General features: G+C 38.7%; 5 protein-coding genes across 11 annotated transcripts in view; 3 read left to right on the top strand and 2 right to left on the bottom strand.

Annotated features, from left to right (window-relative positions):
• Positions 1-3,656, top strand: part of ADAM23 (ADAM metallopeptidase domain 23) — a 64,608-nt gene extending 60,952 nt beyond the window's left edge. For 4 of the 6 annotated variants that reach the window (XM_042822125.1, XM_042822121.1, XM_042822123.1 and 1 more), the window contains one exon: positions 413-3,656. In XM_042822125.1, the coding sequence (XP_042678059.1) occupies positions 413-559 (147 nt within the window). In that variant the 3' untranslated portion in view covers positions 560-3,656. The remainder of the gene's footprint in view (positions 1-412) is intronic. The other 2 variants (XM_042822118.1, XM_042822120.1) reach the window with 1 other exon arrangement.
• Positions 3,657-17,369: 13,713 nt separating this feature from the next.
• On the top strand, positions 17,370-22,010 carry FAM237A (family with sequence similarity 237 member A). Its single transcript, XM_042822644.1, has 2 exons — positions 17,370-17,778; positions 21,739-22,010. Exons 1-2 carry the CDS (start codon positions 17,370-17,372, stop codon positions 21,876-21,878), a joined length of 549 nt encoding a protein of 182 aa, XP_042678578.1. The 3' UTR covers positions 21,879-22,010.
• A 663-nt stretch (positions 22,011-22,673) lies between these two features.
• Positions 22,674-45,878, bottom strand: DYTN (dystrotelin). The gene is given in 15 exon segments (XM_042822545.1): positions 22,674-22,888; positions 27,089-27,233; positions 27,799-28,279; positions 29,518-29,677; positions 31,193-31,263; positions 32,907-33,075; positions 34,603-34,748; positions 36,792-36,903; positions 37,752-37,915; positions 38,257-38,328; positions 39,005-39,093; positions 39,949-40,034; positions 41,807-42,008; positions 43,624-43,698; positions 45,731-45,878. Coding segments are annotated over 14 exon segments (2,118 nt in total). The 3' UTR covers positions 22,674-22,888; positions 27,089-27,090.
• Positions 45,879-50,082: 4,204 nt separating this feature from the next.
• MDH1B (malate dehydrogenase 1B) lies at positions 50,083-62,626 on the bottom strand. Of its 2 annotated transcripts, none has more exons than XM_042822586.1 (10): positions 62,480-62,626; positions 58,947-59,059; positions 57,936-58,070; positions 57,630-57,772; positions 56,460-56,962; positions 55,233-55,374; positions 54,186-54,340; positions 53,427-53,566; positions 52,636-52,720; positions 50,083-50,790 (listed from the first exon to the last, which is right to left on the bottom strand). In XM_042822586.1, exons 3-10 carry the CDS (start codon positions 58,044-58,046, stop codon positions 50,759-50,761), a joined length of 1,311 nt encoding a protein of 436 aa, XP_042678520.1. In that variant the 5' UTR covers positions 58,047-58,070; positions 58,947-59,059; positions 62,480-62,626; the 3' UTR covers positions 50,083-50,758. The 2 variants fall into 2 exon arrangements, with proteins under 2 accessions (XP_042678520.1, XP_042678519.1); XM_042822585.1 differs by lacking the exon at positions 62,480-62,626 and adding an exon at positions 59,495-59,540.
• On the top strand, positions 59,596-69,795 carry FASTKD2 (FAST kinase domains 2). The gene is made up of 12 exons (XM_042822584.1): positions 59,596-59,664; positions 60,108-60,869; positions 61,254-61,357; positions 62,537-62,645; positions 63,657-63,780; positions 65,371-65,510; positions 65,818-65,990; positions 66,402-66,562; positions 67,030-67,251; positions 68,052-68,136; positions 69,083-69,197; positions 69,658-69,795. The coding sequence occupies exons 2-12, from the start codon at positions 60,168-60,170 to the stop codon at positions 69,775-69,777; spliced, it is 2,055 nt and encodes a 684-aa protein (XP_042678518.1). The 5' UTR covers positions 59,596-59,664; positions 60,108-60,167; the 3' UTR covers positions 69,778-69,795.
• The last annotated feature ends 1,751 nt before the right edge of the window (positions 69,796-71,546 follow it).

The following is a 71,546-nucleotide window of genomic DNA, read 5'->3' as shown; positions in this document are numbered from 1 at the left end:
CAAACTAAATTCTGATATAACCAAAGATGAGCACCTGCTCTGAGAACCCAAGTCTCTGTGTGCTTACATACTACTTTTGGCTCACTTTGCTTAGGCACATGCATGCATGCTTTCTTGGCCTAGTGGACGCACACAACTATGGTTTGAGCATTTCAACAAATACAGACCCCTTCAACTACTACAAAAATAGATTCTGTATACCATCATGATTTTTAAACTTCATAAAGAAACTAATACTTATTACTATGCTACAGAAAGCACACGACCGAATTCCTTATTGCAAATGTTACATGCTGTCTCACTGTGAGCCTTTTACTTTACTATGACCTCAGCTTTGGTTTTCTTCCTGTCATAACTAACTAACGATCTGCCTTTCTTGTTTTTCCCTATTCCTTTTGATGCAATCTGGAAGAAATGTCAAAAAACGAAGGTTCGATCCAAGTCAACAAGGCCCTATCTGAAGAAATGCAATTTAAAGAGCTGCTTCTTTCACTACTGGATTTTGGGTATGATATCTTTAGCTGTGCAGGAACTAAATAAGGAAGAACATAAACCATAGCTACAACCACAACGTTGAGATGTTTGGAATTGAGGAGAGAGAAAACTGTCCTTTCTGGAGATAAGTTGAAAATACTTCCTCCATTCACCTTTCACTGGTTATTATTAACTGATAAGTTAATAGCAAACTATTTCAAAATCGGTTTTCTTTTTTTCTTTTCTCAAACAAAGGAAGAGACAAAGACCAAGTGCAATAAGAGAACTATTCAAAAATCATGAAATAGCAAGAGATTTTTTTCCAGCCTACAGGCACTCTAACTTCACTTGCGTTCGCATGACTTCCTTTCTCTTAACAAACTCCGGTGGCATGAGAAGCTAATTTTGAAAGGGTAACCTGCATGGCTCACATTATAAACAACCAAGCTAGCAAGCTGACCCCAAGCAGAATCTGCAGCCCAATAACTACAAACCACTGGGAAGCTGGTAGCAGGCTCCAACTGATCTTTGGCCACGCAGTGCATTTTGTCACCAGGCCTTGGAGCTCCCTGCTCTATGAGCTCACTGTCTGCCAGACCAGGAGACTGTTGGATATGGAAGCAAGTGAGTGATGGATGGAGTTCTCCCGAGAAGGAAAAAGTGTAAATATGGAAATAAGATTTTGATGTATCATTTTCACAGATTATAAATATATATAAATATATATATATACAGAAAAGGATTTCCATATAAAAAGGTTCTATTCTTTATGTAAATCTATTTTTGATGTTGATTTTTTTTCTTTGTTGTTTTTTTTTTTTTTTTTTTTTTTTTTGCTCCCCTCTTATTCTTTAGCATGTTTTACAGCCAGTGCTCTGGACTTGCTCAAAAAAGGCAGAGAATAGCATGCAGATGCAGGGAGTTCTAACACCAAACAGATACGATCCTAAGTTTGTGTGCTTGAAACTAAAAACAATTGAAATGTATAAATGCATATCTCTGTTTGACTATAAGTCCGGATTCCTTCTTCACTGATTTTTTTGGCAGATTTTTTGTAATATAATGTAAGAAAATAACACCCTCAAATCAATCACAGAAGTGCCAAGATTTTTTTTTTTTTTAATTCTAGCTTTTTTTCCTCCAGTTGTCTAGATCCTGCGATATACAAATTTAAATAAGCCTTAAAATACTTGCAAAATGTTAAAAGCTTGGAATAAGTTTTTCCTCCCTTCTGCTTACTCAAACCAACTTGCAAAGATAATTGACATTTCTAATGCACTCCCTGTATCTCTTTGTTGCATTCGACTTTTCCAAGTATAATGCAAAAAACAAAAAAACAAAACAAAAAACAATCTTTCTCACTCTGCTTCTCCTAGCTAGTTACAAAATACACAAAATGCATATAATTTATGGGGTGTTGTATGCAAGATGTATCTAAATAATTACAAGCAGATTTTTCAGAAAAGTGCTGGGCAGCGGTGCTGTTCCTGTAGTAAGCAGGCTACCTGCATGTCTGACATGGGAAAGATACGAAGAGAGCTTGTTTAGGACTCCTTTATAGGCCTTTGAGATCTGGGGCTCATCCTGTTTGACTTCACTTTAAAAAAAATACATGGAGTAAATCATTTAAGTGAAGCAACCTAGAAATTGTATTGCTGCAACTGATAGCCCAGAAGCAAAGACTTCTGTAATTTTTGATTTAAAGGTTGGATATTAGTAACTACAGAACTGAAGTTACGTGAGGTATTCCATCTATTTTCAGTGGAAATCCATTCCTTAAGTTTGCTTTAGGAGCCAGAGCATTAAGAAAAATGCTGCAGATTTCCTGTGACTGACTTTAAAAAAAAGTAATCTTTCTCATTTCAGTTTTATTTCTTATGGTAACGTTGAATCCAACAGTCTCACAAGAGAATTACTACGTATCGTTTTGGTTGACAATTACTATTAAATGTTTTCAAACAGCTTTAACAATCACATTAAACACTTACTACATTAGGAGTTAAAGGTGCTGCACACAGGTAGTCGCTATGGGTACATATTGGAAGTCATATCCTGGACAATTCCTGCCTGGCCTGAAGCAGAACTAAGTTTTTATGGCAAACCAAAAATCCTTGCAAATACATCGATGTCTTATAAAGTTAGTTTGCTTGGGAACATGATCCCAAGTTCCTAACAGTTCTGCTCCCAAAGCTGTGTAACCACAATGGAAATACTACTGGTTACCAAAAATTAAAGTGAATAAAATCAACTGGATGTATGTAAGCTACCTGTGTAATAAACCTTTGAGAATCATTTCACAAACAACATTGTAAATGTGCGATGTGATGTTTTAAATCAGACCACAGTGGTCCCCAACTCTATGTACATACAGTCAGTGCTGGAGTAACTTTTTATTTACCCCAGCAGTTTCATAGGAATTATGATTTCCTGACTGAGTTTACGCTCCACTCGTCAGCTGTTGCCTGTACGTGGAAGTACACAGTGGCTTTCTGCCCCACGTGTATAGAATACAAGTGATGACACAGCGCAGAGCAGGTCGAGGCTGAAGTGCTTTCTGTGGCATTAGACAATAAAAGCTGTTGTAGTTAGGTGCTCATTTTCTACACTGTCTTTGCTGTGCTTTGAAAGGTACGTGTGCATTTAATTTGTTCATCACTGTCATCAAATGTCACTACCAGTAACGTCTGTGGTTCCCCCACTGTATGTTTGCTCCATTATTTATCTGTTCACCTGGACAAGAAACTGTGGTTACTGTACAGCTTATTCCAGTTTGCTGCATGCTCTCACTGAATTGATGTGATCCTAAAAGAGAATTAATTTGCTAGGCAAATTAACAGATGTATAGGTGCATGTTAAAGGGATTATTTAAGGCTGGAGTTTAACAAATCTTTCTTTACTATGCAAAGATGGGTACTGCACTAATTTAAGACAGATGTCTGAGGAAATGCCATAGAATACTTGAAGTCTAAGCCTACTCAGTCATGTTCTATATTCATTATTGCTTCCACTATTTTTCTTTCTTTTTAAGATTATTTGTAATTATTTTTAAGTGCACAACTTGATGTTAAATATCAGTTTTTGTTGGAAGACAATATTCATATTTTGTTGGCTGCTAATGAATGGAAACTCAATAGTCTTTGTTCTGCATCTTAGCAAGATTAAAAGATTTCATGAACATGGAATGGAGGAGTTTCTGATTTTTTTCATTTTTTCCTTATTTATTCTTATTGTTGCTGGTTTTTTTTTTTTGTTTTTTAATTTATTTGCTCAAGATGTCCATCACAGCTCGAGCAGAACTGTCAGGAAAATGACAGGAAGTTACTTTTACCAAAGATCTCAGCCTATCCCATGTCACAGCAAGGTTCCCTCTGTGAGAAGACACTGCCCGCGGGCTGTGTGACACCAGAGCAGAGCTGCATTAGTCCTCTCTGCTGGCTGCAGGGAGGGCAGTGAGACCTGTGTGCAGCAGTTAGTGGAGAGGAGCCTTCTTGCATTTCACCAATCTGAATAATATTTAAAGCCTAGATGATGCAGCTATTACAAAATATTTTGAAGGCCTTACTAAATACTATGGTCACTAAATACTTTGGTCATTGTTTTAGTGGATTACAGAATGAAACTCAATCACTGTTTTTATTTGTTTTCTCCCCATTATTATCAGACCAACTCTGCTTTCTCAAGCTCCAGCCAGGAAAACAAAATAGTCTTTTGCCTCAGTTCCCTCAGAGATACATATACATGGCAGCATGCTTGGCATTTAGAACTGTCGTTTAATGGAGCCACTATCATGTACTATTACTTCCTACCATTTGAACTTAGAAGAATTTGTCTATAAACTGAATATTAGCATGCAAACATTTTGGCTATAGCTACAATCCTTAAAACAGAAGTTAAGAGTTTTGCAAGATACAAACATAAAAGCAATAGTGTAGAGTCATATGTGCCTTCAATTTTACAAGACGATATATAAATTATTAAAAAATAAAAATAAAAAAAGCAATCAGGTCTTTCTTTCACTACTACACAGCAAGAGCAATCTTCCTAGATCTCTCACTATTTACCACAAAACCAACACTACAATAGCTGGTCATGTACAAAGCAGAAAATCCCATGTATTCCAAATGCACTTACTACAGATTCCTACCCACAAAAGAGGTAAAAACAAAAACAACGTGAAATAACAGAAACAATAGAGACTGAAAAATGAAATTCAATAACTAGAAATTTTAGTAGTAGTGAAGCTGGACCATACACTATTGAAAGCTCAAAGTCACAGGATCAGATTTATCTTCATGCTATGCATTATAATTCCATTCAGATCTATTGTTTAGAGCTCAGCAGGCAAAGCAGCACTGACCAGACGTTAGCAGGTGTGTTGAAGAGGTTTTTAGTCAAACTGTGCAACGCAAGAACATAAATGCCTCTAGGTAAGTACAAGGACCACAGATGAGAGCAGTGCAGACACTCAATGTGTATTACTTCTGAGCAACTTCACGCTGCTAGAGGCAACATAATTCAGAATACTCAGATGTACAGAAGCCCACTAATCACATGCCCATCTATTTAATCATCATTAAAATTTTCTTTTAAAATAGCCTGTCATAAAGGGGAGGCACCCCTCATCTTTATTACTGTTAGCGTAACAAGCTGTGACGTAGCATGCACTTTCTGAGCCAGCACAAGAGTCACCCCATCAAATCTGGTTAACCCAAAGCATGCAGCAGTAAGGTGGTTTTTGTCTCTATTTCGTAAGCACAGCTGTGCCCAGCACCTATGGTACAGCTGGGGATTTGGCCCAGTCTCCCTGCCCCACCAACAGCTACACTTGGTCTAACACACTGACCCAGGGGAATTGCTCTGCTTTTGGAGACGCGTTTATGTGACACTTCAGTGTGAAGAGACGGAAACCAGAGCAATGCTCCTGGTCAAAGACAGTTCTCAGGCTTCACAAGCACAACACTGCAACACCTAAAAAGTTTTCCTAACTGTTCACGTGCCCTAGATGGATAGATTTCCTCAGCCACTGGACTTGAAAACCTCTTAATTTGCTTTTGGAACCAAAAAGCAAGAAGTTTTCACCTACAGTGTCTGTGACTGTTTATTTCTTGGAGTCCTGCACAGAAGTTCCTGAACACAGAAGTAGAGAGAAACACAGCTTACTAAAGTTCTGGACCAAGGCATAGTGCATGGCCCCCATTTTGCCCACACACATTAGATTTGGGGTGTAAATTTGAAAATTTGCCGTGAAACAGAATAGGCTCTAATCATAACAATTCAGAACAGTTATTCATTGATTTGGTCTTTTGACTGTCAAGGTCGAGTTTTTAAATGCTTACCATACACCCAATCTTAAAAAGAGACAATCCAGAACACATTAGGATTCACAGAACATTGAAACATAGTCCTAATCATTACGTGAAAGCTTTACTACTCCCAGAGAGGAGCATTCAGCATTCCAGAAAAACAAACAGACCAACCACCAATGTCCAACGCAAGCAGCAGCACCAAGATACCTCACAGAGCTGCAGTACAACTGAATAATACTTGCACAAAGGTGATGGGACCAGTACTGAATGGCACCTTTTCCTGTCGAGGCAAAAGAGGAGACCAGACTGTGCTGACAGAACATACCCCTGCTTTGCATTGGTGCTCGTACCAAGCTCTGGGGCTGCAGCATTAGGGACACAGAGTTCCCACCATCTATAGCACTTAAGGTTGGCAAAGCCTGTACATTCATTCTTAGTGCAGTCACACAAAGTATGCTTCCACTCTCTCTTCAGTTTATGCAAACAGATCTGTTTATCTTCCTAGCAAGAACCTTTTTCTGAAACATTGTTTATACCACTGGTTTGCTCCAGAACAGAGCAGTAACTACGTAATTAGAGAATAACTGTACAGGACTTGCTGTAGCAATGCAGTAGTCTTAAGTAGTACAAATCAGCACTTTGAAGGAGAAAGCTCAAGCCACTTTCATAAAAAAGCACTACAGTCTAAAGCCTGCTCTCATACATTTATTTAGGCATTTGACATATTCTGGCCATCTGTTTCATCCCCGGACTTATACCTCGTTGTACTACCCTTGGAGCGGGGCATGTTGACAAAGAAATCAGATAAATGCAGACAAAGTGCACAAGCAAGCCTGTTTGTTCTGAAGTCATTCATTTCTCCCCTGTTTCCTTTCAGGTACATCCAAACCCTACATTGCTATTGCATGACTTGTTCCATTATGAAGTTACCGTTAACAATAACATAGTTTACAGACAATACATGCTTGACTGGGATTTCTGTGTAATGAAAAAGCAGTTCCAAGAAACTGGAACTATTATAGTACCCTCCATCATTCACTAAAAGCTTCAGGAAATTAAAGATTTTTTAATAGTCCTCTGTTTAATGGTGAGGCTTTGAACTCAAGACTCAAAAAAACACCATTATTCAGAGGAAAAAAAGAAACAATTCCCTTACATAGCAGAATTCTGTCTGCATGCTGTTAAAACAGAGGGCTGGACAGGTAGACAAAACATTTGTATTTTGCATCAGTTTTTCTTCCTCTGACTTGGCTGAACATTCTCCACTACAAACAAGAGATCTATGGGGCAGGAACCATCTTACTCAAAAATGACCTTCAGCATCTAGACCAGAGAGCTCTGATTTATGCAGAGCTAGCTGCCCAACAGGGTTCTGACAAGCCTGTGGTCAGGCATTCAAAGTAATTCTTCACAGAGCATGCTGTTCCTCTGACATGTTTAATGAAGAATAGAACAGGAGAGCAAAAACCTTGTTAAATCAGAGTAGAGTCTCTCCAATTGCTCAAGAGCTGATTTAAAGATAAGCTTGCTAGACAGAATTTCTGCTCTAGCCTCACCTTTATGGTATCCCTTGAGAGCAAGTTTCAAAGAGTACACTTGTGAATGAAAAAAGGGTACACTTGTGAATGAAAAACAAGGGTTTCAAAGGCCTTCTCAGAGCAAACAGAGCCTATTGGGTAACAATAATAAAATCATTTAATTAAAGCAGTACTCTATCTGCCTCTATCACAATGCTCCTTGAGAATGTATCTGTTTTTGTCAGAAAACGTACTATTTCACTTGGAAAATTACTCAAGAAGGTGAATATGCCTGACGATGTACAGATATTTCTAACCAGATGTTGCATGGAAACAGCCATCTTCCTCGGACAGCAGCAGCAGCGTATGGATAAGGAATTTCTGGGTTAGGGTGATGCAAGTATCTTATGACTGCCGAAGAACTCTAGGCTAGAACTGGCAGCAAAATGCATAATAAAGTAGATTGTTTGCTGGTTACAGTAGGTAGCAGAGGAAAGCCAAATACCCCACCAGTCCATCCTTTAATATGAAACAAAATCTCCCCATTCTTCCCCAGAGCCTCCCACAACCCCTCTCCTGGCCCTTAAAAATCTGCTCTCCCGCCTCCAGTTCCTTCTTGCAGACTAGTTGCCCTAAACAGCCTCACAGCCAAGCAGGCAGCTTCCTACCATCACACCTGGCTGAGCAAGGGAGTGCCGTGCTGCAAGGTGAGTGACAGCCAACAAGCTGGCATGCTTCCTAGCAGCATGGCAACTCCCTGGAGTGCATTTCTGAGGTGAAATAATGGATAGCCACTGTCACATCCTTTAGAAGTTATTTGCATTCAGCATCATATATCAAGACATTCTTCGGTGCCATGAGGGCTGCTCTGAAAGTAATGCCTCCTATCTCATTCTTCTGGCACAGTCTCGGAGGTGGATGTTGATGCTATGGCAGCAGAGGTTGAACCTTCCCGCCAATATTCTTTTACACGTTGTTGCCATCAGAGAGATAACAGCAGAAGGGCAGTCTGACAAAGTGGTGTCTGACATGAAAGTGCACATGAAGCAAATTCAGCAAATACACTTGCTGAATATTTATGGAGACCAAACAGTGCATGTGAGCACAGTGAGGCAGTGGGCGGTGCATTTCAGCAGTGGCAACAGGAGGTCACCTCTGTTGGTGCAGGGTGATTTTTTTGTTTGTTTTGTTTTTTTTTTTTTTTTTTTTACAAGCATAGCATGCAGGCTCTCACTCATCAGTAGTGAAGATGGATAGCTAATGGCAGTGAATGCATTTTGTATTTTGTAGCTGAGAATTTGCTCTATTAAATAATGTTATTGTGCTCTTTGTATCTGTTGTAGATTTCATGGAAATAAATAGAAGGCATTACTTTCAGAACAGCCTAGGTATGCTCCGGGTGACTTCCCAAAGTTTAATTTAAATACATTTCCCACAAGAAACATTTATCTTTTTCACAAATTAACTTATAATCAGCATCAGTGAAGACGACCCTTCAATATAGGATTAATGGCATCTAAATTGGCTCTTGGGAAGGGGCCCCAAACACACATGTGGTGACAGAGCTGCTCACATGTGACAGCTGGTAGACAAGAAGAGACAATTACTTTTTATTTTAAAAAAAGACAGATTTCTTAATGAAGAGCTACAGAATGCATGCTCCACCCATGCTCCATTATACATGCTCAGAACTGATCTGCTGACATGAAGCACAACGTGCTGCACCAGCTCACAGGTCTGCATGCATGTTACTCCAAGTATTCAAGCAAGTACCAATTAGTAGCAACCAGCAACACACAACGGTATCCCAGGCAAATATCACAAACACCTGCCGTAACTCAAGCTACGTTCTAAACTACTGAAATGTTACAAAAGCCTAGGCATACAAATAATCTAGGAATTAAACGTGAAATTAGACTTTACAATCTAGGCAGTTTTAAAAATGGGGCTTAACAGCAATGAAAATATTGCTTTCAAAAGTTATAAGCAAGAACACCTAGATACAAGGCACATCAGGAAAGAAATTCCTGAACATTGCCATTTTGAAACAGCTAAGGTGCAGCCAACAAAGATGACTAATGATCTAATAACTTCCTGCAACTTCCCTTCAAATAATTGGAAAGATAACAGTGCCAAGGTTTTCTTGGTAGGGTTACAGCGGGGCAACAGAGCAGCAGACTAGGAAACAATCTAAATAGCAGGAAAAAAGTTTCCACTGGCAGCACTGCATTGCACTGGAACAGGTAGCTAGTGAGACTGCTGAAATTTCACCTGTGTGAAATTTCACCTTCAAAGTCTTGGCTAGAAAAAGCCTCAACTCATGACCTGATGCTAATAACAGATGTGCTTCAACCCAAGCGCCTACACCAGAAGCTATGCTCCCCTGTCCTTACTGAGGGCAGAGAATTAGGTCCAGAGGATCAGTAGAAGCAGTGTGGGGTTGTGAAACGTGAAGCCTGCAGTTTAATCCACCAGCTTGCATCACAGGAGAAACCAGGGATTTGATTAGGAATGTGACTTCTAAGAGAATAGCTTAGAAGCCAGACATAAGGGGTCCCAGCACATGTCATTTTCTGCCAGAGAGCACAAACATCTAATCTCATGGATGCTCACTGGACACTTACACTTAGAATGACAAGGCTGTGCACCCACTGTCCCTCAGTCTAGCCCCGCTAATGGCTTTAAATAATGACCTTGCAACACAGGGCAATGGGTAGGCAAAATCTGTGGTGTGATCTGCCAGACTGTACAAAACTGAAAGAGCATTGCTGTATCCAGAGGACCCAACTGAGCAGAAAGAATGAGATTACTGTGAAATCAAAGATAAAATATAACTGAGCAAAATGATTTGGACATAAACAAAGAAACTCCACAAAAAAGACCAGTACTGCAGTGCACCCACCAGTTGTCAAGAGTCAACTTCAAATTATTCCAATAAAAATCCTAGGACGGGATAAAATCCACCCTGGGATTTTGGCTGCTGGCTTTAGCTAGAACAGGTCTCAGATTCGAATACAACAATGCCCTTCACAGCGTTGAAAAGGAAAATTTTCAGCAGCCACATTAACCACTTATTGCAAGCAACTTGCTTGGCAGTTTGCTTTAGAGAGATGGAATTAGACCTCACTTATAACTGTCTGCAAGTACAGATACGCGGCCCTCTCAACTTGATTACACATCATCTTCACGTTTCTTTAGACACTTCCTGCTTCATGCAATGCCATAGGTATAGTGGGACAAATATCTACAGAACTCAACAGGTCATTATAGCACACCCTTTATTCCTGAACTAGAAAGACTGGAAGATAATGCATTTTTGTGGTACTTGCATGCCCCAAACACAAGTTATCTTGTTGCACACAGAAGTAATAATCAAGCAGAGCCAGCACAGTCCTCTGTAAATAATCTGTCCATATGTGTATATCATAGAATCATAGAATAGAATCATAGAATGGCTCAGGTCCGAAGGGACCCCAAGGATCATCAGTTTCCAACCCTCCTACCACAGGCAGGACCACCAACCTCCAGATCTAGGTCTAGACCAGGCTGCCCAGGGCACCATTCAACCTGTTCTCTAGATAGATAGATAGATAGATGGCAGGTATGTTTGTCCACCTTATGAAAGCAGATACAGGAGAGGGGGAAAAAAAAAAAGAAAAAAAAAAAAAAAAGAAAAAAAAAAAAAGAGGCACTTGGCATTAAAAGCATAAGTACCATTCTTTGATACAACACTAGGACCGACACAGCTTATTTATCGAGTTACACAAGGGATACAGTTTGAAACAGCCACACAACTTTTCAGACAAGTTCTGCATTCAGAGACTTTCACTCTCCTTTACTAGGCAGTAGTGAAACCATGTCCTGACTTGAAGCCCTCTAAATAACATTTTAAAAATTAATAAAAAATATCCACAAACAGACTTTGGACTCAGCGTAAGTATTTCATTTCCAAGAAGCTCTTAGTTATTTTTGTCAGGGAGCCAATTTTTATCTCCTGCTTAAAAGTGAATTTGCAAAGGTATAAGTGGGAGTTAGATCCCCATTTTGCCTTTGAAGATTTTAAAAGAGAGCAGGGGGCAAAGAAGTATTTTCCATGTATAAAACCCAACAGACCTTGGAAGGGGGGAACCCCAAAGAATCACAAGTTTTGTATTTGCTGTCACTTGATTGGATATCATTAAAAACTTCGGATAATAAGGAACCCAGAGAAGCAAAAAATGAAATTTCAGCTAAAAGTATTTCTTAATTTCTCATCTAAGCAATGAGACACGTTTAAGGCAACATCATCTTATAAAATTTAATATTGGCTTTACAGCTGACTGCTCATAGGAGCTACAGGCAAGGGATGCAGTATGAGTACCATCATACTTTGCTGCCTCTCAGTCTCAGTGCTGAATGCAATTTTTAAAAAATCTGTAAAAATGCTCACATTGCTCAAGCAACTGTAAGCCCTTGTGTGTTAGCTGGCAGTGCTAAACCACAGTGGAGGGCTTGCAGGGAGCAAATGCAAAAAGGGAGAGGCACTGTACATAGTTGTTTATGCCCTTACTCCATTCTAAACAGAGATATCCATGAGATGCCATTCAACTATTCTTCCTACTCCTACAGTCTGATCATTTTAGCTTGTGCTTATAAGCTAAACATGATTTCTCTAGTGTTAAAGGACCTGAAACATCTCTCTCAGCTGCGCATTCAAGAAGAAACTTTTCTTGATAAAAGTCACCTTTTGCAAATGACTCTGGATATGACCTACATACTATCTGAATTAAATTTATTGATAAGCTATGGAGATCCACCGAGGACATGAACGTTAGCTGTCAGGGGAATACATCCTGCAGTACAGGGAAATAAAGATCATTCATAGCCTAAAAAGGGCACAGAAAGCTTTACTGAGAGCTCATAGAAGGGTTTGCCATCTCATTCAATTCTACGTTTCTTTTCCACTAGAAGGTTGAGGTGATGAATCCAATTAACAAAAGCATCATTCCCAGAAATAGAATGTGAGTGCTCTGGTTCAGAGGGAACAGAGCACAGTAGGCTCAGGAAGTATCTGTGGAGCCAAGTATTTCATCTGGAGCAGTATTTCCCTTGAGCAGTGACTCTCATTTCTCTGAGAACACCTAGTTCAGCACCCTTGAGTCTACCTGAAAGACTCTGAATGGAATGAAACCAGTGTTGTTCTTGGTCCAAAACTAGATAAAGTGCTCCTCAGAAGGGAACCCAATTAAATAAACTCACTTCTTAACAATGAATCCAGAAAGGTTCCAGCTTGGCAGAAACATATCAACTCTCAAGAAACATTCTGCATTTTCTTTTACAGTTACAGCCTTTTACTTTACACTCCGCAGCAAACGTGCAGCCCTTAGAGTACTTCACCACAGATCTACAGAGCAAGTAAAAAACATTTCTATAGCACCTAGTCCTATGCTAATCGGGTCTTCTGTGCCCAGGCCAACAATAAACATGAGGAGCCTCAGAACCTTTACTACTCTGGGGCTGCCTTCAAGTTGCATCACAACACCCACATCTTACAGCAAAGCTTTCTATTTTCCCTTAACCAGCTCAACCCTCACACACAAAAGCTAAGAGAAACATGCTTGTTATTCAATTCTTCCACTTGCCAAGGGGGCTCCAGAAAGCACAAGGGCGCAAAGTCAGTTCCTACAGAGCTGACTTTAAAAATGCTTGAGGATCCCTTTATTTCCAGAACCTGAGAGAAAACAGGCTTCTGGAATAGCCTGTGCTTGATAACAGTACAAAGCAGAAATATTGGAGTTCCGTCATGGAATAAGAGACCTTCCCTCTTGTATCAGGTGTTACACTTTTTTTTTTCCCCCCACAACTCAACAAATTATGAAGGAGGGTAATCGAAATCCACATTGAACCTGGCTCTGAGCAGCCTGGGCTAGTGGTTGGTGACCCTGCACATAGCAGGCAGGTTGATACTAGATGATCACTGTAGTCCTTTTCAACCCAGGCCATCCTATGATTCTATGTCTCAAAGGCAAGGTATTGCACTTTGCTGCCTCTTGAAGTCTCTGTTAGCATTTGGTGCCTCCCATTTCCTCATTCACAACTCAACACTTCTTGAAAAAAATAAATGGAACATCTGCAAATTTGCCAAAGTCCTACAAATATGGTTAACTATTGGTTCAGGTCAGATGCTTTCTCACTACTCAGAAGTTTGTTTTGCTTATATTAAGAAAGAATACATTTTACACACCATTCACTCTCACATGGATTGAATCAGACTGAGAAAGAAATAAAGCACCAGAATAATAACTGTTTATTCTTATGGAGATGTTGTAAAATTATGAGTTAGTAAAAGAACGTGCTTCTCCATTTCTATGAACTAAATTCACAGAAATATGCAAATTATAAGTATACAGATAAGTAACAGAAAAAAACAATCACTGCTTTAGGCCAACTTCTCAGCTGGTATAAAATAGCATGGCCCCCTGACTTCAAAGATAAACCTGATGCTACTGAGGCACAGGTTCTCATGGAGAAAGAATTATGGTTAAAAGCACCACGACAGAAAGGAGCTGCCAGTTAGTTTTGCTTCCCAGTTGGTATGGATTGGTGCAGCTGCACTGACTTCAGACAGCCAGCAGCATGCTACATAATTTGGCCTGGAGACAACACAGAGTTATGAAGAAGAACAATGTCACTCGCCCTATTTACTTCAGGTAGCTAGAAGTTGGACATTGGTCAGTAGCCTGATCCTGGAGCACCAGCTATTTGTACTGTGTGGATTATGCACATCGTGGGACAGCTGCAGCGCACACACCGAGCACTGGTAGAGTTACCACTTGCAGAGCTGAGCACAGTAGAAACGGGATACAGCTGAGAACCTCACAGAGAGGAAGTACAACAGCAGTAGATCACATTGTTAATAATTTTATGCGGAAAAAAAATGTAGCCCGAGCCCTGCCCTTTTGGAGGGCACACAGCCTGGGTGGCTCTCATTTACATAGGCTTGTGTGAATTGAGCTGCAACCAGCAGCTCAGCCTCGTGGCTGCAGTTAATTCCTTTACTGGGCTCTTTTCAGGATCTCCGCCTGGGTGCCCAGGAGAGCAGGACCTGCTGCTGTACAGCTGAAACACAGGCAGCAGATATCACTAGATGTGCCGCAAGAATCCTTCCCCAGAGAGAAGGGTGGAGGACAGGAAGGGGACACCTCCAGCAGCCACGCACAGTGAAGATGATGACTTGGTGGCTGAGCCTGGTCCAGACAACTGGAGCTCCAGCATGGGGACCTCCTTCTTACCCTCAGTACATCACTGCTGGGAGAGACGACAAGGAAAGGGCTGCGCTTGGGCAAGTACCGGCTATGAACCGTTCTTCACCGACAGCCCACTCCCGCGGGGCAGAGGAGTGGAGCACGCCTTATAGCAGCCCATTTTCTCGCGGAGGGGAGGGAAGAAGCGGCGAGTGCCCAGGAACAGCGGCCAGGGCTCTGGGGGTGGGGGCTTTTCCCCGAGTCCTGACGTAGAAAGTAAGCCGGGATGCCCGCCCCGGCTTCTTAAGGAGCGCGGCGGCGGGTGCGGAAAGCGCCCTGCCCGGCCCGCCCTGCTCGCCGGAGCGCCGAGGTAAGTAAGAGCTGCGGGCGGCGGCGGGCGCGGGGCGGCCGGGCAGGGCTGGGGCGGGAGGCGCCCGCGGGCGGTCCCACCGCGCTCTGATCCCTGCCGCCGGCTGCGGCGTCTTTACGCTCCGGGATCGGGTGAACGGTCCTAACTGGGAGCTCCAGCCAGGGGGACGCTGATAACCAACGACATAATTAACTTTTTTTTCCTTTATTGTACGGCACTATTCATTATGTGAGGCAGGATGGGGGGTCAGTTAGCGAGGAGAAAAAGAGAGCAGCGAGGTGTAAACAGCACCCACACATGAAAGAAATTTATGGACAGACTGATCCTAAAAGTTGGAGTGAGCATAGGCAAGGCGCTAATGAAACGCTATTTCGTGAGCACCTCTCCAGCTCCTGGCTACTAAAATAGATGCCGAGGCTTGCAGAAGGCTGGCTGACAGAAATGCTCCTTAAGTTCGGCCAGCACGCAAGGAGCAGCAGGGCTGGTATCGGCCCTGCTCAGCGCTGCCCACACCACGCCTCGAACGGCACAGCCTCCCAGCTCCCTGCCTACAGCAGCCGCTTTGGGGTTGTTGGGTTGTTTTTTGTTTGGGGTTTTTTTTTTTTTTTTTTTTTTTTTTTTTGCCTCTGACGAGCCCAGAGTCTCTCGTCTTGCCCGGCTCTGTAATTTAGAATGTTTCCAAAAGGGGATTAGAGGGAGAGGGGGAAGGCAAAGCAGCCGATGATATAGCCCCTGTCCAAATGACAGTTAATCAATTTCAGTGTAATTCCTTAATCTGAACTATTTGCATAGGTTTCCTTCAGTTATTTCTTAAATTAGGTTTCTTCCAAGTTTTTCTTAAAAGCAACCTTACCAGGCTAAGTTAGTTATGCCCCTCTAAAAAGTCGAGGTAAGCAGATCTATGCACACATACAGGTTCCTGCTGCCCGTTGCGAGGGCACCACTAGGGGGAATGAAGTAGTGACTCACAGCACATCCTCAGATTTGCCTCTCAAAAAGCAATCCAAATCTGCTTTGAGCAGTAAGTACAGGGGAATTACACTTCTGGAGATCCTGGTAGGTGCACAAGGTCGGTGCTGTTACGAGCAACCGTCCGAGAAGCATCGGAAGTGCATTCTATCCCTCTTCATTAAATGCAAGTTTGAGATTCAAGGCTGTCAAGTCAACTTTCCTCACTAGATCCTAATTCAAACTGAATAGAGAGTTTACTCTCCAATTGCTTACAATTAAATACTTCCAAAGTCCTCAGAACTTGACCATGGAAGCAGACTGGGTGCTAGAGAAGATCATCACTGTCAGGACTGAAATCGCACAAGAGTCCTTCAGACCTGCAATAATATATGCTCAAAAAAAGCAGCTTAGCCTTCCCTGGTCTTGCACACAGGCTGTGGCCAGGCTACTTTCACACACACACAACCTCTTTGTGTGCACACATCTGCCTTTGACATCTTTCTTCGTAGAGTAGAAAGACACTGCTTTTGTTTTAGAAGAGTTGCTGATTAAGTTAAGCTGGTTAAAAGAGGCAGCTTGTCCTTTCTCCATTAAAAGCAAAAAAACCTCAACCACAACCAGTTACTTGGTTAATCAAACCAAGACCACAACACGGTGAGTTGTTGCTTTTAAACAGAGATGTTTGTGCTAAAAACTCAGATGCTGGTTTCTACAAACAGGATACTCTCCTCACACCATGATCTAAACTGAGAATAAACCCCAAACTTGTTCCACATCAGAAATAACACTAGCAACATGTTAGAAAGTACACAACAGAAGCAGGTGCTATAAATGAAATCTGATGAAGACTACTGGGCCTTTCTGTCCCCAGAAGGTTATTATTCTCCAGATTTCTCCCCGTGTTGCTGCTGCTCATGAAGTTTCAGGATGTGAAACGCTCACATCCTGAAGCATCTATACATTTATACATGAATACATTCATATATACATGCTGTACAATACAGATGCTGTACTATGTCTCTGCTATACCCTCTTTTCAGAATTATTCTGCATTTTAGCAGGTAAAACACTCCTGCTCAATGGATGATTTTGCAAACTACCATTAACTCATTAGAACATGCTTTCAACAGTTTTCTGCCTGCACCTGCAGATCACTGGGAGTCTGCAGACTATTCTAAAGGACTTGGAGAAAAGCAAGACTTTCAAGAGACAAAAATGAATAGATCTTTACTGGAAAAGTTTAAGGATCTGCACATCTGCCAAAAACTTTCAATACTAAGAACTTAGAGATAAATGAGTTTATCACAGGGATCTGTGTTAACAACCGTAACAGTTTTAACACATGCTTCTGCAGCACAGAATAATGCAATTCCACTGTATTTATACAAGAAAGCATATTTGGATTTTTAAAGATAAACTACTATCAACATCAAGTGCCTTCTATGTAGTGTAAGGCACAGGGCTTTGTTCCTGAATCTAATGGTGATAAGTTTAAGTTATACTGGTTTTACTATGTTTCAGTGACACAATGGATTTTGGTAACAGAGGGAGAATCCAGTGCAACATGAGGCTCACCTACTCTCTGCTAGTCATGGGAATGTTGTGTGTGACACCTTCCCTCTGCCATAGCCAGATTGATCCACTGGCTCTTGGGCGAGCAGACCCTCAGTGCTGGGAATCCTCCTCAGTTGTCTTACTGGAGATGAGGAAGCCTCGCATTTCTGACTCTGTCAGTGGCTTTTGGGACTTCATGATCTTCCTGAAGTCATCAGAAAACTTGAAACATGGGGCTCTGTTCTGGGACCTGGCTCAGCTATTCTGGGATATTTATGTGGACTGTGTGCTCTCCAGAACCCACGGCCTAGGAAGAAGACAGCTCGCAGAAGGTCGGCAGAGGATCACTACTCTACCTTCTCAGTTCACAGGGCGAAACCAAGGTTACTACTCCTTTAATATATCTCACAGGCAGTAAACAGTCCAGGAAAGGATGAAAATGTAGGCTTATATTGCTGTGCGGTAATAGCAAAAAAAAATTCTTGATTTTCTAATAATGGAGACTTAAAAGCTGTCATTAGAGTTCCATTTTATGAGAGTTGGGCAGAAAAGGCAAGAGTAGAAAATAAAACACTGGAGGACTCAAACTAAGACAGCAGCTCAGCAACTGAACAAAGATATTCTTCAACACCAGCAATTTAATCAGTATTGTGCCACAGACAGGCAAGTGCCAAGTTCCTCATTCTGAGAAGTACGTTAGTCCAGGAACAGTCATACTGCTGCTGCTGGGGAGAGCAGCACTCCTTCAGCAGAAGAGTAAGGATATGTTTAATTGCCATTTCGTAATCAGCAACTACATGGTCATATTTCTAGGTAACTTGGTCCAACATGTAACGGAAACAAAGCTAGCACTCAGGTGCAAGCAGGCTTTCAGACATAGCTGTAAATTCAGGAAGAACAGGATCTATGACACTAAAGTGCTGCAATTCCTTATCACTAGGTTCCCTACCTAAGAGCAGAATCCACAGAATTAAAGAAAGAATCTCCATAGGCAGTAAGGCAAGAGCTGGTACAGTAGGATCCACAAAAGGTAGCATGTCACTTAGCTTCCCCGTTCCCAATGGAAAAACATAGCACAGCTTTTTCTAAATCTCATTTTTCTACAAGGCTTCAGTTCTAATCCTGCTACCAGTAGGTACATCTTTCCTGGAAAAGATTATCTTTCAGAAAGGGACAATGCTACGCTTTGAAAGGATTCAGATCCTTATCACCACTTCCTAAATCAGTGTATAAATTACTAGGATTAGAATAACAAAGAATAACAAAGAATACAAATAATAACAAAGAATCTCTCCAGGCAGTTACCTCTTCAGATGTCTCTGAAGAAGAATGTGAAATTAGCATTTTTTCTGTCCCAGTGACACTATACCACTGGACAGTCCAGCTCTTACCCACAGATCTTAATTATGTGTGCGTGTGTATCGGAACATAGGACTCAATAAGAAGAATCAAGAAGTCCTTTACACCCATTACTTACAAAGAGTATCTTAGCCATTAAGGTAGCAGACGGGAGCTGTGTTTGAGTCAATCCCCCCAGACTGAAGAGGAACTTGTGCAGCAGCAGTTACAAAGCTGAATCAAACAAACATTATCTCACAAAAGAAACAAACTGCTGTCCTGGTAAGGCCAGTACTTGCACTTCTAGGTGTAAGTAGAATGTAGCTTTAGCACTGCTGCCTCATGAGTCTTTTAAAAGCTGGGAGAACAATCAGGCAAAAGCAGCTGATGAATTTTGTCTTTTCCCCAGGATTACAGCTTTGAATTTTGTTGCCTAAGTTCCCTGAGCTTTTTCTTTGCCACTGGCTCCTCATATCACTCTTTTACTTTCCTCAATAAACAACTAGTCTTCAAACTAGTAGTCAAGATTTAGAGTAACAGCATGATATCTTTTGAAGTACGATTTTTGTTTTGTGATTAATACCAACTTTTGTTTACTCTTATACAAAGGGATCTTAAGATACTACTAAAGATTCATACTTTAAGAGAAACACAAACTCCTCCCTCCCTCCCCTCTTCTCTCCCATTCTTTGACTTCTTTGTTTTGTAAATCGCAACCAGCTGGTCTGGTTTCACTGCACAATCGATTATCATCAGTTGAAAGCAGGCACCTTATAGCAGAGTTGACTAAATTTTATTTCTTCGAGGAGCTAGCTAACCTCTCATTCAAGTCTCCCAGTTTCTTAACAAAGTCAGCTGTTTTAATCTTTGTAGCCTTGACCCTACCGCCTTGCTTAGTGAAAGCAGAAATCAATTGTCAATAATTGCAGAGATAAATCACACCCTAGAAAGCGATGAGAAATTGAATTACTACTTATTATGTAATGCAAGGATATGTACAAGCCTGTTTTCTCATCTCAAAGAGTAGCATTAACTGCATTTGGATGGCTTTGTGTTCTCCATTCCACATCTACATGGGCAGGTATGAATTGGTTTCAGTAGGCTAGTTTTAGAAGGGTCAACCAGTGCTGTTATTTCTGCAACTGTTGGTAACTTCTTTATTTGAAATTTTTTTCATCTTAAGCATTTATAACAACTGCATTTTAATTATTTTTTGAATGGCAAACCATCATAAACCAGAAATAATCTGTAAGTTACATACACTGTAGTTCTTCAAGCATATTGAACTAGAAAAAACAAGACAGCTCTGGACTTGGCACAGAAATGCTGGTGTTAAAGTATCATTATTGTCATCCTGACAGATTTCTGAACTAGAAGACAAATCCCATGAGATCATTGTGAAGATTGAGCAATACAGAACCAGAAAATGGCTTGGGCCAAAAGGGACTGTAAAGATCACCTAGTTCCGACTCTCAGTAGCAGGAAGTAGCAAGAACTAAGCTTGATATAAAACAAATCAAAACAAAAAAGCAAAACAAACCTGCAAAGCCAAGAAAACTAGGAAAATCTTTGGTAAAGCTTGCAAGTAGCAATAAACAGAACTATTCCAACACATCTAATAAGCACCTCCACAGTTCTTCAAACTTTGCCTTCTGGGAAAACAAGTCTGTCTGACTATGTACTATGCCACTGGTAGAACTAGCTCAGTTTCAGGCTTACAGTTTTAAACACTGTTTTCTGAACCAGATCAGCCCTGCTTGGCTCCTGATCATAGCTACCAATAGGTCTACAGATACTCCACACAATCCACAAAAAACACAACTCAAATACAGCAATTTTGATTTTTGTTATCTGACAAACTATCCCAATTTCCTGAAACCCTACTTAAATTAACTGCATAAAAACTCCCTTGACAGTCTACAAAGAAGCACTAGCCATCTTTAAATTAAACAGGGAAAATCCTTTAGTTATCTGACCAACATATCTTTAATCAACCATTCTCTTCCTTTCCCAAAACACAAATACTAAAAAAAAAAACAAAAAAAAACAAGTTTAAAAAAATCACTTAATACATTACAACAGAGCAATACAGTTAGATACATCACAGCTACATCAACTTTCAACAAACAAAGTAAAACTTGAAAAAAATGCACAAGGAAAATAAAGCTTTTGTACTTACAGTAAATCTTTATGAAGAGCTGCTGTACAAGACTCTCCTCAAGATGCATAGCACAATACCATAAATAATTGAAGATTACAAATTAAAAAATACTCTCTACCAATTTTCTGCCTCTCTCCTCCTCACCCAGCAGTCTCTCTATTACCTCATCGCTCAGAGTGACAACAGCTGTGCACCTCTCTCACAGGTGCAAGTAATTTGGCTCAGATGAGCTCTTGCACATATCCCAACTGCCAAGGATAAACAACTTGTTGTCTTAGTTCTGCTAGGGTGCTAAGGAGAGTAGAGAGAAAGACTGCTGTATTAAGTATTTGAGGTCTGGTAAGTAAATGCATATTGTGTTAATCAGTTACTTTTTCAGAAGGCTAACATGTCAAAAATTAATAAAGCCACTCTGTTAGCTCTTAGAGATTGTTGCTAAGAAAATATTCTATAGGTCCTCAAGGAAATAATAAACTTGCTACTAAATAGTAAAAGAGATCTTTGTGCAGAAAGGTCAACAATAAGCCAATGAGTTTGTAAGATTGTGTGGACTCTAACAGGTAACTCTAACCCTGCTAATTACAAGTGGGAAAAATTCTATAGGAAGGCTAAAAATGAAGGGAAAGACCAGAGTGGTTTGTCTGTGAAATGCAACTTGCAAATGGAGAAACACAACTGTCACCAAAATGAGAGATTTGGGGCTACAACATGCAGTTACTACTGAGAATACTGGGACAGCAACAGCTAAAGATAGAGGAAACATGAATGTTAGAAACTGAGCACTCAGCAGCTCTTGGTCATTTTGAAATTAATTACTTATATGTGTTTTGATATCGCTTTTCAGGGATGTTCACTCATACTCAGAGGTCACCAGTTCTGAGGAAGAAAGACTTGTTTGAAGATTTAATAAAAAGCCACAAGCAGAAGAGTAAATCTACGTTACTTGGAAGAATCACTGGAGAGCTAGGGGAAAAGAGGAAATGACACGCTTAATCCAAGATCTCAACTTGTATTTTTTTTTTTTTTAACTATTTCTCTTCAATTTTTGCAGTTTAAGTCTCATTGGTGTTAATTTACAGGTGGACAAATGCCTATAACAGTACTGTATCTGATTAACTCCTGGCTTGTTGTTTTGTTTTTGTGTTGTTTTTTTTTCTGAAATGCCTATGAATTTAGTCTCCCTAATAAACTGCATGGTTTATAAGCAGTTGCCTGCTTCAATCTGTATGTATATCAGGCTTTTTGTAATGCATGTGATCTACTCACACTATTTTCTTTGGAGTGCCAAAGCAGGAAAGAACTAGTCCTCCAATGAGACGTTGACAAACAGAGCAGGAAGTTGCCCCAAACCTCCCCCATTACCACTGCTGTATGTATAGCTGCACACACATACAAAACAACCACTGCTGAAAGACATCATCCTACTAAAGAAAAGTTGTATTTTTTTTTTTCTATTAAAAATATCTCCCAAAGACTTTGAAGTTTACCAGCAAAAAGCAAAATGAAAGACTTTAATAGGTGTCACCATCTCCTCTCTTTGCTTTCACAGGGCATTTTTATGGTATTTCCTTAGATTTCTAGTTAGACAAGTGCTTCATAAAACGTAACATATTCTCACAGAGTATTTAAACAAAGGAATTCTCATACATGAATTAAAATTGCTTCTTTCTTTTAGCTTGCAAGCTGTTTGTAACCAAGACAGATTCCTCTGACTTTTATTGATAACTCTCATAGGCAATTTGATATTATTATTATAATAATATTATTATACCACTGATATATTGGATGTATGCAAATACAAAATTCAGCTGTCCAGGGCAGGTCCATTTAGCTGTTCAGTCAAATCTTCTTTCCTTGAGCATATGGCAATGTTTGTTCTTTTCTTCACAAAATATCCAAATCAAAACTCATTTGCAGAAGCATATTAGGTGCTCAGCAACTTGTAGGTTCTAGTAGGAAAACGTGTAAATGAAATCTTGAAATGGCCATTGGACCTGAAGAAAATAAATGTTATTCATCATCCCATTGGATGGAATCCTGATTTTACAAAAGTAGACAGCAAACCTCAAGAAGCCTCCCAAGCTCAGCGGGATTGAATACATGCTTACAGTTGAGCATTCAAAGAATCATGTAAATGTGCAAGAGAAGTGATCATGACAGTAATGTGAGTACAGGAGCATGGCCCCACCTGCCCCTGCCTGCAGCTGCTGCCTGAAAGGGTGCTCTGCTACCACTTGGGAGGGAGGCAAGGGTATTGTTACAACAGATCCTCTCATTCTACTGTTGTTAATTATCTAAATTATATTAGTGTATCTGAAAGCCCTGTGTATGGGAACTGCTGAGTCACGGCCTGAACCTCTGATTAATCACCTGAGGTGAGCCTTGAGTCAGCCAGAGGAGCACAGGTGAAGGCAATTCACCTGTGCTGCCGGAAGGGGTGGAGCCAGGCTCCACCCCTCCTGGACCTATTTAAGAGCTGGCTACCAGAGGGGAAGGATCTCTTCTGGAGATCCCCTCTTTGGTATCTTCTGGTGAGCTCAACCCAAGGGTAAGCTCTTCCACTTATTCTCTTTTGTGATCGTTGTCTGCTTTGCCTTACTCTCATTGATTGTATTGCGATTGTAACATCTTGGTTATACAAAATTATAACATCTTGATTATACACCCTGTTATGCACAGCTTTCTACTACCACAAGAGAGACCATCTTCATGCACAGTCCCAAGTTACCAAGACTAGCAACAAAGTACAATATGGGCCTGGTGCCCAGCCTAGTAGGACTGGAACTGTAGTAGAACAGATTCTATCCGTTCTCATATGCTTTCAAGTCTAGAAAACAACAACAACAAAAACAGAATGTAAACAGGTACTGTTAGACTCTGTTCCATAGCACCCTTTGGGAAAAGGCAAACACATCGAAATTTCATACGTTCCTTCTAAACAAGAGGATCTCTTAGAAAAAGGTTACTGGCAGCTTTCTTCCTCCCTTCAGACAGTAACAGAAATTGAGGAATACCATTGCTGGTCAAGCAGATACTTAGCTTAAATAACAATACTGTTCTGCTTCAGCAAGTTCTTTTATTAACAGGCTGTATAGCCATTTGGCCTTTGAAGAAACGGGCAGGGAAGGATTAATGCGTGCAAGAAAGACTTAAGAGAACAGATGAATCTTAAGCATAGGTCCCACTATAGAGAACGTTTGGAAATTGCTGATGTAAAGGAGATGATCTGTGTTATTATTTGTACTGAAATCAATTAAAAGAAAAGGAAGGAGAATTAAATTTCATGTAAACATGTATGCGATAGAATTCCTACATAAACTCCTACTTCATTTTCTTCTCTCTGAAGGACTCACAAGCTTAATTCCGTTTTATAATCTAGGTCTTATGTCATCCAGATCTCAGTGACTTGGCATAAAATCACAGCTGGATGATGCTGTTTGATTTCGATTCATTTATTATAAACTGGGGCCTCCGAAGTTGGTTGCATTAAGGAAAAGCAAATACAGTGAGGATGAGATGTAAGCAGATTTGCTGTACTGTCTCAAAATGATAATTTAAAGTTGTTTCCTATCCTCTTCCCTGTGAATTTCTTAGCAGATCTTGGCATGACCCAAGATTGTTTCTGCTGGTTCTGCTCCTGACTTCCAGTTCCTCAGTCTGAGTGTGGCAGTAGAAGGGTGGAATGTACATTTATGACTGAGGTTGCTTCACTGTGTGCAGGACTGAGTAACAACAAAATGAAGTCTTGAGACTTTGCCCTTTTCATCTCATAGAGAGCTAGCAAGTAATTAATTGCTTACTGATGTGGAAAATACTTCCTTGAGTCTTCACTCACTGCCGCGAAGTGAAAGTTAAATGCTGAGGTTCAGGGACATTTCAGAGATATCCATCCATTAGAATTTGTGTTCCAGGCCTGTCCCATGCTGCATCTGAGCAAACCAGTATTTGTCAGTTGTCAATGTTTCCAAATGGTTTTGATCCACAACCACCTGCTCTGAAGAGTATTTAAAGCCTTGTCAGAAATTGCTGTATATCTTCTAGTAATAGCCAGCTATGCTGTTTGGATTGTTGTTTGCATCTCCTGGCACAGGTATATTGGAAAAGCTACTGATCTGTTTATGCGAGCATATGGAGGTATGCACTTCCTAGCGAACTCTCTGCTATTTGTTTCCTGCTTTCTGGACTCTTTCTTTGTCAATTAGTTTATTTACCTTCCATCCTCTTCACTCTTCATTTGCCAGAGACAATCTGTTAGCTACAGTTGCATACCACTCTTTGTTGCTGTAATTCTTGGATGTTTGTGTCATGTGTACTTAAGGCTTTTGCTGACTAAAACTAGCAGCAAAAAACAGGAACGTTCAACACCATCACTACCATCCACAGTACAAGGTCCTTCAAGAAACTAGCTGAGGTGTTACAAACAGAAATGAGATTTTTAGCCATTTTCTAGGCAGCTCCTGTATCTTTGAGATTATGACATATTACGAAAAAAAAGATGAGGAGGAAATATGTGGAAAATTAAGTGGTCTGCTGTGCAGCTTTTCTTCAGCACTACACTTTTAGTAGTTTTACACTTTTCTATCACATTAGTCTAAAGTGTTTCATTATACATGAAACTAAGTTTCAGAGTGTGCAATTTCCCCCCCCTTTTTTTTCTTTTTTTCCCAAATTCAATTTCTTTTCTTAGTCATCACAAACTAATTCCTATAAAATTACGAGTCTTTTCTCTCTTGAGCTGGTATAATTCAAGTTACTCAACTAAACTCCTTAAAAACCTGCAAATTGCTCTTGAACCATGACTGGTTTCGAGCACAGATCTTTAAAATACTTCCATGTACTATCAGTACATCCTGAAGGGATACAGCACAATTCCTATCAAGTAATTAAACCAAGACACATCAAAAACTGAGAGGAAAGAAATGGGCTGAAGAATCACACTTAGTAAATTTGCCATCAGTTCATACAGTCACTTGATAAATAGTTAACAGTTCAAAGAAGGAAAACATCTGATAATAACATTCAGATCTTTAATATTCCCCATCTTCACCCATTATTTTAACCTTCAGAATGGCTGTTAATAAAACAATATGCAATTGTGACACTCCCATCATCACAGAATATACCAGTGTATCTCACTGAAATCACTGGTGTTGTACTGCTGTAAAAACAGGTAGTCAACAAGAAGCGATGAAAGAAAAGCAAGGAGTCCTATTATTTTTCTCCTAAGAATGAAGTAAGTTCTTTTCAAGGCTTTCATTTACTCATCACTATAAGAAATTAACCTAGGCTATACTATGAATGGGCCAAAGCAGTATTTCTTTTGTATGATCTATTCCTTTCTCTTCAAACCCCAACCTCCTTGTTGCTGAGGCTTAATAGATTCCTTGCAGTTTACATCAACAGGTGCAATCTACTACCATTGCCAATTGTCTACTTCCACACTTCCACGCAGTATTTGTATGTTTACTTACATAGGCAGATGTACTCCTGTACGCGTAAGTGCAGGCTTTGTATGTATCTTTAATATTCTGGAAGTTTTAGATTCATACAGTGCTAGCAACCAATTAGAAATGACCTCTCACACATTTTAATGCCGTAGGTAACATTACATTCTTATTAACCATTCTGGATTAGACATTGCATTCTTAATAACTGTTCTATACTAGTATAAATACATATATACCAATCCATAGTGGAACAGTTCATCTAGAGCAACTAAATTCCCTTAAATGTTCTAAACATTTTTTTTTCCTTTAAATATGTATTTTTCAATATTTGGAATAATGTAACTATTGAGTCCTGAGATATCTCACAGTAAAGAATGTATTCCTTTCATTTAGACTAAGAAAAAAAATCTTGATAGACAATATATCACTGAAACCACTGCATCAAGCCATTTTTATCGGAAAAAAAAATGTTTCTGAAACACAATTCATTATCAGTTATATAGCAATGAAAAGAGAGTACAGGACAGTTGTGAAAGCCAGTGAAGCATTAGTGATGTTGCACTCGTTTTAATCAGTTGCCCTGTATCTACTGTACGGGAGCTAGAAACCATTAACGGATAAGAAATGTTATTCTCTAACACTGTTTATGGTTCCTGGTGAAGTTGTTAAATGCAGAAATCTGTTAGGCTTGGTTACTACAGTGCAACATCTGAGATATTTTAAAGTGTGTGACATGGCTTTAATTACCTTCAATAGTCCAGTGGAGCTGTAAGGTGAATGCCATTTTCTGTCACTTCCAAGCTGGCAGTTACCTGGTTGATGAGATCAGAGAAGGATCCGCAAACACGTTCAGCTGTAGAGAAGAAATGCTGCTTCAAGGCTGACTGTTGATCTGAAAAGTACAGAAGAACAGGTCTTTCAGAAAACTTGGTTGCTGCCAGAACTCTAACATATCTTCATAAATCTCTATTATATACAATTCTGTATAAGCAGCAGCTTTTTCTGTTACTCTCCTCATTACAACCTCATTATCATAATGAGTGTTGAACAAAGTTTTGCTGTAGTAAGACTATTGATTACAAAAGCATTTTGTACAGCTGAAAGTTTGCCTAGGACTAGAGCAAAAGTTACTGTGTCAGAGCATTAGTTGACAACAGAAAAGACCTGCGGTGCACCTGATCAGTATAAGTTTGCTCCTCAATTGACTGCAGAGACTGACTTCCTCTTACATGCTTGTTTTAAATTACTCAGGTATTAGGGGCTATAGTCTACCTTAACGGAGTGAGTTCCGCACCTTACAGTACACCTATCCTGCACCTTACAGCTATGCAGTACTTTTATAACGGCAAGGGCAAGATTCTGAGTTTCCTGTGAGAGTTAAATGACTATGAGTGATTTACAGAGAAAACTGGATGAAGGTGAGAAGACAATGTCTAGATAACTAAGAGAAGTCGTACCTGGTTGGGCTTGAAGAGACAACGCATCCATCAATTTCACCACTAGCTGCTGCAGGTCCACTTCATCACAGAACTCCTCATCAGATGGTATCTGTATTGCAGCAGGAGTAACAGCTGTATTCCTTAGGATGCCACTGTCGTAGTTTTCCATCAATTCAGGCAGATATGTTTGATTATCTTTTATTTTTTTGAACTGTCCCATGAAAACTCTGTCACTCTGCAAGGTCACTGACTTCACCAGGTCTTCTGAGAACATGAAGTCCACTGTAGCAGGAGCCTCAGGTGACTCTAAAACCTGTATTCTATTTGCAGAGTTGAGGTGATTCAAAGCTTTCCAATCTGAACTTGTTCTGCAAATGGGTTTTATTTGAACAGGATATAATTCACCCTGCATTTTGCTTTCCTGAAGAACATGCTGATCTCTTGGCATCGTACTCTGACACAGTGAAATTGAAGGATGTGCTGTTGACTGTAACATTGTCTACAGTAGAAAAAACAGAAAATATATTATGAAAATAATTGTTGTTTTTGCGTGTTGGTAAAATAGGTGGGAAAATTCATTCTGAGACAGATTAATATATATATATATATATAATTTCTGGTGTACTTTACCCAATAATTTTTACAAATAAAGTTATTTTCCTGCGGTGAAATAAAACTTTGAGTTTGGATAGATCTATGTGCCATTTTTTCCCACAATTCCAATCTGAGGACATATGCTTCAATGCCATTGAAAATTGAAGAAAATAGTGTTCTAAAGACTAAATTTGCAGGAAAGTCAATCTAAAAGAATTAAACTAGGGGAAAAACCATATATGCAAATTAAGCACTTATCAAACACCTCACAACCACCGACATGCACAATTCCAAAACCAGGCTAGCTTTGGTGCCACAAATCTATTTGGAATTTTCTATACTGCATCAGGATGGCAAACACCATAGCATGAACACTGAACTAACTGTGCATACACCGGGCACCTGGCTGCATTTGCGCAGTCAATCCTGCATGTTGTGGACAGGGCAGCGTTACAGCACGCAGTGTGGTGGCATGCCAGGTCATATCGGACTCCATGTGCAAGTGCCATAAAGCTGTGCACTGCAGATGTGTCTTGTATTCCTAAATGTTTGACTTGGAAAACAGTCTAAAAGTTGCATGGCAGAAAATGCCACAAAATGCTGTAGTGTAAAATACGTATGAGTTCCCTGTAACACAGAATCTCTTCAGAACCTCAGAGACAGTTCAAATGAACAAGAGTTAATATAACTGAAAAGAAAAAAAAAAATTTTCTCTAGGAGGTCTGCATTACATCCCGGTACAAGACAACAATTAGGAATGATAGAACAGAATTTTATTTATTCTGTGTCTATATAGCATTCCTCTCTAAAGGAACAACTGCAATGAAATATCTAATACTTCCTCTGAGAACCATTTTCCCACTCTTATCGGAATTATTTCTCATTATCTTCATTGCAGTATTATCTAAATATCCCAGACATGTCTACCTGTACTAAGTGCTAAATATATTTAGAATGAGAAGAAAATCCCTGCCACAAAGAGCCTACCTGCTCTCTATGAAGGTAAAAACTGGAGCTGACTGAGCAGATAAACAGAGAATGCATGAAATAGACTCAAGGGAAGTGGTCTGCAAGAAAAGCAGTGGTTAGTGTTCGGTAACTGTCCATAGCTGAGAAGATTCTTCATTAATTTTATCACTATACCTTTACTTCTTGCTTCATTTCACACAGCTCCATTTGCAGGATTTCATGGCTTGCTCTCAGGCTTTGGAGTTCTGCCTGTATTTTGAAGCTTCTGTCCTCCTGGCAGTTATGAAGAAATTGCACTTTGTGCTTCCATTTATTCAATTGCTTCTTCATGTACCTTTCAGGGAGACAGGAGTGTGGGAATACTTCTAGATCCATTACAAACACACGTATTTCCAAACATGGAAAAGCGCAAACACTGTAGAGCAAGCTTTCTTCTATTTGTCAGTTGAGCTTCTGTCTGAGATGACAGCATTTCAGGAACTGGGCTGTACACACAGAATTATCAAGAACAGGAATGTACTGGGGGAAAGATGCAAGCTGAGTGGAAGTGCAGCCAGGACAGAGACTTGCATCTTGGGGTTTACCATTCCCATAAAGACAGCTGCAATACAAAGAGCAGTCCCTTTTCTAGGAACAAACCTCTCAGGCAGTTCTTAAGGCAAATCTCTGATCTGCAAAAGATTTGCATCCTTTTTCTGTAGGCATCATTAGAAAAAAAGCAGCCTTTCCCTCTCTAATTGAATCCCTTGTTGTGCCTGGCATTCTGTAAAGCTTGTTTAACAATACCAACAAGACCCTGTGCAGGCCACTTTCCCTTGAAATGATACTGAGACTTTAATGATTAGAAGCTTCACTCTCTCACACACAGGGAAGATTTAGAAATTACCTACACAGAACACAGCATGTTAAAACTACTACCATATCTCTGGTCTAGAAGTGGGATCTCTAAGAAGCCTGGGCAGAAATACATTTCTGCCTTTCCCATGGCTGAAGTGAAGACAGAGAGAAAAACTTGTTAATGATGCAGTAATAAGCCAACTGCCAAATATTACCCAGACAAAACAGTTATCTGTCTCATTTAGTTACATCCAGAAGTTTATCTGATTCATTTTTTTGTGTGCATTCATTGGCTTACACAGACAACAGCAACATCAGCTTCACTGAAATCATGCACAATTTGTCAGAATGGGACAAGATAGATCACCTCAAATTTAATATTACATTTTGGTCCCCTATTAAAGCATTTAATGGGCCTTTACTGTAAATTAATGACTGCTTTTAACTACCTTAGAGTTTGGTTCTATGAGCAGACATAAACATTGTAAACTGGTCTGCAAACAATAACAAAAAACTTCCCATGTGTAATGTAATTCATTCATTCGGTTATGATAAGCTTTAGGTCAAAGGGTTTTTCTTTGCCTGAAACTGTTTTTCCAGTGATCTTCACTTGCAACTTTTGTTGCTGACTTTTTTCATTCATCCTCACTTGAGAGGAATTATTTAAAATCTCAAAATCATTCACTGTATTGCTGTCTTGGTTTTGGCTGGGATAGAGTTAATTTTCTTCCTCCTAGCTGGTACTGTGCTGTGTTTTGGATTTAGGAGGTGGTGAGCTGTTGCACTGTGCATCTTTTGTTTTATATACTATTATTATTTCTCCTTCCTTTTTGTCCTATTTTACTGTCTTTATTTCAAGCTAGGAGTTCTATGTTTTTTCCTATTCTCTTCTCCATTCCACAGAGGGTGAGGGGAAGTGAGTGAACATCTGTGTGGTACCGAGCCATCTAGCAGGTTAAACCACAACAATTGCCCAGAAATCAGTGGTCACTGAAATACTGTTTTTACCTACCTGCTCTTATTGTGAATACTCCTGATGGAATCATGCATTTTTAACATCTCTGCTTCACAAAATGCAATTGCCTAAAATAAAACACAGAAAAATATCTGTTCATAACTTACCAGCAATAAAATTTTATTTTCTTTGCGAATTGTTATGAACAGGCATGGCAACTGGGGGATTTGACCGGTTCTATGGGTTTATTTGCTACCTTCCTAGTTAACTGACTGCACCCAACAAATACATGAATGTATTTGTGACGGCTGCTAAAATGGACTGACAGATTGCTCAATATAGGACAAATTCTTTGTTATATGACACATGCTGAGTGTTTCAGAATATGTTTTCTCTCCAGTCAGAACAAAACCTAATTCTTTGAAAATCCTGAAAAATGAAATATTCTGATTTGGGAACAGTCTCTCCCAAGTCACGCAGCTGCTTTGGGACAAGGAAATGTAGGAAGACAGACTGGATGTAGAAGGGAGAAACTTCTGGTCTTTGGGTGCAAGTAGTAGCCTCTGGGCCATGCAGAACAGTAGTTCCAGAAGTCATGGAGTCAAATGTTTTCCAAATAAGCTGCTTTAGAGGCATGACATGAGCCGCGCTGGAACCTGGGCAACCAGGTGATTTTGAGACCCATAGTTGGGACCCTAGGACCTTCAAGCTTATGGACTCTTTTAAAAGTTACCTTGCATAGGACTTACAGTATGCATCTTTTTAAGCAATCTGCGCTACTGTTGGAAATCAGTATTAAAATACTCTAAAAGAATTCCACCCAAGGGAAAGTTCAACAAGACAGTAATTGCATTTGACAGAGTAGCACTATAGTCGTGTCTCACTGTCTTCAGAAACGACAAGTGTGAACCATCAAAATGACATGCCTAAGCATTATCTGCTCATAATTGCTCCTGTGGACATGTGCTTGCTGGCATTACATCTCATGCTGGGCAGAGACCTAAAAGACAGTCCTGCTTCAAAAGGACAAGCACAGGAGTAGCAGCCAAGGGAGTGACCCGACACATGCAGGGTAGTTCGCAGTCACTGCACTCTTGGCTTGCGGGAAGAACAGAATGAGTAGATGACACAAACTGATTTGAACACAACCCAGTGTTCCATATTTTCCAGGTAAGGGCAGAACTATGAACCTCTCAAATAAATATAGAAACACAGAACTGCTATATACTTATTTTTATTTACACTATCCTTTCCACTCCTCTAGTATTGTTTCTGTGCAGGGAACCTGGAAATAGATTGGTGGAAAGCTTTTATGCATGAGCTATTTCAGTTGAAGTGGACACTACTTAATCCTTAAAAAGGGCCCATAATATCCTCTTATATTGCTATAGTGACAAAGGAGGTCTAAGCCTATTAAGAATTAAGATGCCCTTACTCGATGCTTGCAATGTGTGGTCATGATGGCATTTTTTGTTTCACAATAGAGAGAGGGCTCTAGTATTAACTAGTCTTTAACATGCTGCTCTAAGACAATTTGAAAAGAAAAAAGTTAACAAAGCAAATATTCCTACAAATGCTACCAAAAGTCATGGAAGTCAAGGAGTTAGTGACTAATCTTGTTCACTGAGTTTTCAGTTCCCTCATTCTTCACAGAAAGATGAAGCTGTCCATTACATTCCTTTTACATTCATAATTAGAGATCAATTAGATAGTTAACATGGTAGGTCTTCTTTCGAGCTTTAATACTATTACACCTTGATGTCTCACTAACCTGAATTTTTGTCTTGCCTTGCTTCAGTATCTTGCTGTTATTGTCATTCTTGTGCAGCACAGTTCTGTTTTTGGATATAAACTTGGGTGATTCCAGAATAGGGTTGTTCACTGGGAGAGACAGGTTTTCATGTGTAGGCAATGGTGAAGCACTGAGTTCTGCTGGGGGACTGTATACCAACAGAGAAATACTGAGTAGAGAAAAGATCAAGCTTTATATGGTTTTGGTACCCTGAAGGATCAAGATAAAACTGAAGAACTGTGGGCAGAAACAGCTGCGCTACTGACTAAGGAGGAGGTATGGTCCAGCTATATCCACTGGCAGATTTTGGCTGAAAGAATGAAATTTCTTAAAACAAATTCCACTCTTTTAACAGAACCTCAACATCAGATTCTTCTCTCCTTCCATTAGCATCAGAGCAATTTGTTCCTTCTCTTTTTCACATTAGCTAAATATTTTGGGAAATTCAACGATAAAAAGATTGGAAATGGCCAGACATCCTGCTGTGCTGGTTATTCTGGAAAAGCCCAGATACCTATCAGCCACACAGTGACACCTACAATGATACCTTCAAATGCTTCTTTTTCACTAAATGCAATCCAAGCATAAGGTAAGAAAAAACCCACTGAGAATCACAGAGAAATCTTGATTGCTCACAGAAGGATTAAATGATATTCAAGAATGAGGAAACGTATCACTGCTGAGAAGAAGTGGGGATATATTAACAATGGAAAATGGTTTGCATTTCACCACATTCTGAAGAACAAGCATTGAAATAATATTCTTTATGACAATCATTGTAACTATATACACTACAGTATAGTTCAAGTTTTATAACCAGATCTTTCTCTTTCTTCCCACAAGGATGAAATTATTTTATTATAACTTTTAGAGAGCTGTGATGTTTTTTTCTCTGTTTCGTTCTCACTCTCATTTGCAGAAAACATGAGATGTTGAGAGTTACTAGGTCTTTACACAACAAGCAAGGTGTTTCACCTTTCCTAAGTCTTTGTGCTTATCACATATTATTGTTCTCTTCAGTTTCTAGATTCTATCAACCAAAATCCCAGAGCAAAGGAGTAACTACACAGAAAATCGTAACACAACTTCCAGTGCTCATCATTAACTACTGCAATCTGTGGAAATACAGTAATGAATTTACACATTAACTAAAAGCAGGCAAAATGGAACTGACCTAAAAGAACTGTAATCATAATGCAAAAAATCAGCTACTCTCAACAGTGAGTAATCCCACAGAACTGCTACTCAGAGAAAGCACTGTGGCTCACGTGCAGGAAGTATTCACTTAATTTCCAATGAATTTGTCACAGAGGAGGTACTTAAAACCCACACGGTTTTTCCATGACAGGTACTAAATATTTGCAATGCTTGACCTTAGTCTGAGCATTAGATATGGCACGGAAAGAAAGAGATGACATAGGGAAGGAGGGAGGGAAGACACAAACACGTATCTTTTAAGACAGCTGGTCATTAGGTTGTCAGCATGGTAATAATGGTTAAGCAACAGAACAATGGGAAAGCAGCAGCTTCCCATTTATGTTTTCAATTTTTTACAGGAAAATCATGACACAGTCTGTCATAACAAAGTCACTTACTTAAAGAACACAATCAAGCAATATCCTACAGCCTGACACTTCATTCAGAGAGAAAAAATTCATTGAAAACAGAAACTCACAGAATCTTTTTGTGAGTAGGGAAATGCCTCTCCTCCATTATCTCCAGAACCTTCCTTTCCTGAGCCTCTTTTCTTCTGCAGCAGTCCTGAAACAGGTTGTTTCTGACAGTGCAGAGAAAGTGCTTTGCATTCGCCTTTGCTGACATCTGTTGGGATAAGGGATTACAGAGAAGGGAGTGAATTTTCAAACAGGTGCTGCCCAAAAGTAGGCATAGCCCAAGGCAAAGGCAAGACATGTGCAAAGTTCCAGCTGTTGAACAACAGCTGAAGAGGTTCATGACTGCTGTCTGAGATGTGGAGCTAGAGAGGATGATGATGCAGGACCACAGGCAAGATCAGCTCCAGTTCTCTTATGTAAGCAAAATACCCTGCCTGGGCCAAACCAAAGCAGCCTGGAAATGTTTAATACAGTGTTTGTGAGATGAACAACAAGAATTCTGTCCAATTAGTTCATAAATTCTCTTTTGAACAATAGAAAAAAAGTAATTTTTAAATTGATACGAAGTTTTAATGTATACAGCCTTCAGTGTTTCACATCCTCCTCTTATGCAGTACAATGAAAACCATACTTGCAATTGTCACAGCAGGTAAAACAACTATGCTACACAACTATAGTATGGCAGGACACGAATCAATTCTTTCCCAGAAAATGACTGGTGCAGAATATTGGGAAAGGCTTAACAGACTGAACAGGAAAACAGAAGAAAACATACAGCATGCATCCCAGTCATTTCTCAATGGTAATATTACCACAAGGTGTCAGCACAGCAAAGAAAAACAATGCTGACACTTCAAATCCATCTCAGCATCCCACACCCTGGTAAAGAAAAAAAGTAAAAATGTAATTGACTGAGAACTGCTAAAAGTAAAATGTATGGGAAAAAGGGCTCACTAGCAATATTTACATGTTTCACAAAAAGGGAAGAAATTAAAAATGGAAGAGGGTTGATTTGGATGAGATATTAGGAAGAAATTCTTTACTTTGAGAGCGGTGAGATACTGGAACAGGTTGCACAGAGAGGTTGTGAATGCCCCCTCCCTGGAAGCATTCAAGGCCAGTCTGGATGTGGCTTTGAGCAACCTGGTCTAGAGGGAGGTGTCTCTGCCTATAGCAGGGGGGTTGGAACCAGATCTTAAAGGTCCGTTCCAACACACCCCATTCTACATAACTTGAGAACACCTATTCAGTTGCAATACTGCAGCAACAACATAGGAAAACTTAATGTCATGCAGCCTAAGAGAGAAAGAGGACTTAATTTTAAAGCAAAATTTATTTCACTCGCTCACACTAACTCGTCCAGAAGTACTACTGTGCATGTGTTCAGGTGCTCTCTCCAGCATTCACACACCAAGATCTATGTATCCACATGGTATGACTACAGTGACTCACACATGGAGGAAAAGAGATGCCAGTTCTCCTTCAGACTCCTGGGTTACATGCACTGCGCTGTTTTTCAGATGCACCTTTAATTCCTTTAGGAACTCACAGTCATGATCTTTTGTCACTCCACCTTTGCTCAGTTCTGTGGGTCATGAGGATTTATTTGCTATCTTCTGTCTCTTTGGATGTTTTACCACAAGTCTTGTCCTTTACCTTTACATTATCTTCAAATGGCTTTGTCCTTTTTTTCAGGTTGTTTTTTATTTTCCTAATCTGAGCATCCTGAGAAGCTGTGTTTATGGAAGGGCTATGAGCTTGCTGACCAACTAATCTAGGTTGAATCATCTCCTGACTTTGACACATCCCTCCTTCTCATGCTTTGACATTCACACCTTCCCATGCATTCCCCATACACATTCAATTGAATGTCCCTAATAGAAATCTCTGCACGAGGAGATAAGTTGTCATTTGATTGTTCTGTTTTCTCATGGAGCATAAGGAAGGATATTTGGAGGAACTAACATCTCTATATTATTTTTAATGAAGATATTAACCAAACATCTCCCTGGGAAGAGGACTTGCAGTCTGACATTTCATGTCTCTATTCAGTTATTTCGGAACAGAACATTTCTTAAGTTAGAAGTCTTCTTTTTTTTCTTTTCTCTGACTCACTGTTCTCAGATAAATAAATCCTAATGTCTCATGGGTACCATGGCTGACATATACATAATTTTATAATCAGTTTAGCTCAAGAGTGTATTGTCAAATTGTCCATATAAAGAACCAGAACAGGGGAGTAGGACTCTACCTGCACACAGTGTTCCACAACAGGATGTGAACTCTTATGTGGTTTGCTGAGACGGCCAGTGAAAAAGCAGACCTGGCAAAGGTCAAAATTCAGGCACTTCAGACAGCGATACCTGTGAAAGTAAACTAAAGGATTAAGTTACTTCCTTGCAACTGAGAACTTGATGTAAGTGAGCTTGACTACCAGAAATTCATGTCCCTGCATTCTGAAATGCAGAGAAGCACCTAAGTTAGAATAAAGATTTTCACCAGCATTTTCTGAATAGCAAGAATTATTTTGTTCACATGACAATGGAATAATCTCCAGAATCCAGTCATGAATTTTGGTATTATTAAATTGCTGCAATGAATTTCAGTCCAAAAAAACCACCACAGTTGTTCTAGTATCATTTTTGAAAATGCAGTGACATCTTCACATGTTTCTTTTAGCTTACCTCTATCTGCTGTTCTCACTGAACTGTAATGTAACTTCACAAAAATTCAGAAAGAAAAAAACCACAAACCCTCTAATCTTACTGTTAGTGAGAAGACAGTAACAGTAAAACGCTGTTCTATGCATTCTGGTCCAAGGTAATGTCTATTTTTTAATCAGGAGGTATTTTTACTGAGTTGAATAAAGTTGTAAGATGGCTAACTTAACTAGACAGTTAATATGCCCAACTGATTATGGGAAAAAGAACTATAAAATGAGACACATAAGCTCAATTTATGGCTTTACCACTGATCTGCAAGTTTACTTTCCATAAGTGTCCATAATAATGCCTGTGCCAGTGAAATAAAGTGAAACAGGATGGAAGCCTGAGTCAAGCTGGAGCCTGGGATAGCCCTCACTTTCCCACATCTGATTTGTTATGTTCAATGTCTATTGCTTAACATAGTAGTTTCAGCCTGCAGAGTATGCAAACACAATAGCAAAAACTTTCTACATGGGTACTATAGATTACAGTAGTTACTGACATACCTGAGGCCTGTAATGGGGAATGTCTTGCAGACTCTACATCTAACATGGTGAGAAACCCTTTCTGTGGCTGATAATCTGTAACATGTAGGGAGCCATTGCAGAAGAGCAGGTCCTGATCTCAGCCAAGACAGGAATTTTTCTTCAACAATTCCTGAATTCAGAACCTGGAAAAAATACACATCTCGAGTTCAGCCATTTACTTGAAAAGAACTAGTGTCTCATCTACAGTTATTAATGTAAGTTCATACATTGGACTCTACTAGCAGGGATTTTTTCACTCATATAAAACACTCTGGATTTAAAAGGTTTAGAATAAATGTAAGTCTTCGGCTGTATCTTACTGAGCATCTTTTCCATAGATATCACTCCTCTATATTGTGAAAATGACAAACAGCCCTGCTTCTTAAAAGTATATACTGGTATATGTCATATGGTGATGCACTTCCAATCTTAATTTATCATCAACAATCAAAGTAATTTCCCAGGACATCTGAATTTCACTCACCCCCTGGAAACAGTTGTGAGTAGCAATTTCCACACAAGACAAAGTGCAGCCTTCTCCTACAATGGCTGGGATCTGCATTGAGAAGAAAGGCTTAGAAGCACCTCAATAAAAAACAGATCTTCCCATCATGCTCAACTGAGATGGTGACAGCACACAGGTGGTGAAGAGCCTATAGAAATTCCATTTGACATACTCTCCTCAAGAAAAGCTGTTCAGATTCATACCATCAGTGCACAGTTTCGGAGTTCAACAGGTGTCAGAATGATTTGCATCCAGCTCACTTATTCTAATGGATCAATATACTATGTTGCTACATTAGAATACTGAAAGATAGTAGGTTTAAACCTCAGGAATCATTCTAAGACCCCATTTTTAGCACCAGTTCAGCTGGAAATACTTGCATGCTAAGGCATTACTCTACAATTGCAAGCTATTCTAGTGAGTGCAAGCATCTGAAGATAGAAATTGCTTTAGCAATGGCTGCATGCAGCTGTTCCCAGAACCTTTAAGCTCAGGCAAAATGAATACACAGATACCGATGTCAGACATTATTTAGACTAAGAAATAGCTAGAGAATTTGATTATTTTGCCTGCTTTGCGTGATAGATCCCTAAGTCCACACGGTGCCCTGCTGACATCAGTCCCATAATATAATCAAACATAAGAAGTATCAACAATACATGTTCTTCTTTCAGATTAGAATTCCTCCTGTGAGACTTGTTACCTAAAAGCACTGCAACAACATTACCTGATTCAAGTCTGTTAGCAGGCTTCTCAGAGCACTACAGGTAATCAAGGCCTTCTTCCCACCAGGAACAGCATAAAACTCAAAGAAAGCTGGAAACAACCAGAGAAAGGAAACTAGAATCCTAAAAGGGCTTGAGGAGTCTTCCAGTTACTTATTCTCAAAACATCTGCATGATTATTACAAAGTATCAAGTAAACCTCTGAAAACAACTCTCCTTTAACTGTCAAATCTAGCAAGCACTCAGTGACTGCTGACTATACTTACCCCAACAGGGAGAAGAGAAAATGGAGAATAGCAAATTAAGAATGAAATTAAAGCAATCTCTTATTCTTAAAAGTTAAGACTGGAAGGATGGAGGAAACACGAAGCTCATTTTCATGGCTGTAAGAAGCATAGTTAAATATATCCTGTTTAAATTGTGAATTGTCAATTCCAAGTAACTTGAAAAAAAACGCATAATAAGCAATGGGAGAGTATGAAGCCAATATGCCTCTTGAAGTTCATTTGTTCTCCATTTTGAGCATTTAATTCAGGTGGAAGCCTTTGTGCTGCTCCATGCACTGGGCTAACTTTATCTTTTATACTTCTTTAAGCATTTCTTGTCTAATGTTTAAAAGATCCCTAAGGACTTCCTGGATCAAATACATGCATTTGTTTCTTGGCTCTAATGAAATTTAAAACAAAGGGTTTCTGTTCTTTTCTGCTAGACAAACAGAACTTGGTCTTCATTACTGAGCTCTGACCATTTTGCAGAGATGAATATGAACACTGATGAGCAAGTACTTTTCTGCATCAGCCTTTTCCTACAACTTAATTTACTTTCTGCATCAGATTTATAATTTTTTAAAGTAGAACAAACAAACAAACAAACAAAAAAAATCCAACTTGAGTATTTTCTCAAGATTCAGTATTTTACACAGTATATAAAACTGTACATTTCCCACCTCTGTATTTAGCAAGTAGAGTGTCTCCTGAAAGGGCAATTAGGGCAGCTGCAGCAGATCTAGTTTTGATATAACCTGTTCCAGAGCTAGAAAAATAAAATCAATTACGTTACATACACCAAGAACACAAAACCTGAAACCTCTAAAGAGAAAAAATAGCTATGCTGTAAGATAACTTCAACATTCATATTCTTTTGTATGTACACAGCAGATGTAGCGCTGCAGTGATATTTCATGTCTAGGACTCCTTGTGACTGAACGTGACTACAACGTGCAAGATACCATTCAATCTTAGAACAAAAATACAATATCTCCTTAAAATCTCACATTCTAATTAAAACGTAATTTTATTCTTATAATACTCATTCTAAAAGTAATTAATTAATTATCATCCTCTTTACTTGTAGAAGGCCTTTCCAAGTATGGATGAGAAAGCAGGACTACAATCTGTTTTTTCTACTTTATCATGAGGTAACCTCACTGCAGCCCCAGACATACCCCTGCACCTACCTCTTGGATTAACTTCCTTTAATTGCACTGCAATTCAAATAGAACATGCATACAATATTCACCACATTGCTGTTTACTGAAACTTACAAGAACATTTTTGTGACAATTATTTTCAAATCTCATGAAGTATACAACCAAAAAACCCTTATAAAAGTTTATGTAAGCATGCAATTAAACAACCACAGAGACATGGCAGAGCACTTGTATGTTCTTGCCTTGAATTACTTTCAATTGGCAATGGAAAGCAGAGAACAGCAAAGAGAAAACATGTTATGAAGAAAATTACAAAATGCATTTTCTATCCTATTTATGCAGCTTGTGGAAACAGATTTATAAAAAGATATTACAGCATGAAGAAAGTAATACACCATCCTTGCAAAACAGGAAAAAAAGACCGAAATAGTCCTATTTAGGAGATTCTTCTAAATGGTTTTCCTGAGGTGATACTTACAGCAAGAAAATTACAAAAGACACTTGATGTTTTTAGCTCTGATTTGAAATACATCTATTTATTCTTAGACTTTACTGATGTTGGAAGTACAAAAAATTAATAACATGGGATCTTAAATAGTAATAATTGTATGATTAATTCAACACGGAATCTTGTAGAATATCTATATCTTACATTCTCAGTAAAAAGCTTTGCTCTGATGAAAGAGGGAATTAATTTCATCTGTGGTGAGTAAACTCAACAATGAACTAAGCCTTTTATTTTAAATCTGATGCTGTAATGAACCATTCCTAAGATTAATTTAGGTCTGATATCCGGAAAAACTTCTTTACAGAAAGGGTTGTTAAGCACTGGAATAGGCTCCCCAGGGAGGTGGTTGAGAAACCATCCCTGAATGTGTTTAAAAACCATTTGGATGTGGTGTTCAGGGACATGATTTAGTGGAAGGTTATTAAAGTTAAGGTAGTATGGTTAGGTTCTGGTTGGACTTGATGATCCTGAAGGTCTTTTCCAACCTAAGCAATTCTATGATTCTAATGAATTAATCCATATTGTTTGTGAATAAGCTGGAGAAAAATGAATAATGAGAAATGGCTGGTAAAGTCTTTACCTGTGCATATACAAAGGCAAATACGGATTTTTATTCAGAAGTGTACCCTGGCTGTCAAGTGAGTGAGTCTCTCTTAGTACACTGACGTTCACAGAAGGAGCTAGTATAGGCAGGCAGACATCCAGACTTTTTGGAATTTTCTTAGTACTGTTTCTCTTCTAATGTTTTGAGCCCCACCTTCCTGTATCTTCAATACACTGTGCACAACTTAAAGAAAATACTATAATCACGGTAGAGTTTAATACAGAAGTGACGTAAGATGGATTTATATTTGTGCTCTCTCTCACCTGTCATACATGGCTTCTAGCAGGCTCAGTGTGAATTCAGCAGCTCTTGGATCTACCTGGCCTGGCTTTTCTAACCTTGCTCTTTCAAACAGCTCCTTCAGCATTCCAGAGAGCCGCTGCACTTTCAGAGAAATCTCCTTTTCTCTCTGCCTCTGCTCACTTGATACAATGTGCTGAATCAGAGAAACATTGATCAAATCCACTGTGGGAAAACAAAAGAAGAAACAAATGAGGATTCCTGCTTTCTCTTGAGTGGAAGCTGGACCTCTCTTTTTTAATCAGAAGTACCTACTTGAAGTAAGTCTGGACAATTAAGTTTAACACAGCATGTGACTCAAAAAAAACCCAAACAAACAGGAAAAGATCTCACTGGGTTTAGGGATACAGCACAGCTTGTGAGGCTGTAAGAGCAGAACAGCTCAACTAAAATTTTCTGGAGGTAATTTTGAAATAGGAGGGGAAGGAAAATAACATAATGAACTGCACGCAAATTACAAATGAAAACAGCACAGTGACTGCAACTAAAGTGTAGAGCTACATTTCATTATATATGTAGAAAGAGAGACCACGAATTCATGCACCATTTTGTATTTCAAAATTAAGTTCCATTAGGACTGTGGAATCAATGTGTACTTTGGAGGGGGGTTTCTTCTCATTCCAGATACAAAGAGAAATAAGATACTTTGTCCAAGAAAGTTGCTAATATGCTATACTATAAAATGTATCATAACTAATACCCAGTGGGAAGAATGAGCTATGACTGCTTAAAGGACACATCCAGTACAACAGAAGCACGATTAATTAGAATTAATAATGGATGATTGGAGTATATGCATGTATTCATCTCTCATCACTCTCAAAACAATAAGGCTGCTGAAGAAGGAGAGAAGACCCTAGAATATGTCACCAATTGTCTTTCCAGTGAAGACTGAAAGTATCAGTGTGAGACAGTGGTGAAGCTCCATCTGTGTGCAATTCTGGTCACCAGTGTTAAAGGAAGAGGGTAAGTGGAGTAGTTTCTATGAATGCTGTGGCAACATGGAGGTCTAAGCAATAGAGCTAATGAAAACCAGTGCCTCTGTGAGTTGGTACCTCCATGCTGTGACACAGCACCAGGCAGATTTAGCATGCCAGGGCTGAAATCCAGCCAAATATGTTCACAGAGCGTACTCAAATACACATGGCCACAACCACAAACTAGACATCTTTTGACATTGCCCTAAACATTTGACTTGTAATAACTACATTTTCAGCAACAGATTGTTAACATTGGAAAATTCCAGAATTATTACTTCAAATGCAGGGAGAATGAGTGCTAGGCTGGGGTTTTCTATCTATCATATTTTGGTTTGTTCTCATTAATACTTACAACATTTCTCATTAATACTTGTAACATTATAATATGTGCACATTATAATATTTATAATGTTGTAGCACAGTAATTCTCATTAATTCTTCTAGTGCCTGTATACACATTTCTGATTAGCTATGATTACTTCCAATAATTCAACTCCTACAGATAATATATAGATAAAGATTCATTAATTGTCAGTGATGTCTATATAACAACGTAGATAGAAATAGCACCTTAGTTCTCTCATGCATTTAGAATTTACTAATATACTCCAATGTATATTCAAATAGGGAGAAGACAGATACAAAAAACTATCTAGCTCTTAAGCATTTATAATGCACTCTGAATTTTTCAGGTGGAAAATGAGAGAGGAAAGTAGTGTAATAACTCATGGTGGCAGCAACACAGAATTTTTACACATTCCTCTTGCCGTAAAAGCACATAATTTTCTTCATCTACTAACACTGGCACAGACTTTGTAGTGAGCGTAGTTTTAGGGCTGTTCTGTAGACGGAGCTCTGAATGTCACTGAAAGCCTCTGAAAAAAAATAATAGAGTAGATAATTAAAAAACCAAACCAAAACACACACACACACACACACACACACACACAAAAAAAAAAAAAACAAACAAACAAACAAAAAAAACCCAACTGAACCTAATTTTGACTTGGTCAAAACCCACAACACTTTTTTCAAGGAAAATTCTGACAAATTTTGATAAAAATGAAAGCACTTTTTATTTTTCCCATAGCTTTGTAAGGAAAATCGTCTTACTGCCAGTGGCATGATGAGTCGGAAAAACTGTATTTAACAGACAAAGCACATCTGCTTCTTCAGGAATTAAGTCTGAAAAACGGATATGCAGTACATGTACTTTTAGGTAAGATCATACTGAAACAGTACCTCTAGGCAAAACACATTCTTGGTCAGAGTAGAGATGTTTTTCTACATGGAACAGTTTGTCAGTCTGTACAGTGGAGTTATTGTTCTGGATGCCTTTTTTTTTTTTCCAAGCATTAAACAAATTTTCTGCCAAGATCAACATCTGGAACTGTATTATAAGCAGTTTAGCAGGGCAACTAGCTTTTGACATCTCTGCTTAGTAATTTCACTCAAGTTTCTCAACTAAATCCTATGCCCTTGCATTATTTCAGGTCATCCATTTCACATCACTAAAGGATGATTTTCTGTGTGGAAAGTAAGGGTTTCAGAACTTGACTTACACCTGTTACTTTACACATATCTAGAGCTGCACGACAAAAAAAGAAAAAAAAAAAAAAAAAAAGAAAAAGAAAAGGTCTTGATCACAAAAGCATAAGCAACAAATAATATGCATAACCGGGCAGGCAGAAACAATTCATTTTACTCTCTATCTGTTTAGTATGGAAATGGGCCAATCTGTGTGCAATGGTTCCACACAAATGTTGCGGACTAATGTTAATAGTCAGCAAATTATGGGCTCTGCTGGTTCCCAGAAGCAGGAGATAGAAATAAGCCCTATCTGCCATACCATCTGTCTACTCCTGCTCTTGTCACATTATGTTTCATGGTACTATTTCAAGATCTAGAGTAGCATGTCATACAGTGTGAAAAATGAGTTTTTACTTCCATGCAGTATCAGTTCTCTTTCTTAGTAATGTGATCCAAAGGTTTTTTGAAAGAAATACTGATTCCCAGAGTTTTCAGTGGACTATTCAGTAAGTCCCAAATGTTTATTTTCTTACTTAGAAACATTAGAAACATACATAATCCATCTTAAATACTTTCCACATGCAATATGGCTTTGTAAATAAGGAGAATCTGTTTTAACAGCCATTTGCTATAAACTTGTTTTCACTATATCTGTAGTTCTAATTCATTCTGGTAGGCAATATCTAGTATCACAGTAGGGCATTTTGTGTCAGTCAAGCAATAGTTCAGAATTAACTTGCATGAGCATACAAATCAACAGTAAAAATAAATAAATACATAAAAATTTATGTATATATAAAATATACCAGGCTAATTATTTATGAGAGACTACTTAGCAGAACAATTAAATGCATTTCTCATAGGGATGGAACTTTCCCCTTGGGCAGAAAACCAGCATGAAATCATTCTGCAGAGAGTTCTGAGAATTTTAACTCAAGACCCATAAATGCCTTTTGTTGAGATGCTGACAAAAGAATTCCTGCATGTACCGGACATCTGCAGCTGGTTACTTTTTGTTTTGTATTGTGCACTACTGGCTGCGTAGCAGGTGGAATATCACCTACAATTTTATACTTAAAATGGGAGTGTATAGACATCCCATTCTAGAACATGTGAAAAAAGATTTATATTGTAAATTCAGAAACATAACCCTTGCATGCTTGATCATTCCATGAATCAAGGTGGTAACGGCAGGGAAGGTGCCATGACAGATCTAAAAGAAGGCATGGCAAAACAGCTGTGTAATTTGTCAATTAAGTTTTGTAGCACAGAGATTCTGAGAATTGTGTGACTTCATTACAATTCAGTAGTTTCCTTGTAAACAGATACAGAAACATCTTTCGAGAAAAGTTGGTAACAACTGAGAAAAATCCTTACCCTGCAAGTCTGGATTCATTTTAAGTGGGCAGATGGCATTAGACATTCTATAATGAAACAAATCAAAGTGCAAAATCACATTATTGAGGCATATTGAACCATCCCAATCAAACCTAACAATCTGAAAAAATTACTGAATGCATTTCATAGATGAAGTTAAACAGAATTATATAAAACAACATAGTAGATTCGGTGTCAGGTATGGAGAAACACCAGAAATTTGCATGATCTCTGCCTGGGATAAAGTAGGGGCAACCACATTAACTGCAAAATTGCATGAAGGAGAAAACTGTTCCCAAAGCAGTTGAAGAACAGGAAATGAGATCTTTAACTATTCAGGAGTCCAGTGTTTAAGTAGAAGAGTACCACATAGTCCACACTGTATGATTTCAAGATAGCTACAGTATACCTTTACACCAGACTGCTCTCGAAATTCAGTGATTGCAATTGCTTGCAAGTCTATATTCTAAAATTTTCAAACCGAAGTGTTCAGGTTAGCTGACAGTATTCCTTCTTTGACCTCAGAAGGAAATTAAAAAGGAAGCTTAAGCATGAATCTGCTTCCAAACATATCCCTGAATGCAAAAGTAGTTGTGTCACTGATGATAACAGAAACAAATTCTCCTGTCAGAACTTATGTCTTTAACACTTTAAACTACATTATATTTTTAAACATAATAATATAAATTTGAATTTGGTATAGGAGCTATCTGTCAGCTAATGCTACATTTGAAAAACACTAGGTGTAATTTAACAGGTCTAAGTTACCAAAGATACTGAAGGCTGTATACACACACACACACACACACACACACACACACACACACACACACATTTATTTATATAGATTACAGTAGAAAAGAAATGGAAATTCAGTAGAAATAAAAATTAAATAATTGAAAATATCTGAAGACTAAACAATAAATTCGGTATTAAAACAAAACTTACCCAAGCTTTCACTGCTTTACATTTCTTGACATTTTTGCAGTGAGTCATTGATCATTTACCAGAAGCATGATAGAATATTGGCCAATTATGAAGCATAAAAATTCATTCATCTATGATTATTATATTTATCGTAAATAAATTGTTCAGCATTGTAATTGGTAGAAGTTGCAACTTTGTGTTTCAGACTCTAAATAACCTATAAATATTTAAGATAATGGGATTCAGACTTGCTTTTATTACTTCCTCATTATAGAGTACAATGCCTCTATTTTTATTGAAGTTCCTCTTTGAAAGAAACACCACTGTTCCTTTTTCAGCATCACTGTTTTCTTCCCTTAGCAAGATTTACAGCTTGGATTCAACCTTGAGTTCTGCAAGATTGCAGTTCTGCCCAACATTTACATAGGCATGCAATTTTGCTTATGCAATTACTCCTAAACAGGCGCAGCATTATATATGTCCACATACTTTGACAGAAAAATCAATTTATAGAAATCACTGAAATCAGAAGTTCCTAAGCAGTGAATTAAATACAAGCCACAGGTAGCAACTTAAACTCTACATGTTTGGTAAATGACAGATGTACAAAAACAGAACTTGCCTCTTTTTTCTTCCTTTTGTCTCTCCACCAAAGGTATGTAAAATAAAACAAGATGAATATAAAAATGCACAGGCTAAACTCACCTATATTAGAATTCAGCTTACTCTAATAAGAGCAGCTCCATTGGCTTCACTGAGTTTAACAGTGTGCATAATATATTAGCACTTGATACTTAGGTAGGATAACGAGCTCTCCATGCAGTGAAATGCTTACCCTATAAATTACTCATGTGGATAAATACATTATACATCTGAACTGTGGTCCTCAAGGAAGGTATCAAAGTTACGTACCTGCTTAAGTGTTTTACTCAACTAGTTGTCATGATGCAACATCGTAACGTCAGACAGGCCAGCTCCTTGCAGTGGGACTGTTGAGCTGAAAGGAGTGGGATCTACTCCACTGTTAGCATATCTACCTCATAATGAATACAATATGAAGGAAAAAGATCATCCATCTACTAAAACATCACACCTGAATTAATAATGGTCACTGATAACTATTTCAACCAGTGTTTTTGGATGTATGTGCCCTTTACTAATAGTAAGAGCAATTCCACAAAACAAAAAAGAATTATAAAACTAGTTACAAATGTACAGAAAGAAGTTCTATAATTATACATTCTAATCCCATTAACCCAACTATTGTAAAGTGCAGAACAACAGTAGCCTTATTCTGGCACCTTTGTGTAAAGTGCAAGAAAAGTAATATGCTTTAACCACCTACATGTATTTTGTATCTCTATACAAATTCTCAGAATATGTTGTTTAGCAAATAAAATGCATTTTTAAACTTAATGCACAAGTAAGTTAAAATACAGGAAAAGACAAGTCAGATCAAGTAAAGCAGAAATCTCTCAACAGATCAATTGACTTGCTCACAGAAGCCTTTCTTCTTTTGAAATGAGTCAGACAATGTATGAGCAACATTTTAAATATGTATAAAATAAAGTACAATTACTTCTGTTTCCTTAAAAGGGTGAAAACATTCCATGTTGTGTTCAAAGCCTGAGATTACCGTCTCCTTGTAAATAGAGTAACAGCGCTTACCTTTATCTCAGCTAGCTGCTAAAAGCCCATAGGTCAGAAAACACCTTCAGAGAAGTCCAGTAGTTTTGTAGCACTTAGAAGTTGACTTCAAGACACAGTTCTAAAGGTTTTGCTTTTAAATGAATGCTGTTCTCAACAAATGCCTAGCAACAGCTCAGATCAAAGCATCAGGTAATTGTCTAAGCAGTCAAAACAGAAAACACTAATTAATTAGTAATAAATATCTTCAATAATTCAAGATAAAGCTTCTTTGATCTTTGTTTCAAAGCCAGTTTTTCTTATCATCGGAATGCAATGTTTTTCAACTGAGGGGTCTTTGCAAAGCATCTCCCAGTTGCTGAGAAACAGTGTTGCTATAGAGAGGAAAAAAAAGGTGGAAGCTGGAACACTAAGGCAGCAAAAGGGCTGTAACAGTTGGTGCAACAACAAAGAGAAAAAATAGTAAGCTCTAGTGTTAATGTCCTACAATAAGGAATGTTCCAATTACACAGGAAGCTTACGCTCTCTTCAGCAGATCGAAATATGGAGAATATATATAACATTTTTTAGACATATCCATTTATCTTAAAGGCAATTTTCATGTTTCTCACTGTGGAACACATTTCTCAATATAGAATTCATTAAAGCTATGAATTCCCTGCATACAGAGCCCCAGCAGTAACTTTCTGAGAAAACATGCACAAGGAATTACTTACTACTTACAGAAAACCCACATTTGTCAATATATGACTAGGTCTAACGTGATACAATCAACTTTGAATATATTATTATATTTTACCTTTCTTATTATTTTTATTCTTTCATACAGCCCCAAGAAAAGAACAAGAAACTTCAGTTTCCATTGTGTTATGTTTCCCTGACTAAAGATCTGAATTTCCTTGCAGGCCACTAATTAATTACTGCAAATTAGTTCATAACTATTACTTAGAATAATTTTGGATATAAGAGATATCCAAGACATTGTTTTCTCATTCTCCTCTAAAGCACTGAAGTGAAATTCTTTATGGTTCACAGGCAGTAACTCAGAAGCCCAGTAAGTCTGCATAGAAACAAAACATTTCTGCAATGTATTTCTCATTAACAGCTGTGTATTGTTTGTGCTTGAAATGCATAGTTTGAACTGTTACCTCAATAGGAGGAGTAAAAGAATTCAAATATTAAAAAGACTATAAGATCATATTCCATATAGAAAAACACAAATTTAAATACATTTTACAGAAGTTCCTGTCTTAGAATAAGAAACAAATCAAGCGCAGTCTGTAAAAACTACTGATAGCATCCTTTTCTCCTATAGTCTGCCAAGACACCCGGCTCCAGATTTTCCCACAGATTCAACCAATTTTCTATGCACACAGTTCTAGAAACTAATTCTCTAGAGAGAATTTCCACATGAAATTAATGATTCCTAGCCCTCTACTTCAAACTTCTTACAACTCCTGCCTCTACAACTTCCAGGTGAACTTATCCATGAAGATGATTGTATCAGTGAAACCTCGCTTCTCCCGTATATATTTTGTGTAAGAAACTACACTCTCGCTTCCATCTCTCCTGTGAAATCCAGGTTTCCCAAGCTCATTTTTCTATGAACTCCTCATTCACCAGCTAAGAACATAAACTCCTCTTGATTTCCTCGTGTAAGATGAAGGCTATCCCTGCTAAGAGTTTGAAGGTCCACTTGAACAGAAAAAATGTTATTCCAATTGCATGAGTTCCATTCAAGGAATAGAAAACTTTTTATTTTGCTTTTAACATTCACAACTGATAAAAAATTAGCAAGTACAATCATAGTTCATTTATCATAGTCCCCATCTTTTGAGATACTGAAGACATGAAAATTAAAGCAGTTCCTCAACAACCTGGTCTAGACAAGGAGCCAGTTAATGGTATGTCTGACTTGAAATGTATGAGCAGTCCCTATGAAACTAATGAAATAGAATAATAGAAATAAAAATGACCTTGTCACCAAGAAGATGCACGCAGTTAAGCTGTTGTGTTAAAAATCAATCTTGCCTAAGAATAAACATTCTCACATTGGAGATGTTTATCATAATCTACAATCACCATAAGAGGCGGAATTTGGAATTATGAAACCACTGCTCTGTGAAGTGTTGCTGAACGTCATACTAATATGAACATTTCAGACATGAAAGAGTTTTTTTTCTAAACAGTTCATTCATCTGAATAAGTTGGGCATAAATTAAATTCTAGACACATTAAATTGAGTGAATGTTTTTCTTTGGTCTCTAGATTAAGACTTATATTTATTCTTTTCTTGAGATATTTTCCACCGACTGATTTCCAAGATTTGGATGAAGACAGCACAATAAAAGCTATGACAACACTTAACATTTCTTTCTAGTTTACTCTTTCGAACAATAGAAACACTGTTTTAGCATGGGAATTTTCACCATTTTCTCTTGAAGACAACTCTTGCTAAACTGAGCCAGTAGGACAAGCTTCCATCTCTGTAAAAACATAAAGCAAAAGCAGTACATATTTTTGCTGATTTCCAAAAAGAGTTAAACTTGCAGGGAGATAAGCTTAGATAATTTTTGGCCCTTGATGCTAATGTCAGAAAAGTAAGAACTAAACTGTTAGTTGCCAGCAGTGGAGTGACTCACTTAGTATTTAAAACAACTACAGGAACAGGGCTGCTCTAGAAAAGGAGTGCCACACAAGTAGACAGCAGAGAGGAAGACTCTCCTGTCTAACTGGGAATCATCTGTCTGGGTTAATAAAAATTACAATAACTAGAGGAATAAATAAATTCTGTATTTATCAGGAAAATTATCTTGTGTCTGTAGTTCTTTTCTGAGAAAAGAGCATGGATAACAGAAAGGCTGATGTGCTCAGTAAGGGCTCTGTGCATCAGCCTCAAATAGCTGCCCCGTTATTTACCCTGTCCCTTAATGCATTCGACCACAGGGTAGGTAGATAACACATGCAAAGTGTAGGAACTGAAGTATTGGAAAGAATTCTAAAGGAAAAAGGGCAGTGGGATTTGGATGTAGAAAGAAATGGCTAGTACAAGAGGGAGAGCCTGGGAAAATGAATGGAAACGTTATGTTTGGGAACCTGATCATAAAGGCAATAAAAGTTATGTTGAAATGAAAAATAATCCAAACTATGCAAGCTAGAAGGAATACATAAGGATAATACAAAAGGTCAGGGATAAGCACAGAAACATCTTATTTGCATAAAAGGACAAAAGGCACAAATGGGATATCAAAGGTAGAAGAGATACAAGAAAAAGAAATATAAAAAAAAATGTACTGTAATCTGTTTTTATTTTGATTACTGAGATTAATGAGATCAATTATGCTTTCCTTTACACGTTCTTAAGATGACTGACAATTGAAAAGCAGCACCAAAGACATAGGAGAAATTATTCCCGTTATTCTGCATGGGAAAAGTAGACCAGATTCAAGGGAGTTTTGCCAAAGCTGTACCTATGGCAGACTTCTCTCTGCTCCTAATCTTAGCAATGGATACTGGAGTTGTTCAATAGGCTTTTAGTTGAAACTTGTTGTATCATTGTGTATTGTAAAATTAATTAATGATAAAACTGGCATCTCGTTAGTGAAGCAAAATGGGTAACTAATTTAAAATGTAGTGATCTTGAACAGATCTTTCACCTATCGTAATTGGAAGAAGTGACAGATGTGAGTGCTCCTTACTGGCATCTGACATTGCCTTCTTTGTAGCAATAAAGAATCTCTTGGTTTTTTTTTAAAGTCTGCGCTCTTTGGGTGTCTCAATTTTTTCTCATTCTGGCTATCTTATAGATCACAAATATTAAATGAATTACAATAAGCAGAAAAATGAGGAGTTTGATTTCCAATTTGCTTTTTTTTTTTTCTCTGATAGAAATTCAACTTTATTCCTGGAGGATAAAGAATAGTAAAGAATTGCCTCAAAAACCTTTAGTAGGTTATATGCTGAAAGTGCTTTTCTTATAACAGTTACATAGTTTAAAAAGATGTTCTATTTAATAATAATCTAAAATAAAATATATTATATTCACTCTACGTTGGAAAAAACCCTAGTACTTTTATCCTAAATGTATTATTCATGCTCAGTTTTTATATTCATTATCTGTGAATGACATGAAAGAAATTTATAAAAATAAGGCATCTGCCATGCAGACTTCCTGCGGCATGTTCAGGATTTATCAGACAAGCACTTGCTACTTATGTTCCTCCTTGAACAATTTTATATTCAGTTTAAAGGAAAGGGACATAAAATAACAATCCATGACTTAAATTCTCACTTAAAACTTGGTGTTGTCTCTTACGGGGAAGAAAACCCACCTTGAAACAAATCTTTTTTAGCAGTGATTGTATCAGCTCCGTAAGGATGCATTTCTTTTATTTCCTTTAGTGCAATGCGCTTTTCCTGAATAAAAAAAAAAAAGAACAGCTTTAATGCCCCCTAATCGTGGTGCACTGAAGTGTCTCACACAAAATTAAAATATGTTCAAACGAAGATAATAGGCACATGTAAACCACTGTGACTGAAGATGACAAATATTGTATTGATGGTAGGGTGTGGAATTTGCGACCAGTCCTTTTTATGCTTTAATACTTAACCAAATTAAATTCTTTCTGTCTCACTAAATGACAAATAGCTAATGATGAAATTACTGCTTGCTGATTCTGTATTTACTGAAAAATCCCTCTTCATAATAATGTCTGGCCTTCATTCATCGAGAGTCACAGCCACAAGCTTCCCAAAAGACGTTTCTTGGCACAGAAGCACTCTGAGAACACAAAATTAAAATCAGCACCACAGAATGTAAAAGCTTTAAAGCTAACTTTTCAGTTTGTACAAAGCCTGCAGAATGTTGGAGTGCAAATTTTACATTTCCATATGTAAACTTATTTTATCGACTCCGTTTTGGGGAGCAGAACAATATTCTATTCATCTCAATACAAAAATACTACCTTATCTTTTTTAATACTGTTTTACACACATGAGCTCTAGTGCACAGTTTGCATATGCCTAACATCTGCAATAAGGGTCTCAGTAGTCCAAGTTACACTGCAGTGTGCCCATAGGCAGCAGAATGGGCATCATACCATCAGATGCACAAAATCATTACCTGTATCAGATCATAGGATAAGCGTCCCAGAACTTCCTGTGTTTTTTCACTAATTTCTAATTCTGTTACAACTTCCCAGCTACCATTCTGGAACCTCACAGGCATAGAGAAGACAATCCCTTCAGGAATGCAAAACTGACCTGCAGAGAAGGAAAAATTGCCCAGACATATTATTTATGATTATAAACCACATTTTCAGCAATGTCAAGATTAAGCCCTACGAATTTGCAGAAGTTTGTAACTGTGCAAGATCTCAGTACAGAGACTGACTGCACAATTCAAAGACTAAAGGGCTTCCCTCTGACTGTAATTCTGAATTTTAGTTTGATGGACACATAACAATTTTACATTTTAAAAAGTGTAAATCCTTTCTTTCATACAAGGTTTAAATGGCTGTAGCGTAATACTCCGTTTATTGGCCCACATATTTTCACAAGAAGAGCAAGCTTTTGTACCTTTAGCTCTAACAATTACAAAGATTCCACGCACAAACCACATACATGAAAAAATCATTTAAAAGACTAAATGACAATCTCCAACAAGATACTACCAACCTAAGAGACACTTTTAAGAAATGAATATCAAATCACGAGCTCAAGATAGCATAATTGTGTAGATTTGCAGGCTATCATAGTGAAAAAAATTCTCAATTTCCAATGATACAATGATTTTTTTAAATTACATTTAAGAAAAAAAGATCAATAAAAAATCACATTATAGAAATTGGGGAAGGCTACAAGGAAGCAAAAGTAGACTTACCTTCACTAAATATTCCCATAGAAACAATCTCTCCAGGAGGAGAACCATGAAACCAGTATCTTAGTGCAGTGGCTACTGCATGAGCAAGTAATACTCCTGCACAATGGCAGACACGGGAACTCTGTGCAGACATAAATTCTGAATTGATCCATTTGCTGACAACAAAAAGAAGGGTGGGAGGGAAGCCCTGAGATGACTATAGGAAGAATAGAACAACAGAACTAGAATTAAGCGAAGATAACAGTTACAGTTTATTCAGGCTTTGCTGAAGGCAAAGCACTTGAAGGCAGAAAATAAGTAAAAAACGGCTGAAGAGGTGACAACAAGGATTATTTGTCTGTGAAAGGTCATTTACTCAAGCTATGACCTCTATTATAATTACTATTTATAACTGTTACTGTCTGATGTAAGAATCCATGCACCACAATCCCTGCTTGGCACAGTACCAGTAAAGAACAAAAGAAATATCTGCTACCCTGTAAATGCTGGAGGGCTTACACCAGAGTAGGAGCCCTGCAAATCCAGGCCTGAGTACTTGTAACATCAGCTGTCCTCTCACTCCAAACGTCCTTTCCCTGCTATTTCTCTTTTCTCTAGAAGCTATTTAGATGTCATGCATCCCTCTAACACACATTAACAAATCTTATGGGAAATTGACAACATCAGTTCCCTCAAGCCATAAATTCAATGTAATTCAGATACAAGATGCAGGTACATGCTTAGCATTGTTTCAAAGTCTTTTCATGCATACCAGACATCCCATTCACTATCCGGCTTTTCAGTACTTCTTGAAGCCTACTATGTAGGAATATATAGTTCTAAACAAAGTTGGCAGAGGAATCAGACCTATGCATAGGAGGAGGAACTACTCAACTTCTTTTGCAAACTTAGTACTTCAGCTCAAGTTTTCCTTTATGTACAGTGCTAGTCAAAGACAAATCTTGAAAACAATCATATTTCTTGATGTTCATTAAAAAGTTCAGATAATCTCAGATGTAAAGAAGTTATTTAATTTTACTTTAAAAAACAAATCTGTCCTGCACATACCTATCGTAAATCAAATTCAACAAAGGACGTGAAAAATTAGCTGGGCCCCAAACAGCACTGTCACATCTGTAAAGCTTTGCATGTGACAAATCAATGTAGATACAGCCAGAAATGTTGCCCCAAACAATCACATCTTTAACACCTGCAACAGGGGAAAATATACAGATTAACAAGGAGAAAGACAAATATTTTCACAGTATCGGTTGACCTGGATGAATTCTGGAAGTCCACTTGAAAATAAACTATTTTTCATTTCAGTGTCCTGCCTTAAATAGCAAAAATGTTTTCATCTGAAAATCACATCAAAGTTCTCCATAACATAATATGAAACCTCATCATAATCAGTAATGGGACTTTAATTAATATCATGTTATTACATAAAATAAACAAAAGTTAGTAAATATTTTTGTGTTAGAAAACAAAGCAAATCATGTTACAAATACAGAACAACCTTCCATTTAAAGTTCTGTACAAGCAAATACAGACCATTCAAAAGAAATCTATTGCAAATATTTCAAAAATGTTATAGCTTTGGTACAAAATGAATTTCTGAAATAAACTGTTGATAGACAATTCTGCCTAACTTCTTTTTCTATATTATCAGGCTCCCAAATGTCACTGTTGTTGACTACCAGTTCCTTCCATTGCAGCGCTTGAGAGGATCTTGATGCTGAACAGACTGTTGGAACACAGCCCTGCTGTGCTGTCCAGAACTCTGTGAATATGACCAAGTTATGACAACTAATCTGAGAAAGAAAACCAATTAACCCAGAAATAATGCTATAGCACAAATTTCCCTCACTCATGTTATCCACACAGAAGCATGCTGTCATGCTTATTCACAGCTAGTTTGTGTCTCTCCAAAATAACGTGCTGCTCAGTATAAATGTGATTGCAAGTTCTAGGTCCTCATCTGCCACATGGCTCAATCCAGCTTAGCATATTCCAACATAGAAGAGACATAAGACTAGACAGGCAATGCACAAGAGTTGGCAAGAAAAGTAATTTTTATGGGATCAAGCAGAGATTCAGATAGCAGTAAGCAAAGAGAACAGTAGCACCTGCTAGTCACACCCTGGCATTCTGTACAGCTGTGCAATTCAATGGGTGCACTGCTGAGCTTGCATTTCTGCACGTACATCAACTGTACTGTTCTATGAAGTATGTGCTCTCAGCATGTCTATCCACTGGATTCCCCAAATGCTCCCAGAACACACAAATACTCACCTGCTGCACTCATATTCAGCTTCCTGGCTAGCATGGCTTTAGACGCACTTTCCCAGGATGTTGCAACAGCAATGACATTTTCAGGCTTAATGGATGGGCCGTACGTGATAATCATCATTGCCTTAAGGTTTACAAAGGTTTTTCCCGTAGAAATTATTCTGACTCCACTCTTGGCATTCTTTTCAATCAGGGGAGCATACACTTGACAGATCTCACTCACTGTTCTAATGCAGTCCTCAAGGGTCTGGGTGTCTCTTTCTAAAACGATATCATCAAGAACAACGATAACATCAGCTTGAAGAAAAGCCTTGTCTATCTCAGTGTGCCCTGAAATACCACGGAGAAGTGGGAATGCCATGTCTTCAACTTCCATCACAACACCAGAAAGATATTCCTTAAACTGGACAGCATCAAGCAAGTGGATACTGATTTCCGTGGTCATTCCAAACACATCACCACTTGCCAGCAGAGGGATAAGCTGATAGCAGGTTGGAGCTGATGCACTGACAAAAGAAGGATACGGACAAATTAACCACTGTACACTGCTTGTACAGAAGTGTTACATCAGTAAGCACAAAGATCTTGTCTTTGCATTTGATTATGTTTAAAAAGATAACTCGCTTGGATCCTTCATTGCGCTCCCATTTTAACATCTTAAAATTAAAAATCTGGGATGCTCTTTCATTTAAAGGTTTTTCATCCTATGCATTTCAAGTGATGTTGTCATTTAAAAATGTCACTAAAGAACTATGATTTTAAACGTGGTTTTTTTTTAAGGTATCTCTTGGATATTTTTGATGGGACTACGGGAAATACATATATTTCTATAGCTAGAACTGCAAAAGACTATTTAAATATTTCAAAAATTATTTAACGTAAAATATTTGCACTACAGCTTATTTTGTAAATAATTGCTTTTCCACAAGGTGCTCTAGGGGGCTCACTGACACCTGTTCACATCAGCCACTTATACTGGAACAAAATGCAACTAAAACAGAAATACTTTTCAATTCATACACTGAATGCTCATAGTGAGGGATGCAGGATCTAATTCAAATCAGCAAATTACATGGATTCATGAATAACCTCAGCTGGTTATATCTCATGTGATAAGAAAAATTGTATTCTTCTGAAACTGAGTGAAAATTATACTCTTTTTACTACTCTAACCTGGTGATCCAGATCTGCAAAGGGTTGATAAGACTTCTAATCTCTTCCTGCTCTTTTTCAGATTCTATGTGTGCTTGCAGGTTCTCCTCAGCAATCTCTAACATTTCCTCAGTCAGCATCATTGAGGTGATGCCGTAATAGCTCTAGGAACAAAAACAGACGTTCTCTAGTCAAATGACAGCTCAAACACAGCAAGGGAACACTAGAAAAGACAGCTTTATTTTACATTTGAAGGAGGAATAAATATCAGCAATGTTGTAAGAAGATGTAAATGATGGGCTTACTGTATTAAGAGTTGCTCATTACCTGAGCATGTTCCAGAAATTCATTAAGTCCTCCCAGAAGCAGACCCTTGCCTCCACGGTCCAACAGTTCTCTCCAAATGATTGGAGACCATTTGTGCTCCCATCCATTCATTTCACAAACATCATGAAGCCACTGCTAATGCAAACATCACCCCAGAAGGTTTTAATATTTGTTCACATATTAACACTAATATGTTACAGCTATAAACATTATTCCCTCTCAATACATAATTACCAAGCATTTAAAACTTATCCACGCAACAGTGCGCAAAAAAAAGCAGACTGACACAAAGTTACACTGACGTGCACAGCAAGTTACACAGACATACCACAATATTCCAGCAACAGAGCAAAATAAGCAACTTCTTAGTAATTTCCTCCTGGTTTTACTGCTGTAATTCTGCTCTATTCTCTTAGTGATATTGAACACAGAAATGTTGCAAATCAACAAGGAATCTCAGGATTCCTTAAGAAAGTAAGAAGGTAACCTCTGTGGGAGGTAAGTAGGCTGCAGAGGTTAACTGCTCTTCACTTTACTATTTGAGTTACTTGGCTGAGGTGTCACGCAAAGTATAATGGGTAAAAACATCACAGTACCATCTGTCTTGTTAAGTAATACTGCATTTTTTTTTCCAGTTTTTTATAGGGACCACACTGCAGATGCAGCAATATGTAAAATTGGCTTCAAGTAGAATGAACAATTGGGCATACAGCAAAGTACTCCGTCGAGTACAGGAGAGGCCTGTCCGTACTGTAACTATCTGTACTTCCTATCAACTAAACACAGTTTCACACGACTCTCACCTTATGCCCCTATCCCGTGGTAAGACTGACAAGAACGCCAGACTCACAGCATCCAAACTTTCCCTCATGCTGGCACTCACAGCCAATGCTCAGCAGCACCTGTGCTCGCCTACCCAAGCGCTAATGCGGGACAGAGAGACCCACTGGAGGTGAGCGCGCTCCTTCCCCGCGGAGTGCCGGGCCCTACGGCTGGATCTGCGCTCCTTACCTCCCACCTGTCGGGGTGCTGAACCACCTTGTGCACGCTGAAGGCCGGCAGGTTAGCCTGGAGGTAGTCGGCCAGGAGCTCGGCTCTGGCGTACTGCGGGCAGCCTGCCCTACCTGTGGGAGCAGCAACGGCACGGCTAAGGGAAGGCTCCGTGATACCAACGAGTCAAACGCTCTTTGAATTGCTCCCGGTTGGCACAGAGCCTGCGTGACCGGTATCACACGAGTTCCTCCGGGAACTTTCTGAAGCGTCAGGGCAAGCAAATTACCAGCAAAGAAAGGGTAATTTCAGAGGCCAAACTCCTGCTCAGTTCAGCAAGAGTGTTTCGGCCAACGCCTAAGCGGTGCTTCACCGGACGAGCGAAGGGGAGCATAGCAGAGAGAGAAGCTTCCCGATGGAGTGAGGGTGACAGAGCTGACTCGAAAGCGGCAGCGGCGGCGTGACGGACAGACGCCACGCTCAAGAGAGAGCGAAGGCGCGAAAGGGGGCAGAGCCGGCTGAGAGGAGCAGCCGCTACAGCCCCACACAGCGCCCAACGGCCGCCTCACCCGCCAGCACCAGCTTGGCCATGCGCGTGCCGCTCCTAACGGTCGGTTTGCCGTCGCGCGGCAACGCGCTGCAACCGTTTGTCCCTCGGCTCGCGCCGTCCCTCTCGCGAGGCCCGCTCAGGACGCGCGCGCGAAGGGCGGCTGGGTGTTATGGCGCCTTGGAGAGCGAGGTAACTGCTCGTGGTCGGCGGAGCGCAGTCATCTGCAGTCACGCGCGCGTGTCGCGAGCCGCACAGCCCCCGTCCGCGGGGAGCCGGCAGGGGGCCGCTCGGCCTGCGCGGCAGCGGGGCTTTGCACGGCGGCGTGGCCGCCCCGGGCAGGCTCTGCCGAGCAGGCAGCGAGCGGACCCGGAGCCCCGTCAGGGAGCGGGCCGGCCTGCGGGGCAGGCGGTGGGAGGAGGTTCTCTCTCCCGGCGAGGTGGCTTTGGTCGCAGCATCGATCGGAGGAAAAGGTGGCGCCCGGCGTGCGGGAAGCCCAATAAAATCCTCTGCAGATCCGTTCCCAGCTGCTGCTTTTACATTTTTTTCCATGGCAGTATTACTTAAGAGCCCGCAAATCTGTTGCATATCAGTTCCACTTGACTTATGTAAATGTCTTTATGTTCTTTTTCCAGGCCGGTTTCCAATGGTAGGATTTCTTCAGATCCCTGATCTTGAGCGAGCGTTTCACATCCATGTGTGAGACGCTGACAAAAATAAATCCTAAGATGGGTTACCTGCTGAAGGCAGTCAGGTACTTGTGCAGGTGCAGCCCCGGGCCCAGACCGTCAGCTCCTACAAGCGGGTGCGTTGTATGGAGCAGCAGGCACAGGGATCGCCTGGAGAATGTGAACTGCAGGAAGTTGTTTCTAAATACTTTTCCCTCTCTATGTGGATCGCCTCTTCGATTTCTGTCTCAAAAAGCAGATGTTTTCGGCACAGGTGATGAAGCACAGCAGGAAAAGAGTAGAGAGGTTGCGGTGAGCGAGCAGGCTCCGCAGAGCTCCTTGGAAATGGAGAAGTTGGATGGTGATGCACAGAGCTTTGGAGTGAAGGCAGTGCTGGATCAAAATGAACAGTTCTTTAACAGACTCCATAAGTGCGCCTGTCCTAGTGATGTACTGGACTTGGCCTCAGAGTCTGCTTTCTCCATCAAGCAGTTCACCAACTGTTTAACTACCATGTGGAAACTCTTGAGAAAGATGTCAGAAGACCAGCGGCGCTACGAGAAGCGGCTCATCTTTGAGCACCCGGCCTTCGTCAGGCTTTGTCAGCAGCTGCTGCAGCACTCCAGGAGGATGACACGGGGCGACCTGGTGTTCAGTCTGCACGCTGTGGTGAACCTCGGTGTTCCTCAGAATACTCTCTTAGTGCAGACTTTGTTGAGAGTGTGCCAAGTAAGTATCAAAATCCCTCACGGAAGTTTGGGCTGAAATATCAGGGTTGGTTTTTTGAGGCTGTACAGCATCAGAGAGGTTTGGGTTACATCTCTGGTTTACTCTGATGTTCGGAGGAAACGGGGCTCCCTTAGTTAATCAGTATGCACATCTGGTTTCTTTCATTTTTCAAACCGCTGCCTGATTTCACACGTAACTGAGAGAAGTCTGAAAAATCATTACCCTTTTCAAATGAACTTGGAGACTGTGGAGGTCAGTGGAGACTTAAGCTTGTGACCTGACTTCTAATGGGAAGACAGGATGACGGGTACAAAGTAAGAGGTTTTCTTTTCAGAAATTTTTACTGGTCTGAGGTAATCTAGCACTGTGAAAACTCTTTAACAGGAGAAGCTCAATCAACTGGATAACCGCTGTATGTCAGTTTTGGCCACTACGTTAGCCGGGATGGATGAAGACAAGAATGTGAGCGCTCTTCAAGCTGGATTACAGTGAGGAAATTACCTTACATGTGTTACTAGTATTTAAATATTGTTTGAATATATGTGTCTTAAAAATCATGGAGGGAATGTGTGTGCATAAAAGACATATTTAACCTGTAAGAAAGAGGTAATGAGTCTAGCTTAAATTATAAAGTATTTTGATTTTTCGTGATGAGAACAGCCAGGCCCTATTTCTTTTTAATTTAGTAAGGAAGAATTAAGATGAAAACAAGTTTTGATTTTATCTATCTGTGAATGCAGCAAAGCATTCAGGTGAGTGCTTTATCAGAATAACTTCTTTGACTTTAATGATTTTCCCTAGGCCAATGAGATTTGTATGGATATCCAATCTGCTGACTCATATGAGATTCTTTTTACTGAGGCTAGCACAGAGCTTGCACTAGTTTAGTTCTTTTGGTCCTGAGTCAGGACCTGCTCTGAAAAGGTGGATGTGGTAGTGACACACAAAAAGCAGGCTTTCCTGTGAGCTCAGGTACATGGTTCTTGTAGGTAGAAAGCAGGAGATCCACCTATAGGCTATTCTTCTGTCCATTTGAGGGAACAGCATCTGCAGCAATGAATTTCAGAGCAATACACTGCCTTAGACAGTGACACTTTGTACTTTGGTAGTTGCGTAGATATGATTAAGAGTGAATCAGAGACAACAGTTACAGTATCTGTAACAGTTACAGTATCTGAGCCAGAAAAGGCAGTGCTGGGAAAACAGAACACCTTCATCATGCACTTATGTGCTATGATATCTCCTTCTGTCTACAGCTCACATAACAGCTTGCTCATTTTTTTTGCGCAAGGTTGTTGTCATTGTTATAAAACATATATTGTTCTCTACAGAAGTGTTAATTCCTTGATGCTTAACTGCACTCCCATTTGCAGTCACCTGTAGTAGCAAGGAAGGTGTTTCTGATATTCAGAGTTTGTGAGGGACAGCACTTAGGTATCAGGAAGCATTTAAAAAAAACCATATCACTGTAACAATGTAATCATTTCCAACTGAGCCACAGCTACATCATGTAAAATTGTGCTGGCCTTGCAAATAAGTGATGTAAGAGGAGGAAGGAATTACTGCTTTAACTTGGCAATATGCTAATGAAAAAAAATGGGGGTACCTACCTGCTTTTGCTGAAATGAGAGAACTGTCTCAAGGCCTTGCATTTCTTTCTTCCTCAGATTACTAGTAGAGCAGCGACTCCCAAGCATCAGAGATATGTTCATACTGCAAAACTTGATGAAATGTATGGGAAAGGATGCTCCAGTCTTTCTGAAAAAGAAATTAGAGGTAAACTTGTCTGGAGGTTCATTTTTACTTCCACAAAGCCTGTGCTTTTGCTTTGTTTTGTAAATTGTGTGTGGTTCTTTCCAGGTGCACAAAGAAATTACACAAAGGTTTTGGTGTATGAATCATGGTCCAGCTATATCTGTAAAAAGATCTTAAGTTTGAAGCTGGAGGAATTACCCCATGAAATGGGACAGAAAGCAATGGAAATTGCACAAAAGGAGTTGAGACAGTAAAATAGTTGTTCCCTTGCCTCTGGGTTGGCCACGTAGTATTTCACAGAAGAATGTGTAGGCTATTCCCTGATTCCCTTTACTAACCTGTAGTTGGAACACTGACATAAAACTGTATAATTTCTATTGTAGGTGCATTTTGTATTTACCTGTTGATACACATGAATATTGTATTTTTTTAATATGTATGAATATTGCTTTTTTTAATATCCAATAAAGCTAGACTCATTTTTGCTGTCACTTCTATTTGTCTAATTGCTACTTCTATAAATGAAGTCTATTCTGTGGTATCAGAGCTTCTGTGCCTCAGTGCACATTTCAGGTTGGATGTTTGTATTAAAAATATTCTACTCAGTATGGAGTTGGATCCTGTTGAAGGCTTACAGCTCTCAAACACATCCAAACTAGTAATTGCAATAATTTAAATGTCAACTATGTTAATTATATTTCTGTTTCTTTTTTTAAGAGTTAGCGTAATGTATATATTCACAGCATTAGGAAATAAGTTTTACTGAGACTTCTTGTAAAAAGTCCATGTAAAAGCAAATTGCTGTGAACTTGCTAAGTGACAGAGTTCTAGAACACTTGATCTGTTCTAATTGTGTTTTGAGAAACTGAAAGAGCTTCCTTTATGCTTTTGCTTTCTGTTGCTCCTTTTTCTTACTTATAAGTCTGAACAGGTTAAGAAATTTGGAAAAGTTTTGGTGAAAAGTTTTTCATAATAAAACAACGGTAGTGTATGTAGAGAATGAAGAATTTAATAAATTCTGATTCACTTTAGATGGCAGTTTGGAGAGAGATAGACCACATGACTTACCCGAATGCTCACCGTGTGTTTTTGGGTCTTGTTGCAATGAAGTATTGTTCCATTCCAATCCTGAATGCCTGCAGTAAAAAGATCCAGGGTAAGGAGAAAAAAAAAAAAAAAAAAAAAAAAAGTGTTTATTAAATTTCCCTTCCTTGTGCAAAGTTCTTCCTCATTATTTCTTTCACATCCCTTTCTTGATTTCCTTTAAAACTCAGGGAACATGTTTGTTTTACAGGATAAGACAGTAATGCGGAGTGATTTCATGAGTGACAAGACAGAAAATTACTGATGGATAATGATAACAAATAGTTCTTGTATTCTCTACCCTTTTTAACGTTTCCTTGAATTATGTTGGTTTTTTTCTTTGATTTTCTTCTGCATGCATTATTTTGGAAAAAGAAGTGAAGGATAGCAATAAAAGGTAGATTTCAGATAAGTTTTTAAAACAAATCTGAATGGGAAATAGATATTGATAGATAGATAGATTGGTGGTGTAGTGCAATTTGTTGATAGACTAAATGGAATACAGTTCTTCCCTGTTTAGCTGGATCTCATTCTTGAATGCTGATTAATAATTGACCTCATGCTACAGCTTAAAAGATCTAAATGAAAATTACTGCTCTCACCTCTCTCCATACCTTTATAATGCATTTCTATGTATACAGAGTCTGCATGTATTTATTCACACTTAAAATACCTATGAACATATGTCTCAAAAACTATTGAGATAGCAAAACAACATTCTTAACATTTAGGAAACAAAAATATTTGGGTTGCTTATACAGTCTTTATGTTCTGTGGATTAGGATGCCGTCTTTAACTGCCTTCTACCACAGGACTCTACCACACATAGACACAGGCTACGTGGCATGCAGAGTCAGCAGCTACTCAGTACATTTTTCTGCATGTTCTCAGGACTTGCTGCATATTGTGCAAATTATGCTCTGGGCACAGTGATTTATTTCTTGGTAGAAACTTCTCCCTTTCAGAGCTGGGGATAGAATAGGAAGAGGAGAGAGGGCATCCTTTGGGGCCCATGAGGTAAGGGAACTCTCCAGCACAATTTACAGGTTCTACTCAGTTGCTGGGGCTTTCAAGAAAGTAGTGCCCTCTCCCATATCTAGGGACCTGACCATAATTGTCGTAACTATGTATTTCATAAATTGAGTTAATTTTTGCAGAAGTGAAGAAATGACCCAGTGATGATATTCATTTTCTAATTAAACAGCAGACAGAGATTCAGGTCAAAGTGTCCTGTAATACAAGATTCCTTTGGCCTGTTTTTTTTTCTTAAGAATACCTAGCATTACAAATCACTTCATATGATGCAGAGCTTTCATTGTCTTCAACTGCAGTTGTCACCTCAACTGCAGCACCTCAAGAAACGAGGTGTTTCATGCTAAACCTAGAAAACCACTGAGCACAACTCAGAGGATGTGAATTCAGTTATTTTCCTGCTGTCGTCTTGAGTCCTCTGGCAGAGGAAGCAACGAAGTCTGCAACTGATGATTGTACTATTGTAGCTGTGCTCTTTTCTCCTGCAATCACTATCTTTTATGACATGCATGTCACTCTGCAGCACATAGCGTAGGAGTTCAGAGAGAGCATTGCTTTTTAGTACTTCATCTTTTTCAACTCAGGCTTTCATTGACTTGTATCATTTGTTCTTTTTTCTTTTATGTTACAGAGAATATTCACGATGCTCCGTTTTGGCAATTAATTCTTATTCTGGAAGCTTGTCACAGTCTACAGTACCGTAATATAAAACTGTTTTCAACAGTAGCAGACTATGTTAATTCTGTTGTCTGCCTCTTGGACAAAAGACAGGTGAGTTTGAGACCAAGTACTTTATAGTAGTAGCAATAAAATAAGCAATGTCAGGTTCATTCTGTTTTACCTTTTTTCACATGTATCTTCGGTCTCTGGAGCAGATATTTTTATGAAAGTCACTTTGAAATTCATGCAGTTAATTTTCATAAATGCATTTCTCTTTGTTGACTTGCAGATTAAATTAAGAAATAAAAGACATATTAGGGTTTTAAAAGTTGCTTTCATTAAAAAAACATTTCTTATTGAAAAGAAAAGATCCACTTCACTGACTTTCTTGACTTTATAAAAATGTCTTTTGTTTTAGATTATCCTTTTTCTTTCTGCCTTCGAGTCACTTGGCTTTCAGCCCACTGAGCTGATGGGTGTTCTTGCTGAGAAAGTTACAGAAGACTCCGAATTCCTGGACTTGAAAAGCCTTTTGATTGTTCTTCGAGTGTATTCACGACTCAACTATATTCCCAGAGGCCAACATCATTTGTAGGTTTTCGTTTTAGAATGCCTGATGTTACATAGCTGTCATGGAGTAATGTAAGGAAATGAATGGAATGTCAAGTGGTATTTGATTTCAATTGTGAAAAAGTCCATAATCTAGATTTATTAATCTGTAAGGTAAATTTGCTGTGCTTTTAGTATTTTTTTGTACTACATAGGAATTGTTTTCTGTAGCTGAAAATGGGTACTTTCTTGGAACTAGACTGATGAAGCTACTAAGTCTCTTGATAAAGTAGCTGTAGCCTCAAAGATTCTAATGGGAGTGATGAACTAAAGAACATAGGATTATACAAGATAATAATTATTTCTATGTTGTATTTTTGAAATTGTTTGAAAACTACATTTTATATAGTCTTATTTGTGTACTCAGCTACTTTCCTTCTGCTTTTGGAAAAGGTTTTATGAGACTCTTCACAGCTGCTTGAATAAGTACCTTCCCCAGATTTCCAATACAGAACTACTGAAGGCGGTGTATTCACTTTGCATCTTAGGATATCTTCCTCATCGTGCACTCGATCAGCTGCTGAAAAAGGACAACTTTGAAGAACTTGTGTCAGGTCAGGCCTTGCTTCATCATATTCTTTAAAAGCGTAATGCATCTCCATACATAATTTGTTGTAATTGTACTAAGGTTTATAGCTTGGAAAAGTCAAAGTCCATTAGCATTAAACACGACATTTGCAAGAAAAAGCTGACACAGTAACTGTGACCTAAGTGACACCATATTCTCTAATTATGTGCTAAGGCATCAAGTTTGTTGTCTTGGGCTCCGTGGTGGCTACAGTTTAATAATTTGCACAAAAATGAATGTAAGATTGGTGAAAATGGTAGAATTGTGTTGAGAAGTAAGGGTTCCATATTCAAGATGTTCAGGCATCTTTAAAAATATGGGAAGTCTTAACATTTGTAAACCAGCTTTAGTACCTGGAATCTGAAGAGGTTCTGAATAGGCTGTAAAAGATAGCAAAATGAAAAATCTTGTGAAGTGATACCCCGGCTGTAAGACTTTTGTATTCATTTTCAGGTGATCTTTACAAGGAAAAAAGGGAAACAATGCTTCACTGTGTGAGAACATGTATGGAACTTGATAGCCCTTCCTTCATGAAGCCTGCATTTGTGCCAACTGAAAGCTTCTCTTCATTAGTATCTGTTAATCTCAGAAAGGCTCGGGAGGCACTGCTAGAACTTCTGGGAGATGAGAACATGTTTCGGCAAAATGTTCAGCTGCCATATGAGTATCATATTGGTACGAAGCCAAATTACTGTCATGTATGCCATTACTTTTTAATGTAGATTTATAATCCCTAAAATAATCAGGTGGTAACAATTTGCATGGGTTACAGGTAAATAAAAGGTAAAGTTTTGAAGACAGTCATTTAAAAAATGGTTTCTTTGGTCAATCTTATTTTCCAGGATACCTGTTAATGTCAGTTTACTGCTTTTATTTACAAAACAGATTTGGACTTTTTTGTTGAGTATTAGCAAGCAGTTTTTAACTGCATATAATTCCACAGTATCCAACTGTTTCATGAAGTTGACATCTTAGTATTAAAGCTAAAGGAAAAACAAAAATTCACCACCTTTTGTTCTCTGACTTGTTTCTTCTCTTAAGATCTGGCTGAGTTCAGCTTTCATTTATGAAATGGAATATGATCTTTGAAGGGTGATCATTTCATAACATTTGGTTTCTTTTACATTTTCATTTATATTTACTAGCAAACTCAGATTACCAGGTTTTTTTTTTTTTGTAATATTTGTAGATTAAGTGTTTCTAACTAGAAATCAGACTACAGGACAATCTGAGTAGGTTTGACAGACTCAGATCAAAACTGGTTTCTTTAAGATTTCATTTTCATAAACTAATGTCTGCAATTTAAAAAAAAAAAAACAAAAAAAAAACCAACTCTTTTCCTGGAGGTGTGCAAGCTGTAGCTGTTCAGATTGGTTGGAGGGAGGGAAAAGCAACCAATAAACTTCCAAATGAGCTACATAGGTTGCTAATTGTAAACTCTTGCAGTGTTTAACATTTTGTTGTTTTGTTTTCAGATTTTGAAATCTGGATGGATTCAGACAGAAAGAAAGTGCTCCCAGTAACTGCAGCAGACAGTTATGCTGAAATAAGTGCTCAAAGGTGCCTTTTTTTAACGGGATTTTTTTTCTAGCAGGCTAGTTTTGCTTCTATTTATTCTATCCAGTTACTATTTCTGCTGATTTGCAGAAGCAAAGTAGACTGTTTCTTACTTATGCTCACAGAAACATACAGAAATTGCCACACATTGAGTTGAGAAAAACAACTCATTCAGCTCAATACCTTCTTCTGACAGAGGCTAATTACATTTCAGAAAACGAGGCAGGAAATTTCACAGGAAGGAATGTTTCAACCTCTTATAGTAGATACAGATTTTGAAGTATGATTAAAATTGGGAAAAAAAAAACCATTATGGTGTAAAATTCCAAGTATTTCTGTGTCCAATTAAAAATTCAGTTATTGTTCTAAGTCTCCAAAATTTGCATGTCAGTGATATATTTTTAGCAATGAAATCAGCTGCTGAAATACTATTTGAAAACAAAGCGTAGGTCTTATGTGAGAAAAAAGACTTCTCGCTAACTGAAGTGGGACATCCATCATTTCAGTAAGGCTCAGCTAGAATTGGGTAACTTACCTTTGTGTTCTGGATCACTGTACAGCAATGTATTTTCTATAATTTGCTTTAGCTAGTGAATTGTGAAACAAGAACTGATTTCCAAAGCGTTCATTTTCTTGCCTTTCTAAGTGGGTTCAATGGCAAGAAGTAACTGATCCTGAGTGTTAGCAAATGATCAAAACAGGTGCACAAGCTGTCAAAATGCAGAATATTTCCTTCTTATTATAGGGGAAGTAGAGATTTAAGGACTTAATTCTGCTCTTTACCCAGTTTGGGTAAATGGGCAAAAATAAATAGAAAAAAGTTGCAATTAAGTCTGAAGAAATAAAAAGGGATAATGAAATGTGTGCAGTCTTAATACTTAGCCTATCAGAAAGATACCTAAGTATTCTGCACTACTGAATCATTGTCTTATACTCTTCTTGGTTGTAGACTGGCTTTTCTCTTTGTTCCTCCCTCTGCTTTTTGTTTGGGTACAACACACCCCCAAGGGAAGCTTGCAATGAAGAAGCGCCATCTAAGTAAACTGGGCTATCATGTGATTCTGGTAAGAAGAGTCCTTCTGTTTTCTCTTGTTTAGGTCATGTCATCAGCGTAATAATGAGAATGTTTGTTTGGCAGAACGAGTTCTAAAGGGAATTATGGGCTTTCATCGGAGTGACAACAGTGTAGCATATCTACATAGAAGGTGGCTGTGTCATAACAGAGGAACTCTGAAAGACAAACTACCACTTAGTATTGGCAGTGAAATAAATATTAGCTCAGGAACAGGAAAAAAAAAAAAAAAAAAGCCAAGCACCTCAATTGTTTGTATCTAAAAATCCTTTGGCTTATTTCTGCATTTTTTTAAGTTGCTGTTTGTTGTTTTGTATTAACAGGATTAATTCTTCAAATTAACTTCTCAAAATACAGCAAATCCCTGTGGCCTTGCCATCAGCGAAGGCTTGGTTTGTGGGACAGGGTAGTTTACTAAAAATAATGTATCCTTTTGTATTCTCTCGTTCCAGGTCCTGAACAAGAGGTTTCAAGAACTGACGACTGAAGGTGCCATTGAGTTTTTGAAAGGAAAAATCTATTCTGAAAACATTTCCTCTTTTTCTGAAGTGAATTTGTATGATAATAATTAAAGCAAACCAACAATTTTAGGTCTCTGTCTTTTTCCTGTTTAAATAACAGACTGATTTTAATAGAAGATATGAGTGGTTTTTTGCACAACTGCCTACTCTGAAGTATTGAAGGTTTAGAAAAGTTTGTGAAGCCTTTAGAAAAGTTGTGAAGCCCAATGCCTGCTGTTGGGGGGGGTAGTCCTTAATGAAGAGGCAATGTTTCTTTAGTGAAACAACTACTTGATTAATCTGAAAAGTATCCTGCTATCTGTCCCTGCTGAAATGCCATAAATTTATAAGCTCTTCCCCTCCCCCATGGCCCAAGTCAAACTCTTCCCCTCAGGAGCTAGGTCAGAGTTTTGAACTCACTAGAAGCACAGTTGGAACCTGGCCAACAAGCAAAGCACTAGAGGAATTTTTTCCAACATCCTGTCCCCATGGTCTTCTCTTTATGGAGAGCTCTAGCAAATAAGTCAGCCTAAGGGATGTATTTAAAAAATCCAAAATATGTGAAAAGTTCCTAAAGAAATCAACTTCACCCAGTTTTCAGAAGTTTGGGACAAAATTGGTTCCACTAGTTGTATGCTTATTCTTTTGAACTTTTTTGCTCCACTGCTCCTGTAATACATTTTGAGGCTTCTAACCTCAGGACATGTTTGTCACATCCTTATAAACTGACTCTTGCTCCCTGTTTCCAAGTCTCCACCTCTTTTAAAGAGGTTTTGCAACACTCCAATTTGTTCCCTGTATGTCATGATGCACCTTCACTAGTCTGTTGTGTATTAAAAGAGAATAGCATGATGGAATTTATTATGTTGACAGAGGCCTACACATTCAAAATAACTTCAGACCTTTGAACTGATAAAGCAGAGATAATTGGTACATCTTTTCTCTTCTTGATAACATTTCCAGATAAAATACCTTTATTGTGCTGAAGCTACTGGAGTACAGAGCAAGAACATTGGAAAGTCCAAACATACCTGCATTTGTAAATAACAGGTTGGTTTTTTTCTTCAGGACAATCAGATCTTCAGTCACAATTTTTGTTTTTTTCTGCCATAACCACAGCCAAATAATCATTAAGGGAAACAGCAATACTTCCTGCAGTGACTGTACGTTACCCAAAGGGGGTGTTCTTGCTTCACTTGATAATCTACAAGAACTGTGTTCTTTGTCTGTCTGGAGTACTATGCACACGTGGATAAAATAGTACAGTGATGTGATGAAGTGAAAAGGAAGAATGCTTAAAAAAATTCACAGTGCAACCTTAAGCAGAACATACAGATAAGAATGTGGTGCACACTTACGAAGGAAACTAGCTCAAATGCCAGTCTGGTATAAAAAGCTGCCCAACGTTTCAGTCCCTGAAATGCAGCTGAAAAACAAAACTTACGCAATTGTAGTGCTTAACAACTAGACCAGAGTTAATCTTCTAAACTTGGTGTGAAGTTCATTGTGCTATTTTTGTATTTGCTACTTGAAGAAAGTATTGTTTACACAAACTCATCTATAAATCAGATGGAGGACCATTCTGATGTTCTGTGCTGGCTAACTGATCCCAGTGCCTTGGCCAGAAGTGGAGGAGATGAAAAATACTTGTCTGTGCTGGGGTATTGGGTGGGTGCTAAGAGCTGTGTTTCAGATAGCATTTGGTGCTGTTCAAAGGGGAAGCCTTGCAAACCAGGCTACTACATCGTCAGCTGTGGCTCTCACCTGGACAGGGGAACTGCTCCCTCCGCTTCAGGTTTTAAAGTCAGGTTCAGGAACAGGATCATCGCTCCATCTGTTGA

Source organism: Centrocercus urophasianus, unplaced genomic scaffold (assembly GCF_019232065.1).
Source record: "Centrocercus urophasianus isolate 14NV4802_14NV808 unplaced genomic scaffold, USGS_Curo_1.0 seq_20, whole genome shotgun sequence".
Taxonomy (NCBI): domain Eukaryota; kingdom Metazoa; phylum Chordata; class Aves; order Galliformes; family Phasianidae; genus Centrocercus; species Centrocercus urophasianus.
The sequence above is the reverse complement of the archived record's forward strand: the minus strand, read 5'-3'. Positions and strand labels throughout refer to the sequence as shown.

Bases quoted from the DNA above. Each gene is read 5' to 3' on its own strand.
- FAM237A (XM_042822644.1), top strand. From the start codon at position 17,370: ATGGATTTTGGTAACAGAGGGAGAATCCAGTGCAACATGAGGCTCACC. The intron at 17,779-21,738 runs GTTACTACTCCT...ATCGCTTTTCAG, and splicing joins GTTCACAGGGCGAAACCAAG to GGATGTTCACTCATACTCAG.
- MDH1B (XM_042822585.1), bottom strand. From the start codon at position 59,516: ATGGCCAAGCTGGTGCTGGCGG. The intron at 59,060-59,494 runs GTGAGGCGGCCG...CTGCTCCCACAG, and splicing joins GGCCAAGCTGGTGCTGGCGG to GTAGGGCAGGCTGCCCGCAG. The intron at 57,773-57,935 runs GTAATGAGCAAC...TTTTGTTCCTAG, and splicing joins AATTTCTGGAACATGCTCAG to AGCTATTACGGCATCACCTC.
- FASTKD2 (XM_042822584.1), top strand. From the start codon at position 60,168: ATGTGTGAGACGCTGACAAAAATAAATCCTAAGATGGGTTACCTGCTG. The intron at 60,870-61,253 runs GTAAGTATCAAA...ACTCTTTAACAG, and splicing joins CTTTGTTGAGAGTGTGCCAA to GAGAAGCTCAATCAACTGGA. The intron at 62,646-63,656 runs GTAAACTTGTCT...GATTCACTTTAG, and splicing joins TTCTGAAAAAGAAATTAGAG to ATGGCAGTTTGGAGAGAGAT.